Source organism: Carassius gibelio, chromosome B14, assembly GCF_023724105.1.
Source record: "Carassius gibelio isolate Cgi1373 ecotype wild population from Czech Republic chromosome B14, carGib1.2-hapl.c, whole genome shotgun sequence".
In the NCBI taxonomy this organism is placed as follows: domain Eukaryota; kingdom Metazoa; phylum Chordata; class Actinopteri; order Cypriniformes; family Cyprinidae; genus Carassius; species Carassius gibelio.
Genome location: NC_068409.1, coordinates 11619532 through 11682764, shown reverse-complemented (window position 1 = coordinate 11682764; position 63233 = coordinate 11619532). Strand labels below are relative to the sequence as shown.

Sequence of the window (63233 nt, the reverse complement as noted above, 5' to 3'; positions counted from 1 at the left end):
TTTAAGGATGAAGCCAACACTTGTTGAACATGCATTTGAAAGCTGAGGAAAATGGGTCGTTCAAGACATGGTTCAGAAGAACAGCGTACTTTGATTAAAAAGTTGATTAGAGAGGGGAAAACCTATGAAGAGGTGCAAAAAATGATAGGCTGTTCAGCTAAAATGATCTCCAATGCCTTAAAATGGGGAGCAAAACCAGAGAGACGTGGAAGAAAACGGAAGACAACCATCAAAATGGATAGAAGAATAACCAGAATGGCAAAGGCTCAGCCAATGATCACCTCCAGGATGATCAAAGACAGTCTGGAGTTACCTGTAAGTACTGTGACAGTTAGAAGACGTCTGTGTGAAGCTAATCTATTTTCAAGAATCCCCCGCAAAGTCCCTCTGTTAAGAAAAAGGCATGTGCAGAAGAGGTTACAATTTGCCAAAGAACACATCAACTGGCCTAAAGAGAAATGGAGGAACATTTTGTGGACTGATGAGAGTAAAATTGTTCTTTTTGGGTCCAAGGGCCACAGGCAGTTTGTGAGACGACCCCCAAACTCTGAATTCAAGCCACAGTACACAGTGAAGACAGTGGAGCATGGAGGTGCAAGCATCATGATATGGGCATGTTTCTCCTACTATGGTGTTGGGCCTATTTATCGCATACCAGGGATCATGGATCAGTTTGCATATGTTAAAATACTTGAAGAGGTCATGTTGCCCTATGCTGAAGAGGACATGCCCTTGAAATGGTTGTTTCAACAAGACAATGACCCAAAACGCACTAGTAAACGGGCAAAGTCTTGGTTCCAAACCAACAAAATTAATGTTATGGAGTGGCCAGCCCAATCTCCAGACCTTAATCCAATTGAGAACTTGTGGGGTGATATCAAAAATGCTGTTTCTGAAGCAAAACCAAGAAATGTGAATGAATTGTGGAATGTTGTTAAAGAATCATGGAGTGGAATAACAGCTGAGAGGTGCCACAAGTTGGTTGACTCCATGCCACACAGATGTCAAGCAGTTTTAAAAAACTGTGGTCATACAACTAAATATTAGTTTAGTGATTCACAGGATTGCTAAATCCCAGAAAAAAAAAAATGTTTGTACAAAATAGTTTTGAGTTTGTACAGTCAAAGGTAGACACTGCTATTTTTTTGAACACACCCCTTTCAACTAATTGCCCAATTGCACAGCCTTAAGAGCGTGCATATCATGAATGCTGGGTCTTGTTTGTTTTCTGACAATCTACTGAACCTACTGGTAACTTGTTTGCCACGTAGCAATAAAAAATATACTAAAAACCTTGATTATTCTGGTTAGTCACATTGTACTGCTATTATTTTGAACAAAACTGTATATATATATATATATATATACATACACACACACACACACACACACACACTCACACACACACACACACACACACACACACACACATTCCAACGTCTGTCAGAATAGGTTGGAGTAGGATAGCCCTCTCTCTCTCTCTCTCTCTCTCTATATATATATCTCAAGTATGACCAGTGCCTTAAGCCTTTTCGGGGCCCTGAGTTAACGAAGCTTTGGGGGCCCTCCTATACCCCCCACCCCTTCCATTGTATGACAAAAATCTGATCAAACACTGTATAAAGATGCACATGATATACTCCTGAAATAAAAACAAACTTAATGCGCACGTCATAATCCTATAGGAGGCAAAAAATGATGTACATAAATTATACAATATTATTGAGTAATAATCTTACAAATTACCAACAGCCCAGCAAATAAAATGAAATATCACTCACCACTAAAAGGGCTTCTTCCTGCTCTTCATATAATGCAAATATAATTACAAAAATTGTAAGCTATAATTTAGTTTCTCTATTTAACAACATTAACTTACAATAGTGAAAGACATTTTGCCTCAGGTATTTGTATTTATTAAGCACAGATAAACACAACAGCAGTTGACCATAGTGCTGTACAAATAGCCTGAAATAAATACAAGTAAAAAGAATAACTATAGTAAACTCAAAAGATAATCTAACATACAAAGTTTACAAAGCCAATAAGAAAATAAGATTTTAATTTAGTTTTAAACTCATAGACAGAACTTGAATCTTTCACAGATAATGGAAGGTTAGTTATTCCATAGCCTCGGTCCAACTTTTGCAAATATTTAAAGGTAGATAGTATGTTTTCTAACTGGATGTTGGGCTCACCATCAATAATCACATCTTTGCGTTCGACCAAACTGATATGCAGTAATCACTGTGAAGTGGGAGCAACTAGAATCAGAGGATTCTGCTTAGTCTTAAAGTCTTCCTTTGTATGGTAGGTGGTCATATGCCACCTGCAAATGCCTTAAGGGGTTAATTCACCCGAGAATGACAATTCGTCCATCTTCTACTCACACTCAAAGCATCCTAGGTGTATGTGACTTTCTTATTCAGAATACCGTATTTTCCAGACTATAAGTCGCACTTTTTTTCATATTTTGGCAGGTCCTGCGACTTATAGTCAGGTGCGACTTATTTATCAAAATTAATTTGACACGAACCAAGAGAAAACATTACCGTCTACAGCCACGAGAGGACGCTCTATGCTGCTCAATGCTCCTGTAGTCTACCCCTGAAAACATAGAGCGCCCTCTCACGGCTGTAGACGGTAATGCTTTTTCTTGGTTCTTGGTTCTAAATAAATGCGACTTATAGTCCAGTGCGACTTATATATGCCTTTTTCCTCATCATGACGTAATTTGGACTGATACGATATATACTCAGGTGCAAAAAATACGGTAATCCAATCTGAGTTATACTAAAAATTGAAGCAACCCTCTTTCAGACCTCTTTCAGACAAAAATGCATGCATTTGCTACAAGAAGCCTTGATTCAACCCCCGGAGGCATGTGAGGGATGTTTTATTACAGATGTGCACACTTTATTTCACGTCTTCCGAACCGTTGACAACAAACACCCGCTTACTCCATTGAAAGGCTTGGAAGAACAAAGACAATATTTAATATAACTCCAATTGTATTATTCTGAAAGAAGAAAGTCATATACACCTAGGATGCTTCGAGGGTGATTAGAAGATGGATGAACTTTCATTCTCGGGTGAACTAACCCTTTCAATTAGGGACAATTCCATGGCAACCCTATTTAAAATGCAAAAGATAATTGTTTCAGCAGCCCCCTAATGTTCAGGGCCCTGGGCAGCATGTTGCCCATTAGGATAAAGGGGCTCTGGGTATGAAAGGTTGTTCCAAGTCAGTTTAATCACCGTTCTATCCACCTTTTACCAGAACGCAGAAGTCTTGCCCAACTGGAACGATGGTTTACATTTCTGGTCTCTGGTGTTTCTACTCAAATTAAAATTTTCTGAGCTATAATATTGCGTTGAACCTTTATTTGTCACACTGTACAACAATTACTATTAGTTTTATTATTTTAAGGCATAGGTTTAGGGTTGGGGTATGTAAATGTTAATAAAACAATCAAACCGATTTGGAGTAGATGTCACAGTCACCTCACTTGCAGCTGTGCCCACATTGTGGTGGCAGAAAAACACTGGCAACAAGTGGAGGGAATCAGGTAAAATCCATGGAATGAGAGAAAAAAAATGATTGTGCCTTCGGATGTTAGAATTGGAATGCAAACCATTTTTATAGTAGACTGTTGTCAAAGATGCCATTTGAAACTAAACACAGATGTTTAAACAGACAGACTATGGATGAAACCTGCTGTTATTGTCCTACTCTTAACATATACATTTGATTTAAACAAATATAAATATAATATAAAAAATAAATTATAATTATCACAATAGAACTACTATTTAAATATATAACATTTTACATAACATTTATCTATTTTATCTCACAATTTCTCACAAATGCAAGTTTACATATCCCAGTTTGGACTTTACAACTCAGTTTGACTCAACAATTGTGAGTTTGTCAATTTTAAAGAAAAATGCTAGAAGTGTGGGTTATAAACTCGTGAGTTGAGCTGTGCGGAAAAGAGAAAATGAAAAGTTGATATTTATTATCAGAATTTTGAGACATAATCTCGGAATTGCAACTCGCAATTAAAATCGTTTAATTCACAGTCGAGTACTAATGCACAGTCTAGTACTAATGCACCATATTACCAGCATTTCAGGATAAATAGTGGTGATTGCATTTGCATATGTCACTGGTATGATGCTCATGTGTTTACTACATTGTTTTGAGTGGTTTTTATGGCACTGCATGAGGTTTCTAGGGTGTTTTGGGTGGTTTCTCACCAGAAGTAAAATTCTAAATGTCGACTATAAACAAACTACACTTCAGTTGCATGACTTCATGGTCACCACTGTAAAGCCTCTAACTCTAATTCTTTAGTCTTCATTTATAAACATTGTTCCTTAATTTTGAGTTACGGTAGTTTGCAAAAACTTGATTATAAATACAATGAGGTTGTGAAAGTTTTTTAATGGTCTAAAAAACCTTTGTAGTCCCATTTAAACACTTATCAGGAACACTTGCTATAGCAACCCTCTTTCAGACTTAAGACGAAAGCATTAAACAATTACAAGGGTGTTTAACTGTATTTATGTTGCGGAATAAAATGGAAAATACGTTGAGCTTGTGTTCACCACAAATCTTATTTCAGGCATTTAACCAAAAATCCATTAAAAAAAGACTTTGAGACGATGAAACCAGAAATGAAAATATGCTAATTTCTTGGGTTTGGCCTACAAAAATATGTCATCCCTATAGCACTCTATTGCAATTATTATATATGTTGTCCATCCAACATTTGTGGTTTGTGGGAGGAAATGGACATTGAAGTAAAATCCACTTCCTTTTTTCTCAAGCATATGAGAACTTGTAAAATGTGGACCACTGCCAGACACCAACCTATAGAAGTAGTGATGTAATGTTTATACAATATAGGGTTATTTCACTTCACTGTGAGGCTGCAACCTCACCTGTGATTATTCCATCCCTGAGGAATCTCTGCAGATTGAGGAGAGGGGCAGACAGTGACAGCTCTGTGACAGAAGAAGCTTTGCTGGGTGTGTGGCCCAAACAAACAGGTTCGCACAAAGCCAAACTCTCGCTGCACTGGCATCCATTCAAGAATAGGGAAATTTCAGCGCACAGATGGGTGGTGGGACGAAAGCATTTGGTTTGTGCTAGATGTGTGGTCATCTTACATGCCGCAGAGGTGTTTTCCTCAGGAGAGAGACCCTGTGAGAAAGTCTCTCTCCGTTAAGAGAGACCAGCTGCTCAAACATCCCAGATACACGTGCAGAACCTGCGCGGAGTGAAATATTGAATGAGTGTTAAAAATAAAGATGCCTGTTTCATCAGATTAGTTCATTCTTCTCATTAGTTGCACACTTTGATCAGTAAGTATAACTACATGAAATGATATACTCCTGTTTTACTTTGAAAATAATACATATTTAAGAAAATAAAAATAACTGTATAATAAATGAGAATCAGTGTGTGGTGAGACGTTTACACTTTGGTCAGCAGCATTTGAAAACGCATAAAACTACAACTACACGAAATGGTATTCACAACTCCTTTTACTTGTGGAATGTTTCAGTCAAACAGGGTAATAAATGAACAATCATGGTGCAGACGAATCCCGATGGATGAAGTTAAATGGTGGGATTTAGCTTTATCCATTGGGACTCAACTGGACCATGAAAGGTGATCTTTGAAAAAAGAGGCTGAAAAATTAGAGTGGTCACATTGTCTAAAAAAGAAAAGCTGTTCAAAGGCAGAGCAAGCTGAAGAGAGAGTAGAGATATAGGAAGAAAAAAATCCTGATATGCATAAAACTTCTCAAAAAAATACTGAAGTGCATCTGTAAGAACATTGCACAAGTGTTTGTAATTGTAACTAGTAAAGTATTTAAAAAGGGTGCATGATGAAATTATATTGTATTCATCGGGATAATGCATGCCATTTTACTGTAATATTTAGTAAGTAAAAAAATAATAATTATAATTTAGAGTAAAAATGTATAAAGGGCATCTTAATTTATATAGTGCATCTTTAAGAACATTGCAAACGACCTTTGTAATTGTAACAAAAAAAAAACAAAATCTGGTAAAACAAAGCAGTGTGCATGATGAAAGGATCAGGATAATGCATGTAATTTTACTTAAATTTTTGTGATATAATTAAGAGTAAAATTTACATGATAACTATAAGTATATTTTAAAGCAAAAAGCAGATTTTTGTTTTTAGTTATTTAAGGTTTATTTATCAGGAAATAAAATTTTGAACTGTAAAATGCATAGGCCTAATACATACCAAAATAAAACCGTCTACTGCCAAAATAAGGTCATTTTTAACTGTATGATGTCAATCTTAACTGAACTTTATCATTAATCCTGCAACAGATATAAAAGACAGTGCTTAGACTAAATGACTAATAATAGCAATCGTGACGGCAACACTGTAGTAATTTGTTTACATTTCTGTGACGCACGGATACATATTTGCTGACAAAGGTTTCCTAGAGAAAGAGATAGAAATAGACAGACAGGGAGGGAAAGAAGCAGACAGATAGACAGGTCAAAGATTAAACATTGCTTAGTCACATTTCTTCCCGGCCCATTTTGGCTTGACTATGGCAAGTCAAAGGCTAGCGCTTTGTTTTAAACCTTTGTTTAAAGCACGCGGTCCTTTAATCTGCGATGGGGAGAATATTTCAGGCAGCCATTTCAGAAGGAATCATTTGCCGTCAGGTAAACTCCAAAATACCCAAATGTTTTGACAGATTCCAAGGTTACTGAAGTATTTTGATGGAAGCGGGAACAAAATATTTTGATAAGGAGGCCCGAAAGATTACATTTATGGCACATTGTAGAGGACCCGTCTTGATCTCAGGCATTATGTGAGCATGTGTAAAAAGATAAGGCTTAGAGCTGGCAATGTACCACTGGTTTTTAACAGCCCAACAAACGGTTTCAACCACAGCATGTTAAGTGCAGCCAAAAATGAGAGTGTCCATAAGTGTCTCGGGGAGCCGTAAACAAAGCCACACATTCAGCAGGACTGATCTCCTCCTATACAACATGAGCTTACACCTGATCTCCTTCTGCATCCATTAACTTACTCATCTGGGTGAGTTTGAAGGGATTTCATCAAACATCGCTGCATCATTCATGTTTATAATATGAAGCTATTCCCATGAGAGGCTGCTGAAAGTTTGGGTGTTCACGAATTCCACACTATCTTCCTTCCTGTAATTATATTCAAACCCAAGTAAATCGCAGCAACATCAGACGATTGCTCCAGTCTTAGCATATTACTTACAGGATGTTTAAGTATTTACTCAGCTTGTATTGCTCTGTGTTTGAGCCATACCTGTCAGGCCCATTTTGGTTGCTTCACTATAGATTTCATCCTTGCTCGTCATTGTTCTTGCACAAGTTAAAAAAAAAAAAAAAAAAAAAAAAAAAAAAAATCTGTCAGAAAGTCAGAGGTTACATGCTACTTAGTATTTGTCAATTATTTCAAATTTGCAGAGTTCAAATGAGTTTGCAATCCATTTGTAGTGCAACTTTATGTTATTAATCTGAGTTATAAATGTAATCGATTTACAGCGCTAATATTAATGCATCCTAATTGCTATAAGAAAGCCAGTCATTACATGCTACTGAAGAGTGAAATATCAACTGAACTGAACATATAACCGTGTTTCAACTTCCACCATGTTTTTTAAAACCAGAACTTATCTGTTGTTTTTAGTTTTGACTCATTTAAAAAATAAGATATTTAAACACTCTTAAAACAAGATACAAGTATGAAAAACTCTTACACTCAAAAAATACTTTCTTACACAGTAAATAAAAATACATTTCAAAACATTCTTTACTTATGAGACGTTTACTTGAGAAGCAAAATGACACAAAGCATTCAGTCTTATTCATTGTTATTATTTATTTATTTACTTTGAGTTTTTCCTGGCAGTGGGATAAGAAGAATAATCTTGTTTTCCATTTGAATTACATTTACATGTTTCTTTCTTTCAGAAAACAAGTCCTTCTCAAGTGACACAAGATTGCTACAAAGAATCCACAAGTTTACCAGGTTTTATAAATCTTTCAATTAATCTTTACATTTTCAGTTAATCCAACTGTCCTCTATTAACATGTAGATGTAAGTCATGTAAACATTTACAGCAATTGACTGTCAGGCCAATAAATGACTTAAATTTCATTATTCTGTGTGAAATTTATTCCAGCTGTAGATTTCCTTGATGTATGACTAACTCCCTGCCTTACACCATCGCCCAAAACTGACCTTACGAAATACTCAGATCCAAACAGATCACATTGCTGTTGCATACATAACGTCTGAACTTTGAAGAATTCAGTAAGCTGCTCACTTGAATCCACCTCACTGTTTCCATAAGAGCATATAATAAGTCATTATAAGAACAAAATAATGGAAACAGACATGCTCTCTCTGAAAAACAGAAGCAGCATTTTGAAAGAATAGCCCCCCCCCCCCAAAAAAAAAATTTAATCTTACTATATAAGAAGTAGTTTAGTTTGTTTCTTCATCAGTACAGATTTGGAGAAATTAAATCACTTGCTGAACAATAGGTCCTTTGCAGTGAATGGGTGCCGTCAAAATGAGTCCAAACAGTTGATAAAAGATAAAGACACCACAGTAATCCACAAGACTCCAGGCCATCATTAACATCTTCTAAAGTGAAACATTTTTGTAAGAAATAAATTTATCATTAAGGCATTCCAGCCAAAATACAAGATAATATTCTATAATAACACTTCCTCCAGTGAAAAAGTCCATCTCTTGTTGTTCCCTCGCATTAAAACCCACCAATATTTGTTGAGAAATTTGGTTTAGAATGGTGCTTGATATGTGCATATTTCTCCCCTAATTCAGATGAGACAACTTTTAGTAGACATTCAGATGTGGATTACTTGTGGATTATTGTCATGTCTTTATTAGTTGTTTGGTATCTCATTCTGACGGCACCCATTTACTGCAGAGGTTCCACTGGTGAACAAGTGATAAATTCCACCAAATCTGTTCTGATGAACAAACATGTGGACTGAAGGTAAGTCATTTTTGTAACTAATTTTGGCATCATTTATTTTACCAAATCAGTCATTTATGAGACTCTGTGACAGTTAAAATGCAGGCTGCTCATTGGGTTTTTGGAACAGAGCAGTAAAGTGTCACAGAGCTCAACAGGTTTTTGTTTAGTGGTGAGCATAGATTGAGTTTAGAAGTTATACTCATCCTGAGAACAAACCTCTTAAATGGTGTATGAGGGTATTTTTGAGAGCTTTACCTTCTGAGTGATGAGAAGATCTTCACCCTTCAAAGTGTGCAGCAAGTTTTGCGTGTCCAGTGTAAACACTGTCTGATTCTAATCTAAGATTACAAGAGAAATGTCTCTCTAAAAGCAACATAAAATTTCCAGTAAAAATCTGTTTCCAGCCCATATCAAAGGTTCCAAGGATGCACATGATTCATCCTTAAGATGCCATTTAAATGACGGTTTTGTAAGTCAGTAGTCATTTAACATTAATGCTGTCAAATATACTTACATATTAAATATATTAAATATCTTCAACTTTTTAATGCTGATAACTTTCAGATTGCATCTTGATGCAATTTGACAAATTTAGAATTTAATGTTTATTGTGCAAGTAAAACTAAAAATCCCTTAATAAAAAGAATGTTTACACAAATTTAGCGGTAATTAATTGATTGATTGACCTCCCTGATTTTTATGTGTTTTAATTGCCATTATAAATGAAACACTTAAAACCCAGATACTTTCTGACACCACAAATAGCACCATAACACAAGTCTGAGGATGGTTGCAGTTATTAGTTTTATTCTTAAAAGCATAAAGCAGCACAAGAGTTTAAAGACTAAGCCAGAAAGAAAGATGACAAAAGAATCCACTAGCATTCATTTGATTGTGTCTCTTTGATCTGCACTAAACACTCCTGCCTATAAAGGAGGAAAGGCATTTCTCATAGTCTTTAGTGGTGACTAAGTAGTTAGGTAGCTGCCCTTTGGAGCGTACTGTACAACGGGATGAGCAATGCTCTGAAGTGATCAGGTTTACATAACCATTCTTGGAGGGTCCCTCCAAAGGTGGATACTTGATCTAATAGGTCATGGATTAGCTGGTCATGGGCAGAGTTTGCTTTTAAGCTGTAGTTTATTTTAGAGAGCTGTGTCTGCTGAAAAGACCAGCTCATACAGACAAAAACCAAACAAAACAAGCAATGTAACAAATTGGGAGTTTTCATAGTGATGCCATAATAAAACTCTTTTAGTTCATTCATTTTGAAAAACTAAAGAACCTATTTACAGTAAAATAACCTATTGTGCAATGGAAAGTTAAAGGTTTTTCATGAAATCATACTCCAACAATCTTTGATCTTTGATCTTTGATCTTCAATCCGACTAGAAGTTTACTAGCAATTTCTGAGTGAAATTGTTTCTACCAAGTTTCTACAGTGTAGAAAAACTGAAGCTGTTATTGTTCAGTATTACAGAATTTTCTAGACTGATTTATAGTGAATTCTGAGGAACAGATATACGCAAGGAACACACCCATTTGTTTTGCTTTACGCCACTCTGATACTCCCTTTAGTACAATCTGTTCGTGTGTGCGTGTGTGTGTACTGCATCTGTGAGTGTGTACAATGTCACTGTCAGTGGAGGAACCCCTCTGAAACACCTCAAACTCATGGCTCCTGCAGTCTCATCTTGGGAGTCAACCAGCTGATAGAATTATGATGTCACAATAAGATAAAGCAGCCATCATAGTGTGATGATGTCATATCTTACACACAGATAGCAGTTAGGAGGGGTTCCTCATGACTAACCGAGTGTCCAGTGATGTGATCGTTCTGTCACTACTCCTGGGATTTCATGCAGAAAACATATTCACAATATCTGAATGCTATTAATATACTCCTGCAGATTGTTTTGTAACAGAATACAAATTAGTCATATTAAGAATTAAAAACATATATTTTCTTTGAAATAATCTATAATGTAACAAGCTCCAAATGTACATCTATTCAGGCATAATATCCATGTATATATATATATATATATATATATATATATATATATATATATATATTGTTAGGCTTAAAACAAGAACAAATGCATATTATATTATATTATATTGTATTATATTATATTATATTAAGTTATATTTAGTGCTGGGCAACGATTAATCTTGATTCCAAAATAAAAGTTTTTGTGTACATCTTATATACGTATGTACTGTGTATATTTATTATGTACATATAAATAATACAATTATACACACATGTATATATTTAAGAAAAATTTGTTCTGTTTATATATTAAATATATTTTTATATAATAAAAATTATATGAACACATGTAAATATTTTTCTAAATTAATTGCTAAACGATTAGTAGCTTTTTTGCATTTGTTTATGTTATATGTGTTTGTATATACAAAGACACACACATATAGTATATTATCATCTTGGAAACATTATATTATGGAAGTAAAATGCACTGTGATTCTGTTTTAAAATATGATACTGAACAGATTTTAATGTGGGAGGTGCATCTGAATATGACAGAGATAGAAACCAAATGATCGACTAAATGTCTGGCAAGGACAGAAAACTATTTAATCAAATTCAAATCCATTGTCAAAATTCATATTAATGCAATACTCATGTCCCCACAGGATCCCACCCCATTTCTGTGTGAAAGTGTTACTTTCAGAAGTACAATCTCCAGCTCTCTAATCTTGACACTTTTGATTGCTTAAGTTGAGAAGACTAAGGAGTTGTCATACTGCTACCGCAGGCCTGGTGCTAATATCAGTAGCTATCTGCTGTCCGGTCCTCCCTGTCCACTGGTCCTGCCCTGCTCGCAGCTCATTACACTTCACTGCAGTCTTCTGATTGATGGCTGGGAAATAGCGGTAATGTAGCTGGACAGGAATGCCATTACTGCAAGATTCACACACCCCTACGAGATTCCAGCGCACCGGTGAGATGGAGCATCAGAGCCGGAGCGAGAAAACGCCTGGAATTTACATTAATTCATGTTCAGAAGTACAGGGAGGGAAGGATTGCTTTGAAAAAGGAAGAAGCACTATCAATTGAGAACTTTTTCTAAACACCTTTGCAGATTAGGTAGCCTCTTTCTTCATCTTTTTTACTCTGTTTCATTCTTCATTCGGTGTAAATTATGAAATCCAACCACAGGGCGCATTAGTCATGGATCCGGCAGGTTAGGGAGGGGAAGGTAGGGTAACATCCGAAGCATGATGCAACAAAACTACATCCGTCTCATTTTTGTCTCTCTCTCTCTCTCTCTCTCTCTAGATATATATATATGTCTATACAGGTGCATCTCAATAAATTAGAATGTTGTAGAAAATTTAGATTATTTCAGTAATTCAACTCAAATTGTTTTCATATTAAATGAATTCAATGCACCCAGACTAAAGTAGTTTAAGACTATGGTTCTTTTAATTGTGATGATTTTGGTTCACATTTCACAAAAAAGCCCACCAATTCTCAACAAATTAGAATACTTCATAAGACCAATAATAATAATAATAATAATAAAATAATAATACAATTTGTGAATTGTTGGCCTTCTGGAAAGTATGTTCATTAACTGTACATGTACTGAATATAGGGGCACCTTTTGTTTTATTTCCTCAATTCGGCTTGGCATGGAGGTGTTCAGTTTGTGGCACTGCTGAGGTGGTCTGGAAGCCCAGGTTTCTTTGACAGTGGCCTTCAGCTCATCTGCATTGTTTGGTCTCTTGTTTCTCATTTTCCTCTTGACAAGACTCCATAGATTCTCTCTGGGGTTCAGGTCTGGTTAGTTTGCTAGCCAGTCAAGCACACCAACACCATGGTCATTTAACCAACTTTTGGTGCTTCAAAAAGCTGGTCAGCAGAAGGAAGCATGAAGTGCTACAAAATGTACCAGTAAAGGGATCCAGTGACTTTTTCAAAAAACACAATGGACCAACACCAGCAGATGAAATTGTACCCCAAATCATCACAGACTGTGGAAACTTAACACTGAACTTCAAGCAACTTGGGCTATGAGCTTCTCCACCCTTCCTCCAGACTCAAGGACCTTGGTTTCCAAATGAAATACAAAACTGGTTCTCATCTGAAAAGAGGACTTTGGACCACTGGGCAACAGTTCAGTTCTTCCTCTCCTTAGCCCAGGTAAGATGCCTCTGACGTTGTCTGTGGTTCAGCAAATTTCTTGACACGTCTGTGCGTGGTGGCTCTTGATGCCTTGAACCCAGCCTCACTCCATTCCTTGTGAAATTCAATCAAATTCTTGAATCGATTTTGCTTGACAATCCTCATAAGGTTCTCTCTTGTTTGGTTTTACACCTTTTTCTTCGACACTTTTTTTCTTCCACTCAACTTTCTGTTAACATGCTTGGATACAGCACTCTGTGAACAACCAGCTTCTTTGGCAATGAATGTTTGTGGCTTACCCTCCTTGTGAAGGTTGTCAATGATTGTCTTCTGGACAACTGTCAGATCAGCAGTCTTCCCCATGATTATGTAGCCTAGTGAACCAAACTGAGAGACCATTTTGAGGGCTCAGGAAACCTTCGCATGCGTTTTGTGTTGATTAGCTGATTGGCATGTCACCATATTCTAATTGGTTGAGATAGTGAATTGGTGGGTTTTTGTTAAATGTGATCCAAAATCATCACAATTAAAAGAACCAAAGACTTAAACTTCTTCAGTCTGTTTGCACTGAATTTATTTAATACACAAATTTCAAAATTTGAGTTGAATTACTGAAATGAACTTTTCCACAACATTCTAATTTATTAAGATGCACCTGTATATACACATTAATATAAAAATATAACACATACATAATCTTCTTTATATAATTCCAATTTATTATTTGTTCCACCTAAGCATATTTTTTCAAACATATATACAACTCTTAGCATTCATTGGCTTCAAATGAAGCACTGGTGTGTCACTTCTTATTGCTTTCTTACTCTTGTCTATAAATCTAACCCAGCTCACCTCTCTCTCTCTCTCTCACTCACTCTGCTGTTGCCCTCAGAGATCCATTACAAGAACAGAGTAAACACTCCCTATTCCTCAATAAGCTTTTAAGGTCTTTCCCTGTCATAAACTTGATGAAACTTCACGGGCCAATGGGCAACATTAGAGCAGGAAGGTTAAGTGGTGACCGCACTGTAGTCACCTGAGGGGACGCATCACAGCTTGGGACCATTATGGATGATACTGTTTACTCGGCTACTAAATAATCCCTGTTCCTTTATATATTAACAATCTGAAACGCAGTTGAATACTATTTAAAGGAAAACAGAATTTCTTACAATAGCACTAACTATAGTCGATTCTTAAGCTGTGAACTGGGAACCAATCGCATTTTACTGTAGCCAAGTTGCTATCCCATGACAGGAATGGAATTCAGTTGTAACTGAGCTTTGTTTGTATGGACACCCGTACTGTATCTTCAGTGTCTCTTAAAAGCCCCCATCAAACTTCCAGGACTGTGAATCATCAGCTAGAATTCAGTGATTCATTTTGCGGCTCACTTAAATCTCACATAGACCATTACTGTCAACGAGGTGAGATGTTTTGGCATTTGTTATTAGTTATGAGTGCTGAGTTTATTCCTAATGGTGAGTAACTGCGATGAATCAGTTTGAGAGGGGCTCCGCTGGGAAAAAACTTTAATGACAACGGGGTTTGGTGTTATTTAAGTGATCTTGACTACTACTGTGGTACTCACACCACTGACCTACATCAAAGTAGCTACTGCTAATCTCTATAGGTGAATTCACGAAGAAACAAAATTCATGCACTGCCTGCATTGATTATGTGACTTTTAAATGCTGAATATGCACTAGTCAACACTTGATATATGCGTTACAATACTTTTGATCATTATTTGATCTATATTTAGGTTGCCGTGTAGAAAGGAGGCATGTTTGTGCTTGACGACAATGACTTTGTCAAGCTACAGTGCTATTAACATGGATTGCAATTGATTAGAAAATTATGCAAAGCAACTGTTCATGTACACTCACTGGCCACTTTATTAGGTACACCTTGCCAGTACTGGGATGGACCCCTTTTGCCTTCAGAACTGCCTTAATTCTTTGTGGCATAGATTCAACAAGGTGTTGGAAACATTCCTCAGATATTTTGGTCCATATTGACATTATAGCATCATGCAGTTGCTGCAGATTTGTCGGCTGCAAATCCCTTCTGCTAATCTTCCTGTTCCACCACATCCCAAAGCTGCTCTATTGGATTGAGATCTGGTGACATGGGAGGCCATTTGAGTAAAGTGAAATCATTGTCATGTTCAAGAAATCAGTCTTTGTGACATGGTGCATTATCCTGCTGGAAGTATCCACCAGAAAATGGGTACACTGTAGTCATAAAGGTATGGACACGGTCAGCATCAATACTCAGGTAGGCTGTGGCATTTAAACAACGCTCAGTTGGTAACAAGGGGCACAAAGTGTGCCAAGAAAATATACCCCACACATTACACCACCACCAGCAGCATGAACCATTGAGACAAGGCAGGATGGATACATGCTTTCATGTTCTTTAAGCCAAATTCTGACTGTATCATCTGAATGTCGCAGCAGAAATTGAGACTCATCAGACCAGGCAATGTTTTTCCAATGTTCTATTGTCCAATTTTGGTAAGCCTGTGCGAATTGTAGCCTCTGTTTCCTGTTCTTAGCTGACAGGAGCGGCACCCATTGTGGTCTTTTGCTGCTGTAGCTCATCTTCTTCAGGGCTCGACGTGTTGTGCATTCAGAAATGGTATTCTGCATATCTTGGTTGTAACGAGTGGTTATTTGACTTATCGTTGCCTTTCTATCATCTCTAACCAGTCTGCCCATTCTCCTCTGACCTCTAACAACAACAAGGCATTTTCATCCACACAACTGCCGCTCACTGGATAATTTCTCTTTTTTGGACCATTCTCTGCAAACCCTAGAGATGGTTGCGCGTGAAAATCCCAGTTGAGCAGCTCAGAACAGCCTGTCTGGCACCAACAACCACTCCACTTTCAAAGTTACTTAAATCCCCTTTCTTCCCCATTCTGATGCTCGGTTTGAAGCATCTTCATCACATTTACAGTATATGCCTATGCATTGAGTTTCTGCTGTGTGACTGGTTGATTAGCAATTTGTGTTACCAAGCAATTAAACAGGTGTACCTAATAAAGTGGCTGGTGAGTGTAAGCGTTTTTCTTTTTTTAAGACATTTATTCTTTAATTTGGCAAAGATGCATTTAATTGTTTAAAAGTGACAATAAATCTATTTGTTAAAAAAGGTTTCAATTTAAAATAAATCCTTTGACCTTTATTTTCATCATAAAATAAAAATAAAATCACAAAATATTTGTATTTTTTTGCAAAAACATTAAGCAGCACAACTGATTTCAACATTGATAATAAATCTGAAATGTTTCTTGAGCAGCAAATCAGCATATTAGAATGATTTCTGAAAGATCATGTGACACTGACTGGAGTAATGAAATAAAAATTCAGCTTTTATAAATTACATTTTATTGTTTATGTTTTATTAATTTATGTTACTTTAAATTTGAATAATGTTTCACAATATTACTGTTTTACTGTATTTCTAATCAAATAAATGCCTCGGTGAGCATATGAGACTTCTTTCAAAAAGACTAAATAATCTTAGCGACCCTAAACATTTTGAACGATTGTTTATGTAAAGTATAAATGCTTTTGCATGTAACAATGTTATTTTAGGCTGTACACTGAAGTCAGTCTATTCACAACGAAACGAATAACAACGGTGCAAAAATTCCCAGAATATTAATTGCACTAGAACCCATTAATTGTCTGGGAATTGTTGACCTGGGCTCGAGTTTGGGGATATTTCTCCATGGAAATGGTTCTGTCATAGCATGTACAGCTGAAATCGTAGAGTGTTTGTCCTCTCCCCTCCCTGCTCAATCTGACTCTGATTAACGCCGCAGCCCATGGCGGGGTGGGAACTGACCTTCGCAGTGATGTCATCACGACCGGAGCGCTCCAGGTTGACCATCACGTATGAGGCGGAGTGCTGAGTCATTCATTGCATGCCCGGAGTGGTGAGTTTTCCTTCAGGAATAGCGCAGAGCACGGGTGTTTGTCTCCCAGTGCTGGCTGAGGTCATGACGGGATTGAGTGGAACGTGTGCTGTATCTTTGGCTGGGCAAGAGGCGTACAGAGTCCACCCTCATACTGATCCACTCACTGCTGGGCCTCCATTTCGCCATGTGTCCGGGCGAACACACATACACACACCTCTCCCCTGGAGAAATCTATTTCACCATATATCCTTAGGAATGGCTGGGCTGAACGATCACCACACACACGTACACACACACACACACACACATGCACACACAATGCTTCTCCTTGACAGAGTCTCACTTTTCATGCACTGGGACCTGTCTTGTACAATACACGGCCCACCCAGGAGTGCAGCCTACCCGTGTTTGTGTGAGTGTAAGTGGGCAGGTGGGTGTGTATTTGCACATCTCATATGTTTCTATAGGCGATTTGTTTTAAAACGAACGTATGCTTTGGGACGCAGTGTTGCATTCCATGTATGTACACATAGCGAACACAGCTGCTCCTGCTCACCTCATATCACTGCAAATATCTGGCTCTCCCTTCACATTCTATTAGTGCTCACACAAATATCTGCCCCGGGTCTATTCTTCACACGTCTACATTTCCAGCAGGCATCTCCGAGCTCACGTCTGCCAGTTCGCCGCGCAAGTGTGTCAGATGCAGGCACTGACACGCGGAGGACAATCAATCTGCTTGCCAGTCAACTGGTCTGACAGCCCACACGAAAAGGCCTGACAAATGGTTCGTGGCAATCTAAAGCCAAATCAAGCTGTCATTGGGCTCCCAGACCAAACGAATGAGACATATCAGAGGACTTGCTCAGAACTCTTCACTGTTTATTTAGGCCATTCATACCTGTCAAAGACTAATGTACCCGATTCTTTGTGTGTCTTTGAATCTGTGCCAGCCTGAGTAAAAACTAAGTGAATGCAGACTGGGTTAGTGTAAAATGAGAATGCAAAAAGAAAGGATGGTTTGATGAAACTACATTTCAGCATTGGTATTATGTCAAATTAAGGTAAAGTAAATGTAAGATCTATTTATAAACAATATTCACTAAGAACTGTGTAGTAAATAGTGAATTTAAGTAATAACCAGAGGTGGGTAGTAACGAGTTACATTTACTTCGTTACATTTACTTGAGCAATTTTTTTGGGTAACTAGTACTTTTGGAATATATTTAAAGATGGGTACTTTAATTGTTACTTAAAGTAAATTTTTTTGTGAAAAAACTGTACTTTTACTTCGTTACTGTGGGCGACGCTCCTCTCGTTACTTTATCTAAATGCAGCACAAGTTATAAATGCTTCAGTTTACTCCAAACGCTCTGTCTGCTTTTTGCTGGGCAATGAGCAATGCCCATTCATGAATGATTCATTCTTTTGAGTCAATTCTGTTCAAAGGCTTGATCAAACCAGTTGGCAAACCAGTGAATTGGTTTGCGAATCAGTTTGAATGATTCGTTCAGTTCCCTGCTGCACACGCTGAGTCGTCTGAAGCGGTTCTCATTTAGAGATGTAACAGAAAGTTTAAGAACATCAAGAGCATGGAAGATGTGGCTTTGGACCAACAGTCAATTGAAAGCAAATCTGCAAAGGCTATTGTTTGCTAGTGATGAATATCTTTATTAATGAACACCGCGTGTGCTGTTTATGGTTCAACAGATACTGCTTAGGCAACATTCGATTACAGTACACGAAACCACTATGACATTAGTTTGTTGTACGTGTAACTTACACATTAAATACAATATTATTTTTACATTAAATAAACTGTCACAGAGTATGAAATAAATACCCTTCAAACCCACGTTAGCTCTGTTCCAGGAGGAATGCCTTTGCCTAGACACATATATTGATATTTCCACAATATTTACACTTGCAAAGTATACATTTGTCTACATTTTGGAGAACAGATGGAAGATCTATCAATATGCATTTGGTTCATTATGTTCAGATGTTCGGTGACTTAGCCGTCATGTGAGGAGTTTTCACTCTTCTCCGTGTCAGAGGTTATTTATACATATAAAATACATGACTAATATACTTTAAAATATAATTTATTTCAATGAATCAAATCAGAATTTTCATCAGTTGTTACTAGAGTTTACAGAGTCATGATCCTTCAAAATAATAATTATAATATATTGATTTATTACCAGAGGTGGAAACAGATTTGCAGCTTAATATTTTTGGTACTTGTGACATTTTGTTTAGGATTATTTGATGAATAAAAAGCTAAAAAGAACATCATTAAGAAGAAATCAAAATATTGGAATGATTTCTGAAGGATTATGTGACACTGAAGACTGGAGTAAAAGCTGATGAAATATATATGTACACACACACACACACACACACACACACACACAAATTTAATAAATTGTATCTATATATATAAATAAAAATAGACTATAGATATTCAGCATAGGACCCAAAGTAACTGGTAACTAACTACTTGAGTAGTTTTTTTATCCGATACTTTTTTACTCTCACTCAAGTAACTATTAGTACTTTTAGTTTTACTTGAGTAAATATTTGTATAAGTACTTTTACTTGAGTGCAGTTTGTGGGTACTCTACCCACCTCTGGTAATAATTTAGACTAATGACCTGGTCCTTTTGCAAAGAGCTTGAACTAGCAACCTTCTGGTTAACAGCCCTGGGATTAGCCATGACACTACACCATCCCTCATACATCTTTGCCGACATGAGTCAAAACCCATACATGGCTGAAAAACATTTGATAGAGTTCACTAACATTAATTAATGTCAATAGGGACAGACTGTATTTCAATTTTTAACAAATATAACTATTTGTGGAAATGCATTACGCAATACAAAAGTAACTGATGCATCAGACAGACCTTACTCAGAGTAGACTTTATATTTAAATGGATGCTGAATTTTCAAATTTTTTTAATGCCATCCTTTAAAGGGTTAGTTCATCCAAAGATGATAATTCTGTCATCAGTTACTCATTCTCATATCATTGCAAGCCTGTAAAACCTTTGTTCGTCTTCAAACCTCTTAGATATTTTAGATAAAATCTGAGAGCTTTCCAACCCTGCATAGACAGCAATGCAACGACCACGTTCAAGACCCAGAAAGGTAGTGAGGACATCATTAAAATAGTCCATGTGACATCAGTGGTTCAACCGTACTGCTACAAGAATACTTTTTGTGCGCGAAGAAAACAATTTTATTCAACAATTTCTCCTCAAAGTATTCTTGCAGCTTCATAAAATTATGTGTGAACCACTGATGTCATATTTTATTGATGACCTTATTACATTTCTAGTGTACATTTTTATCAATTCTCTATGTTTTGAAACTATGACCTTGGCAGTGCTGGTGCCATGTTCATACAGGCAATTACAATGATTACGTAATTTTTATTTTTGGCTAACTATCCTTTTAATTGTCAGGAAATGGAAACAAGGATGTGTGGGACAGGAGTACGAGTCAATTTAATGTGTACATTTTCAAAATGAAAAGATCAAAGTTTTTTTTATACATAAAAATATATTGAACAGACTGCCATTACATCCCTCACCACTTTGTTTTCAATATGCCACACACAGACACATAACTGTGATGTAAAAGCATAATGTGGACTCCCATTACCTGCATAACATCATCCCTTAGCAGACTGAAAGTGAGTCTATCACCATAGCATCCATTGTCTAGCATGGATGTTACAGTAATTACACCCCTAATGAAGCAGTTACCCTGACAACGCCCCACCTCTCGGCAGACAGCTGTAACCAGACTTCTCTGGCAGGAAGGGCCACAGATGCTCTCTGGTTTCAGGAAGGTAAAGACTATGTTTAATGTTAGTCTGGGAGGAGGACACTGCCTCTGGGATAAAGCAGCTGTTTGCTCCTGTAAAAAAGAAAGAAAAGAAAAAAGAAGCATTGCGAGAAATATGCTGAAGAATGCAGAGGTTCATATGACCATACAAGACTTGTTGTTGGTAATTACAGTCCCAGAGATAATGGCATTATCAACGGCAGAAACATCTGCACAGCTCACACAAAACTGCACAGACATGTTTACGGCATGTGGCTGGAATCAACACATGTTTAAAGCGGCACTTTTCATCTAATGAATAACTGATTCTTTGTGGTATTCGAGCCTGGTTCTGAATTGCGTGTTACGTGTCGTTCAGTTTAATGGGTAGTGCATAAGAACTCTGTGGGAGTAAAACATGTCCAAGTCCAAAGAATGAGTTTTTCCTAACCAATGAGCCTACAAAATGTTTTCATAACATTTTGAAATATTTTAGGAACAAAACACCCGGTACAGGTTAGTCCACTCATCTGAGTGTTTGGTGGTTGTCATTACAAACGTCTTTGGAATGAGGATTCTACGACATCTTGCAATGAACATTCTTTTCTAAATAAACATACCGCTGGGGAATTCAATAATGAATTGTGTCCAATCACAGCATTGTTTATTTGCACACACCGTCTGCTATGTTTTAGCACCTTGATTTATGCAAATCAGGTAACGACATGAATGCGGTCCAAAAATGTACTGCTGAATGAAATATGCACGATGCAATTCCACTTCTTGTGAATGCGACAGAGTTACGTAAACTGACTGAGATTGTACAGCGTCACTCCAAAACGGCAGTCCAGACGACCGAATTGGCTGTTTCATCACAGGATATATAGATATTTTAGATTAGACTAGACCAGATAGAGAGAGAGAGAGAGAGAGAGAGAGAGAGAGAGAGAGAGAGAGAGAGAGAAAGAGAGAGATTGAAAATAAGTTACAATCTATGAGACAAATTTACATAAAATAGGTTTTGGTGAGCTAAAAATAATAATGCTATTTTTCAAAATGAGGAAAAACTTTTATACTGCTGGAAGAAAGCACAGCTGTTAATAATGAATTAAGTGTCCATCAAGATAAAGAGTCTGTCATGAGATAAGATGTGATCCAAGAAGTGATCGGAAACTATTTCAAAGCCGTTTTTAAAAGTTTTTAACCATTCTGGCAAGCCTACAGTCTCAAATACACGGGAGAGAGAGAAACGGACTGACTGATAGACCCACTGGCCTTTTTCATGAAATGTGAGCAGAACGAATTTCTGTGTAAACTGTACGCAAAACCATTGAATTATGCAATAATTGATTTACGAGTGATTTGCACAGAAATGAATTTGGCTCATGTTTCATGAATAAGGCCATAGATTTAAAATGCTTTTTTAAAAATCTTTTCACACATCAGTCAAATATGTTATCTTTTGAATTAAACAGTTCTGCTCTTTTTTTAATATATATATAATAATGAATGCCACACAGAAAAGAAAGAAAGGAATGAAGGAGAATCATAACAAGTTGACTGACAAGTCCTTAAGCAGGAATTTATCCTAAAAGGAGGGCAATTAGGTGTACTAACAACACCGCATCCCTTATCTATTACCTTTATCAGTGGTTCCTCACAGACTGAGACTGAACTCCACCACTGAGGAAAGCTATTTTAACAAGACCTTTGAAGGAGGAAAAAGATGATCATAAAATCAGAAGTGTGCATGGTGTCATGTTAAACTAATCTGTGGAATTTACGAGCTTCTTTCAAGTGCTGACCAGAGAGCAAAGTCTTGTGGGATTTGAAAGCTGCATGGTTTCACCCAGGGTCTCGGAAAGGTGAGTTAATAACACATTCAGCAAATAACCTGTGGTCACTCCGTTTAACCCCTTTTATTTTAAACATTCGTAACTCATTATGAATGAACTTAGTTTTGTAAACATGTCAGAGACTTCAGAAGAAAGCCAGGATTACAGCACCGGTCAATTTACATCTGTCTCCACTTGTTATATTCATATTTTACAGTTTTCTTTAGTTTTAGAGTTTCAACCAAAGTGAGGTCACTCGCATATTACCTTTTCAGACAAAGAAAAACCTGTTGCTAATAGTAACAGATGTGAAATATGAGCACTCTTATTCCGGGTTATGTTTTTTTCTTTTTTTGGGTGGCAGTGGCAGGTCAGTGTGTGAGTTTGAAAAACAGCAGCAAAAGATTGCTGTTCACTGAAGCTATTGTGAGTCTTTAGACTCTTACTAAATAAACCCACTTGGGGAGATGTGTGTGACTATGTCCCCATCTCTTTGGGATGCTCAGGCCAGGCTTGAGCAAGCTGTGCTGCACATCTGTGCTGCAAAATTGCCAAAACTTGTGTCAGACTCCATTTAAGCTCACATGAACTAAACCCACCCCCTAGTGCTAGTGCACCTGTAGCATGGAATTTGAACTGTGAAATTCTTCTATTCTCTATGCATTCTCTCAAACCCCTTTCCTAAAAAAAAAAAGGCATACTGTACACTCAGTATGAATCATAAAAAAAGACATACACTCACCCCTAACAAAAGAAGGTCAGGATTTCACTTGTGTGTGAGCATCTGGGGGTTAAGTATTACAGCAAGTAAGTACTGCAGTGCGCGTTAACCTAAAAAAAAAAAAAAAAAAACACTAACTTGAGTGTTAGAAAAGAATAAATAGGAAAAAGTGGAATTTACAAGTGCTGCATGTCTCCATTTTTCATAAACCTGTTGTCGATTCGTGAGGTCTGACAGAGATGTGCATGCAAGGAAAATCAGCATCTGTGTGTATCCCTGTGTTTGTGCATGGGGGTAATCTAACAGATTTATGAGCATATCTCCAAAATCAGTCCTCAGCTATGTCACCAGCATTGTAGAGGGTGCATTATCTGAACTGATTTACTGTGATACCTACAACATCCTGATGGGCAACTTTGGTCATTTAGTGTAAGAGAACACACGCATTTATAAAAATATATAAAAAAAGAACTTTTAGAGAGGGGTGAGGTTGAAACATGTAGGTAAAAGAAAGATATGTGGCATACTCTGCTGTTTCCTCTGTCTTTGGAAAGTATCCAATTTGCAGTGATAACATCATTGTTTGATATGGGCAATAAATGTGTGATGTTCCAAGTTACTGACCCTTTAGTGAGCGGGTAAATTAAGCTTGAATAACACACTAGCTGCTATCACTGCCACACACACACACACACACACACACACTGGCATTAGTGGTTTACGGGGACTCTCCATAGGTTTAATGGTTTTTATACAGTACAAACTGTATTTTCTATCTCCCTACACCAACCTTACACCTGAACCTATCCTCTACAGAAAACTACTGGCAATTTTTTTTTTCATAAAACACCATTTTGTATGTTTTCTAAGCCTTCTGTTTTTGTTTTAAACATATATACCAAGTACACACACACACACACACACACACACACACATTGATTTATTAGGTATTGAAATGGCATACTGACATACTCTAGGTTCTAAAATTATAATCAAAAACATAAGCTCCCACTCAAAGAAAGTGCTTGCATTTTTTTGAATAAATATTTCATTTAGCATACTTTATGAAATAGAATTAACTTTGAGGATGATATATTTGGTTTTGATCCCAAAGTAAAGTCAAGTACACTAAAACACAAATACAAACGCAGCTGCAAGCCTGCAGTTCTCATTGTATCTTACTATTTTCCTTTGACTCTTACTTATAAAAATAAATGGTTCCACTGTTCCATTTTTGGTTCCCCAAAGAATGAATCATTTGGCTTTTTTTCCCTTGGATCAATTAAAATATTAAAATTCTAAATACTAAAGAAACTTTTTTTTCTCTCATTACAAAGAAACCTGGAAATGTCCCATGAATGCAAAAGGTTCTTCATAGAACAATCCATGCCAATGAAGAACCTTTCTTTTTAAGTGTTTACACTCTAAAATTCTAACCCTTCACTGCATTTAACATTGCCAAACTCAGTCAAAGTAATGGTCTTAGAGTCGAAAATCTCTCTAGTGTCTTCACTCAAGTCACTGTTCTTTGAGCACCCTACGATGGATGAACAGAGAACCAGTAAGACAAGCTGGATGGCATCTGCTCTGCACTGCCCCCTTCTGGTCCAGAAAAATAGTAACATTTCCCTTTTGTGTTCACAGCCTGACAACCTTACCTTGAGGTCTTAAGAACACACAGTTAATCATATTCTCCCTTTTTTGTTCTTTCTTTTTGTCCTATCTACACCTAGAAACTCTAGATTAAAATCAACTTACATTTACTTATTTTGTGAAAAATTCAAGGTCAATTTGAGTTGTGTAACACGGAGACGATACATAATAATGAAAAAAAAACACAAATAAAATGGGATTATAAAACAATAGCATAAAAGCTATTAGATCACAGTCGTTCAGTATCATCCTGGTGGGCTGAACAATTTCGAGGAACCCACTATGAGATCATTTCACATCTCAGAGGCGATTAACACTTACAGTAGAGGTAAAATATTGACACATAGATCAGGTGTTATCAAAGCTGAAAAACGTCCAACTCTATTGGCAAGCATAGCAGTTCTATCCCAGACGGTTTGGCTGCCCCCACCGGAGTAATTCAAAATTTAATTGCTGCTCAGACAATGATGTGTCCAGGAGGGTCTTCCCCCAGCTTCTCTCTAAAGACAATATCGCAACCCAAAGCAGACAAGGAGCTAAAATGGAAGCAACCGTGCTGTTCTGAACTCCCTTCTCTTTTAAAACAATTCAAGAAAGTTTCAGCACTTTTATGAATACAGAGTCCAGTGGTCAGAGGTCTAACAAAGCTTGGAACGTTATCGATCCCACATTTCTTTAGCACTCCGTTTACTTCATCATCTTTTAACTTAATGGGTTTACCTCGATAAACTCCACCCCCACAATCTTGTGTTCCTCAGCAAAGCGTTTGAACTGCTGGGTATATCTTGACCTGGCTGAGCTCTTCACACATACCTGTAACTGATTGAACCAAACACACCAGCCAAATGGGAAATCAATGTCCTTTCAAACACAGCTCAGAGACTGCAGTTCCCCTGCTGTTATCAAAACCCTGTCTCACTCACGGACGCCATAAAGCACACTTAATCACTGACCATGAGGCATTTCTTATCCGATAAGTACTATCCATTTCTATTTCTTCTTTGTGTGTTAATTTTTGTACCAACCTTTGCTTTTACAGCATGCAAATAAGCTGTCTTTAGTTTGGGAAAAACAATACTAAGAATCTTAGTGATAAATCTTTGAGTCATTCATTACAACAGCAACCTTTTCTTATTCTTTTCTTTTTCCATTTTAAGATGACGTCCGAAATTGTTGGATGACTTATTTCCAACGCCCTATTCATGGAAAAAAAAATAAAAGAACCTGTCAACACACGCCAAAGTTGCGTAAACACTTGAGAAAATATAGATATTAAAATAAAGTCAGAAGACCTGCAGACAAGTGAGATAAAGTGTGTTTTTGTAAGATGTGTCAAGTTTAGCAGCCACTACCTCACACCCGATTCAAAGCCTTCCTCCGTCTGACAGTGGGAAGCCAGCAGCACATCTACTTTGCAATCAAAGCCAACAGTGACGCTCAAAGAAGTGTCCCGTCCCTGATGGGAGATAGCAACCCTGGCTAACTATGTGACCTTTGTTTTTTTGCCCTGCTGTAATTTTTCTGCTCGGTTGATGAGCAAATCAGAGTTAATTGTTGCAAGAAAAGACGAGGTCATCAGCCAGGGTAATTTAAAAGAAAATGAGGTTCCGCTAAAGATGACCTCACCCCTGCAGTCAGAATCCCCTTTTCCCGCCTCCTCAGGCAGGGATGAGGGTTCTTCTCTGGCCAAATCCTGCACATGTGGCTATATGGGAGGTAGACACTGAGATTAAAATAGGGGTCAATGACCAGGATAGACTGTTCAAAGTGCTTCATCAGTTCTATCCTGTTCAACTGACTGGCCAAGTTACATTCATCGATAGCTCAAGGGGCTCATAGATCATTCGGCGGCTGTCTGTGTATATCTAGCTGTGTCGTTCATCACATGACTAAGAAATCTACTGGATTTCTAATGTGACCTTTAAACTCTTGATCATTAAATCATTTAGCCCCACATGGTGCTCCCCCGTTTCCCATGTGGTCCAGCGCTTTGCTGATTGCTGCCTGGATTAGAGCGATGCGAGGAAATAGTTCCGTGTACCGTTCACCTCGCCGTTTTCTTTTAATCTCTCTGTAACTTTGATCCACCCCCGATCAGGACGATGCAGGAAAATTAAAGACCTTCCACCCACTCACAAATCTTCAGTTGGCTCATGAGTTTGCCAGCACACCGGTGCATGTTGTGAAGGAGTGACTCTTCGGTCACTACAACACCGAGTGGCTCAGTGTTGCCAGATTAAGGCCTAAACGACCTGTGCACAAGACTCTCTTTGGGTTATCATCGAGAAAGAACGAACTCCCTTGACCCTGCTGTGAATTCAAACAATGCTGGGATTTGGAGGTGGTGAGGATGGTGGGCGTTTAGTGGGGGGATTGGCAGTGTTTGGGGTGAGGGAGGGACACACACTGTTGCACAATTTCATCCACTTTTTTAAGAATACGTTTCGAAACACAAAAGTAAACTGTCCGAGTCCACAGCTAATCTCATCCTCACTCCCCCAGTGTAGGAACACACATAAGCAAACACACTACTAACTCCTGGAACAAGCAGACAAACACGCTAATGCAAACACAGACATCAAGCTAAGCAGAATGATCGTGTGAACGTCCATGCAAACACAAAGAAACCGGGGGGTGATCTACAAACAGGGTGATCCACAAATCAAGCAGCACTCAGGTTTAACGAAAGTAAACAACTGCACAGCAAAGCCGTAATTAATGGCACCCTTCCCTTTTCTACAGTAAAGACATGTCAAACAGTGGGGACCTGGCAAGGTAGATTACCGAAGATTTGCAACACTTGAGGATTACTCAAGAATGCCTGACTTTGATCTCTCTGCACTTAGCCTTTGATTCAGAGTAATTATTTAAAGGAGTGAGGTTTTTCCCCACCAACACAATGATGAATGGCTCTAATGATTTCTTAATTTTCAGGCACTGAGACAACCTTATCTGTGTTTGTGTGTGTGCGCCTCAGCATGTGATTTTTGAGTGCTTTGTCTGCCACATATCCTACTGAGGTGAAGATATCAGGACATGACTATATTATTTATACCTTCATTTTTTAATTCAATTTCACGGAGCAGACATAATTCCTCAGGTTGATCTGCATCCTCCCTGTCTCAAGTATTCTCACCTGCACCTTCCCTGTGCTGCACTTGAGAAGAAAAAGAGAGCACTTAAGTTATGCTTAATTATAGAATGGATTCATGCACAGCTATGCTATTATCTTCTGGTTAAAAATATTTCTGCCTGCTCTGAACGTTCTTTTGAATTAGATTGATGCTGTACTTTACTACAAGTATTAAGCGGGGCATATTTTAAATTATAACTTTGTCCCTACTTATTTTGGGCAATAATAATTATATTCATGTCTCTTTGAACTCTTTAGTATTCTCCCTAGTGCTAAAGAAAGCTAGCAAACCATGTAAAATAACAGCTTAAAGAGAAAACAAAAGTCTGGTTGTATTTGCAATTAATCCAGTATGCAATCTGTAATATATTAATCCTAATACAATGAACACAAAATTCTGAATTGAACAATTGACTCCTCTTCAATTTATGAATTGGAAATGGAATTTAATTGGCCACGCCCCACAGGAATCTCAAATGATATATATTCCAATTAACTTTATTTCTACTTCCTTAAATTCAAATTCAAACTGCAATTCAGCATCTGTTAACTGAAATTCTACTAAATTTTGAACGGTACACAGGCCAAACACACACACTTTTCAGATTGTTATGCCCCTGCTATAAAGAAGTACTATAAGATAATCTAACAGTTCTTCACATCTTCTTTGATCTAAATGATGAGGGCCAGCATCCTGTTTGGAAGCGAAATACTCAGAAATACAATCAAAAAATGAATGACTTTTCAATGTCTGTCTGTCTCCCTCTTACTCTTTCCAACATAGTCGACAACAGCACAGTAACATTGCATGCTACCAACAAAAAGATGCAACCCAAAGATGAAAGAATGCCTGCATGTTGGTTGAAAGAAGACCAGACAGAAGAATACAGTCTCCAAAACAATCCTCTCCTTAATGTAGAGCGGGTATAAGGGTTTGCCAGCGTTTTTGTAACTCTATCAAAGCTTTCCTCAAGAGCCGAAACTCTGAATGAATATAACTGAATCTTCAAAGACGGCCACTATCTGCCTCTGCCAGCTTGCTACATGTTTTGTGGGCATCTCACGGGCGGTCAAGCTTCCTGATTAAAGTTTATCGGGTGCTGGCGTCTCTCAAGTCATGTTCGGTGAGCCCTTCTGAGTGCTTAGGCATAAACTAGTGTGGATAGATTTGCACACGGATTCTGCCTCTTGCCATCTTATGGGTTTGAGTCGCACCAGCATGATCTCAAGGCATCAGCCATGGCAGATAACAATGGGGGAACATCCAGCCATTCAGTAATTACAGCATAGACTGGCGTGTTATGTTACAATCTTTAGAAAAACCTAACCTGATTTTTCAAAGGCTTCAAAACATACAGTTTCTCATTTTCAATTGGTATCTACACAAGGATACCAGCTAGGACGTGGAAAGGACGTGACGTAACTCTTTACAAAGAACTGTTCGTATGAAGCTAACTCCACCCATAGGAATTTATGTTGGTAATGCATAACCAGATATTCATCCACCTAGAAATACATACCCACATCAAACTCACAGTTTAGACAACTTTAAAACTAAAATAACAAACATTTTCACTGAGTGCCTTTACAATTATCCAAGCTTTCCATCTTCTTATGTTTCCATTGTAAGTGCATGTGTATTTTACAAACAAAAGCATGAGTCAACATTGTTTTCTAGAAATCAACAGAAGTTTGGATTTAACCAATAAAAGACTAACGACATATTTTAGAGTCTTCAACAATGCTGTTTTGTTGTCTGTACTTCACTAAACAATGCAGGTCAAATCCACTGACACATGAGGATGTTACGGCATGGCATCTCTAGGTGTTTACATTTAGTTGATTCCTTTCAGGAGAACCCTTCTGAACTGGCTGCTGTATTAGCCTTAACACCTGTGAAAGGTACTTCTCTGTTCAAATTTACTTTATGTTGGACCGAGTCCAGAATGAGCCAGTTCTGAAGGAATGTGAAGCCGTGCCAGGCTAGCACGGCTGCTGCTCCTCTGAACAAACAGGAGTTTCGGGCGTGAATGCCATGCCAGTTCATCTGAGACCAAAAAGCTCAGTCTTTTGCCGACAAAGGCCCCAGACCTGTCATTGATTTAACTGAATGACTTATTGGGAACAAGAGTTTTTAATCATTCAGAATTACTGCGTTGTTTTAATTAAATGGATGAAAACATAATCTTCCCAGTATCTCTGCATGCTGAGGTCAGTTTGGATTCTACCATTGAAGGTGTCATTCAAATACTGAACAAGTCAGAGGGGTCAAAAATGAAAAACCTGAGGAAAGTTAAGAATAAGCATCAGAAAACATGCAGTTAGTCTATATCAGTTCAACTTTCATGTCTGTTCAATTAAACCAGTTGAGTTCGGTCTGCTTGCAATCAAGCAGTGAATGACAGTATTGTGACATTTTAAAAGAAAACCTAAAAAGCCTTCAACACCCTCACTCTGGGCATGGTTCCAGCCTGTCTTGACAGGTCCCCTGTCTTTACGAGTCAATTTCACACCTGATAGGACCACCTGAGAACGTTCCCCAGAGGCTAAAATCAGAGAGGGTCATCATGTGTACCCTATCCCAATCCACTCTGCTTTGAGACATTACCATAAAAAACAGAATGCATACATAACCACTAGTGAAGTCCTATGGGGCTACATGAGACACTGAAAACTCAATATAATGAACTTTTTCATACAGTATGTGACCGTCTTTGGTGCAACTAAATCATTTTCTTTAATGCTCTAATTATTATATATTCTAAAAATAAATAAATATGTAAGTTATATGTATTATATGTTATTATATACACATACAGTAAAAACATATTAACAAATTCTGGTTAATTCCTTACTTAAATACATATTGTGTTTACATATTTGTAATTTCTCAATGTTGATTTGAGATTCACATCGACATCTCATACACTACAAAAAAGTTAATACACTAAAAAAACAATCTAACTTGGGTTATTTGGCAAATCAGCACTGGGTGAATATTGGACACATGCTGGGTTATTTTGACCCAGGGTTAAACGTTTTTACCCACCATGATGGGTTGTTTAATTTAAGTCATCTATTATTTAACAATTGTTATATTGCGTTCTTAAAATGGGCTAGAAATTAAAAATCAAACACAAAATGACTATAGGCAACAGCAATAATCAAAAGATGAACATTTATTATTAAGCAAGAACTCCCATGGACAAAAGACAAATTGAATTTATTGCAATGAATACAGCATAGTTTACAATATTACATATAAACAATTGATCGTTTAACAACCATTTTAGAAATAAAAAGGCACATTTAAAAATGGCATTCTAATTTAAGTGTATTGAACCGTTCTCTATAATTGCTTTTTACTGAAAGAGTGCTAATCCTCATGCCGGTGTGTCGCCGAAATCTGAGCCGGTGAAGTGCTGATGTTCACGGGGGAGCTGCGATTTCACTACGGCATCAAATCTCCCTCAGTGCCGCTGGCAATGCTACAACGCCACTGCTTTGGGGTATGTCAAATTTAGGGCAGAGCACGCCTCAGAAAACTATGTTTACATTACACCCTGTTTGCATTTCATCTTCAAGTCGAGGAATGGTCAACTCTCAACACTTTCTCTGTGCTGATTTCAATCCCATAATGCAATGCGCAAGCATTTAAGCTAAAGTTCCATAGGAATTAATTGAAGACACTCATTCCGCTGCGCTCGCTACGTGTGGAAACATACTGTTGCTGCGTTTCACTCATAGCTGAGATGGCGTGACTGATTCCAAAACCTGTCCAAATACAAACAATACTGAGATTAGACAACATATTGTAACATCAAATTAAATTACACTCAGTATTATAATGAATAAAATCCATTAATGTTATGCAAGGCAAAGGCGATTTCAGCGTGAAGCAACTGTTGCTGACACAGCTTAAGTTATGTTATGTTACTGACAACTCCTTATGTTGCGTTGCGTAAAATATAACTTACAAAATATTAAAAATGTTATAAATGAAATAAAATGTATACAAACCTTTATTTCCCGGAAAGAATGCAACATACTGGCAGACAGCTCTCTTATGTGGACTTAAATAGCCATAGACTGTAAAAAAAAGATGGACGACGCGTCTCCACTTCCTTCCACTACAGCCAAAGCATCTCAGTATGGCCGCTACCATCTTGAGTAAAAGATGTCATCTGGAGCCAGAGTCTGTATCAAACTCCTACAGACCTAATCAACCATAACGACATGCCACATTTTAAAGCATCAAATTACTAGCTAAAATCAAACTTATCACAAAAACAAACAACTGAAAATATATCAGCGTGATGACAACTACCTTAAATGACCAAAACATCTTTCGGTAAATTGTATTGGAAGTGTAATTTTTTTATTTTTAATATTAACTCATGTCCCATTCGTTTACATGGAGAGGGCAGGGTTTATGACCTGAACTGCAGTGTTGAGAGGTTTTGACCAGCAGTTAGGTAGAAAAAAATAACCAAGCGTTAAAATGACCCAACACTTGGGTATAAATATTAAAAACAACACAATAATAAGTACCCAGCATTTGGATTAAAAAATAAATAAAATAACCCAGCATTTTAGAGTGCATTTTATGACATTTTCATTATAACTCTGGTGTTTTTCTCTGGACATTTACAATTAAATACACCAGTTCAAATATACAGAAATGTATACAATATGCAAAGTGTTTCAAGACCTTACCTGCCTTCTTAGTTTGGCTTTCAATGTTTTACTTTGTATCTAGTACTGCACCTGAATTGGTTCTGTGAAGTACTGAATTTATATCATGCGTTCCAAAAATATACCTAGAATAATAAACAGAACATATATTTGTGTTAACCACACTGGTTGAAATATGCATTTTGAATATTAACATAGCCTACCTTTTAGAGCTAGTTGGCCCACACTCACTGATCACACTGGGCTGCATGGCTTCAGAGTGTACCAGACAGGATATGCTGACACACCCAAATTACAGGAATATTGCCAGTCATTAGAGAATAGACATACAGACGGGGCAGTTTGTCTAGGTGAACTGCAGTTACAAAATAATTGAGAATAATCAGCTGCCCATGAGGCTTCACTTCTCGGCTCTAGCGCCCACTGGTGGGGAAAAAACTGTCTGTTCATTATATTTAAAACAATCCAAATCTTTATGGACTGTCTTGTTTTGAGTGCAGATTACCATAAGAGAGTATGTGAATATTTAAATAAACAATTAAAAGATTAGATATGGAACATAACAGGAAGAATGGTCAAATGTGTGTTGTTCATCATTGTGCAGTGCTCAGTTCACTTTGCTCATTCCCTATTCAACAGCTAGCATGCCAATCAACTCATCGGGGTATAGGAGCTGATGGAGTTAAGTGGCTCTGACTACACATTCAAAGAGCCTGTTAATACACTTATTCATTCAAATGATGTAAAATATGAAAATAATAAATTATATATATATATATATATATATATATTGTAATTTTAAGGACTTAATATATCAGCCAGTATTGTACTTGTCAACTATGTATTGCAAGTCATGCAATGTCCTAAGAATTAATACGCAAAAACAAAGCATGCAAATCAGTTGTGCCTCTTGATGTATACAGGTAACTGTAAACTGTTATGCAACCTGAAGCATTAATATAGAATTAAAATGATGTGCAGTCACAGTTACACACGTGTAATTTTTTTTAAATAACTCTTTAAATATGGCTTGACGGATCAGAATTTAGTTTTAACAATCTGTTTTGAAAACCAGAATTATAACAATAAAATGGTCCCAAACTACCCCCTCTTTTCTCGTAAGAGTCTTTGTGTTTTGAGCTGTCATCAGCGCCCTGGTTTCTGATCAGGGCTTGGAGGAGGTTATCTTCATTAGCTTACCACTTGGCAGCTAATTGCTGGAGCAGGCGAAAACAAAAAGCTCGGTGTCCGTCCCTACATGCTCTGATTGCTCTGGGACAGGGGGAGGCAAAAGTCTGTGTGCACCAAACAGAAGGCCTCACTCTGGCATGACTTGGCAGGCGAGCCTCCTATCCGGTATGAATGTTTGTTTGGTTGTTTTTGGAGATTTGGGTGAACAGGTCTAGGCCAGGGGCACTGAAATCAGCATGGCAGTCTTTTCCTTTTCTTTTCTCTTTTTTGCCAACAGGAGACATACTAAATCCCTTAATTTAGAAGGAAATAGCATATTAGACAAGTGTTGTGGAATCCCTTTGGAATACCAGACAATACATTTCTAGTTTTCCAAGTTTTATGCAGTTCTCGTCAAATAATTTAAATATAGAACACGCTCTACTGGATACATAACTTCAGTCAATCTGTGTAAGCTTTTACACATCTTTGCGGTGAGGAAAATAAAGCAGCTTTATAATGAATCAATGAGTCGGATTGTTTCCACTTATCAAGATCTGGCTTCAATTCAGGGTGAAGGCAGTCAGCAATTGCAATTGCTTTAGTAAAACATGTTCTGGTTCTTCTGCCTCACATGAATGAATCTCAACAAGAAACATATTGTATGGCCTATGATTTCAGTGACATGTTTTTATTAAAACTTCTGTAACATCCCTCTCCTATCTCCATCTGAACTGAACTCATTCCAATGGAAATGACTCCAGCAATTGGACATTAGTTTACCTTATCTTCTTTACTTTGATAGCCTTTGGCTGGCAGGTGAAACAATCAGATCGTTATTTTATTGTAGATATAGGGAGAAAAGCGGGAAGGATTTGATAGGTGTATAGACAAAAGGCAACAAGAGAAGGACTTACTGTCCATAAACTGTCTGAGATACGGTGAAGAAATAAATGCCACGGTACGCCAAAGGGTTCGGCACCTCTGTCTTTTCTCTTTGATGTGTTCAACTATCATCAGAGCTCTGTCCTCCCCAAAGGCGTGATTTGTATGTGGAGGAAGGTGCTGTCACTCAGATGTGCGATGACCCCATCAGATGTCTGTGTTAAATCAGAACACAACTTCACGGTTCAGACTTGAAGTGTTATAAACTCATATTCCTACAATTACAGCTCAGTTAAACACTGCTTCATTCACGTTCACAATCCCAGTCAAGGTGAGACATTGTGTCTTTTGTGTTAAATTACACATTGAGTCCAAACAGGTGAAATTTTGATTAATTCTAATAGGTTGTGACAGGTAAGACAAAACAGACCACCTATGAGACCTATAAGGCATTCGCACATGCTATACAATTTTATACAGTTTCTTGTAGCCTACATGCATCCCCAATTTAAACAACAAAGTCATGATGATCAAACATTATAATACCAGTGTGGTACTACTGAAGTTGTGATGCTGCAACACATAAAACTGTGTTTAGAGATAAACTTGAATTGGAAGAAGGAATGATGAATTTGCATTTGTTCAATTCCAGAAGTCAGGAAAACTTAATTTCATTTCTGAAGCATTACAGGAATCGCTGATAACTACATTAAAGTAAGTAGGGACATCTAGTGGTTGCCCGGCGAAATTGCACTTTTGACTGCATAACCGCCTAACCTGATTTTACCAAGTGAGACATGTTCCTGGGACAACATCGTTGTTGACCCTGGAACAACATTGTGATTAACCAATCAGATTTGAAGAACCAGTTTATAGATTTTGTGAAGTTTATGCTTAAAATCAGTGTTTGGTGCTTGTACATCAGTGTCATTCATCTATCATTTCTTCTGATTTTAGGGATTACTCATGGTTAAGGTTAGGTTTAGTTGTAGGGATATGGTTAAGAATATATTTTGAGTAAAATGTTGTTCCAGGGTCAACAAAATATGTTGACCTAGGAACACATAGGACTTGGCAAAATCAGGACGTGCCTGCATAACCATTTAATAAAAGTGTTGAAAGAACTTTCTTGGTTGAATACATCTTTGACGTTCTGTTAATTAAAACAGAAAATAATTTCAATCTGTCCTACATATTTTAGAGCAAACAGAAAACTACAATGTAAACAACTCAAGTATATAAGGCAAACATATTGTTAGCAAATGAAAAAGATGATTTGAGGGATATGGTACATTCAAGAGGTCCTACAATATCACAACGCTGTTTTCAGTGTTATTGTCACCCAATATTGATTTGGAAAGATACAATTATAATATTGTATCAGCCGAATGATCAACAATCCATATACAACCCATTGAGCAGTCTGTAAATTTATTCCTACTACTGCCGTTTTCATTTTTGAAACCTTAATTGTGGCAATGAGGTAGTCTTCCACTGTAACTGAACTTGTAACTGCTTGTGGCATTCTTATGGAAACATTATTTATTTAATAAGTAATATATATATTTAATAAGTAATATATATATATATATATATATATATATTACTTATTATATATATATATATATATATATATATATATATATATATATATATATATATATATATATATATATATATATATCCTTAGTGAAAACAAAAAGCCAAATATCTGTCACATTTGAAGGCCTCAGAATCAAGACAGTATAACGTTAGTCTGGATTTTCTTTTCTATTGAAATGTGGAAAAGTGGTTGATCAATACGGTTTTGACACTGACAGATACTTAAATGTATACATTTTGGCCCTTCAAAGTCTTGAGCATTTGGTTAAATTTTATTGGATTAAATCTGAGTCTGTACTCTGTAGGAATTATGCTCCTGTCAGGTATTTTCATATAGAAATTGCTGATATCACTAAAAGTTAAACTCATACGCACAAGATGTAATATAAAAAGGCCTAATGTTAGTCTAGAAACTCTGACGGAATCCTTTGGAAAGATGTTTGCACACACCCAACGATAATATCAGTGTGAACTGGAAATGTGAGAGTGTGTGTGGAAACAGCAGCAGATGATCCCCGCCTCTCAGCGACCGAACTCACCCACTCTCCCGTTACCCGGAAGTATGCAGAATTCCCAAAGATGGCGGAGCAAGGTCCGATGGCGATAGCTATGCGGCTAAGAAATCAGCTGCAGAACGTCTACCAGCTCGACCCTTTACGGAACGAGGTGAGTGAGAGGGTCCAAAATCGCTACAGCGGCCCGTCTGTCGCCGCGCGCTTCCCGCGCTTTCTATAAACGCGCGCGAGAGGGGCGATCTGTGTGGCGCGAAAGCCGAGAGATGGAGCGCGAGACATTGATGAGCGTCTGCGCAAGCGTGAGTGTTGCGAAGAATCAGTCCACTGTGTCTAGCGGTTGTGTTTTTGTTCTCCATGGGGAGTTTTTTCTTGACATATCTGTCCCAGCCGAATCTCTTGCGTTGTAGTTTTTCCCTAACGCCATCATTCAGCACACTGATATGCGCTGTTTTGTGCGCTTTTGCTGGAATAAAACGGTGCTCGTTCACGTCGCGTGCTTCGCTGTGATACCCCACATGTTTATTAATGGGGATTGGCCCTGACGAGTGAACAGGTGCATCCATGATCTGCCGCGTGCATTACCGTCAGCGCGTGTCCGTGTTGAACATGTGTGACAGAAAATGCATTTTGTTCTTCAGAATTCAGTCATGGGACGTAAAGTGACTCCTATGATCAAATATGCTTGTCCTGCCGTTTTCTTCGACCTCGAGTCCTTGTTTAAGTGGCTTGCAGTGATCGATAATATTAAACCATTACTCGCATATTTACTTTATGTTTAGCCAATGACAGGCTTCTTAACAAATGATCTGACTCGCTGAAAAGTGAAGCGCGCTTTTGTCGCACCACATTAAGAAGCGAGTGCAAAAAGTTGTACGCAACAAATACATTTTGTTATACATTATTTTCCATGTCGGAATAGACACTGAATGTTAAAATAATTGTGTGTGTGTGTGTGTGTGTGTGTATATATATATATATATATATATATATATATATATATATATATTAACACTTAAACACACAAAGGGTAAAATAAGTATTGACCACGTCACCATTTTTTCATTAAGTATAATGCTAAAGGTGCGGTTGACACAAATTTTTCACCAGATGTTGGTAACAACGCAAGTAATCCATACCTAAAAACAAAACAAAGAAGTTCAGAAATCACCCAGGGAAAAAGTAGCTTATTGAACATGCTTACTGAAATTTATTTAATACTTCGTACAAAAGCCTTTGTTGTTAATGACCGCTTCAGACCGCCTCCTGTATGGAGAAACCAGTCGCATGCATTGCTCAGGTGCAATTTTGGCCCATTCTTCCACACAGTCTTCAAATCTTGAAGGTTCTGTGGGCCTCTTCTATGATTTCTGATCTGTATTTCTTTACATAGATTTTCTGTTGGATTCAAGTCAGGTGATTGGCTGGCCATTCTAGCAGCTTTATTTTCTTTTTCTGAAGCCAATTAGGAGTTTCATTGGCTGTGGTGGGGATCATTGTTTTGCTGAAATGTCCACTCTTGTTTCGTCTTCATCATTCTGGTAGGTGTTGGGACTGAACCAGCTAACCCGCTGTAAATGTGCTTGCAGCAGATATTTATCAACATTGTCTCTGTAAATCGTTCCGTTCATCCTTCCTTCAGTTATATGAATTTTGCCAGTGCCACACCATAATGTTTTTGGGGTGATGTGCACTGCAATTTGATGTGTATTATGGCATGTGTCTCATCTGACCAGACTACAGGCATATTCTCCCAGTATTGCTGCAAACTTTAAAATGAGCTTCAAGATGCTTTTTCTTCAGCAATAGAGTTTTGCATGGTGAGCGTGTATACACACCATGGCAGTTATTTGAAACAATTGTACCTGCTAATTCTAGATCTTTCTGAAGCCCTCCACAAGTGGTTCTTGGCTCTAAAACAACTCTTTTGATAACTATTTTCACTCCGTCAGAAAGCTTGTGAGGAACACCTGGTCGTGGCCGGGTGGTTTCTGGTGAAATATTGTTCTTTCCACATCCGGATTATGGCCCCAGCATTTCTCACTGGAATGTTCAGACGTATTGAAATCCTTCTGTAACCAGTGTCATTGGTATGTTTTGCAGCAGTCAAGTTGTGAAGGTCTTGAGAGTGCTCTTTGCTTTTACCTATCATGAACTGTTTCTCATGTGACAAGTTGGTTATAAGACATCTTTTTATAGGCCATCACTTGAGACTGAAACAGCTAATATTAATTTCCACTGACAAGGGACAGGATTGCTTTCTAATTTCTGATAGATTTCAGCTGGTGTCTTGGCCATTACATTACATTTTGTCATTTACCAGACGCTTTTATCCAAAGATACTTACAAATGAGGACAAAACCAACAAAAGAGCAATAATATGCAAGTGGTATATTCGTATATTATTATACCGTAGTTAGATTTACATTTCATAAAGAAATGTACAGCATTTTGTCCAAGTAATAATAAAAGGCCAAATTTAATAATTTTAAATATCATTTTGTAAAAAAAAAAAAATTGAATTGAATTGTGAAATCAAAATCATGAATCGAATCGATTTGTGAGTTGAGCGAATCGTTACATCCCTAGAAAATGATACATTTTTATATTAAATATATTTATATATGATAATTTATATGAATATAAATACATACCCAGGGGTGCACATATTTTTTTCAGCCTGGTACTCGTAAGAGAACCTGGAGATTTGGTTTGGTCTTCACACTGCAAATAGACGGACCCATTAAATGCTACTATAAAAAAAAAATATATATATATATAATAATAGTTATAATATTATTACACTTTATTTAGTTTAAAAAAATATATAGTAAATAAACTAAATAATAGTGTGTGATCATATTAAAAATAAAAAGCAGTCGTAGTATTAAATAAAATGCTAATATTTACTACTACTTTGTTTGTTTGCCTCTTTAAGAAGAATCGCTTTATGTATTCCCCAATTTTAAGTTGCTTTTGGAAAAAAGCGTCTAAAAATAAATAAAAGCGTTTTCATCATATTCAAACTTCAAAAAAAAAATCAGCAGGCTTTTATTTTGGCGGGTTGCCAGCAAGTAAGTAAACGCGCTTCTTGATTTAGTGCTGCTGCTGATTAAAGACAGGGGGCAGGGTTTTGGCTAGCCATTTTGTCACTTTGACAGCGAATAACTTTACATCTGAGGCATTTAAAGACTCCATTTGTCCATTAATTATTTCTAAAGAACCACGAAATTGTATAAAAGGCTTCGTTACCTTGTATCTCACGTTATGGCCCCGTAGAAGCAGTTTTTGTAAAAAAAAAAAAATAGGCTAACGATTGCATCATAACCTGCGACTCTCTGTTCGCACAGTAGATAAATAACAGTATGGACAGGAGGAGAAGCTCGCAGGCAATCTTTTACAGTCTATGAGGCGCAGCGGTTAGAAGACTTACAATTGTCAGACAGGTTGCTCACGTGACATCTACGTCATCAAGCTCAGTTTGAGTCTGCGCAGTACGCTCGACCCCCAGGAAGTGCGTGCTTCTAATTGACTTCACTTGTCTCCGTTAAATCCAATGGGGTCGCTGTGTCCATTTCTTTTACTGTTTATGATTAAAGAGCGTCAGTGGATGAATGTCACAGTTTTGTATTGTGCTTTGAAACAGTAGGCATTGCCTATATTTATGCTTTCAGGTTGAAAATAAAACTTATATAGTACAGTTTGTGATCTAAAATGGTAATTGTGCATTGACAGCTGTCAACCAAGTCGGTACGCAAATGTGCTGTCAGAACATTTATATTACGCATATTTTATTTTGGTCACGCATGAGGACCTGCGGACCACTTATGTGCACCCCTGTATATACATGTAAATATTTTCAAAACATTTGCTGTATGTGTGTCTTTATATATACATTATAAATATAAACACTACTGCATATACATATATTATGTAAACTGTTTTTTTCAAATGCAATTTAAATCACGATTAATCATTTGACAACACTAATATAGATATATATATAGTCTTAGTTTTAAAATTTAGTTTTAAATTAAGTGTTACTCTTTTGCATAATAGTCCTGCTGTTTATCAAATGAAAAGTATGAAAATCCACATAGTCTTATAAATAATTATGTGGTCATAGAAATGTAGTTTAGCAATTTTAGCATGTCACAACCGGACACTGCTGAAGCGGCTTTAGATTTGACTGAACTATTTGTATATGTAGGGCAGGCTAAATAGAAATTATACAATGGATGTCTTTTTTTCTCTCTATTTGTCACATTTCACATGTTTTCAAGAGTTCCTCTCACCAAAATAAGTCTTTTGGAAGGAAAAACTTTTAATGTTTTTTTTTTTCAGTTATGAATGATAGTTTTTCCAAACTGGCTGGGCTTTGCAGAAGGTCACAGATGAGGACGCCAAGGATAAACTTAAAAATCTGTCTTATTTAAACGGTTCAACATGGGATAACAATATTACACTGTAGATATTCATGCAGAATGTCACAATGATCTCAAACTACCCATTTGTTTTACAGGAAGAAGTTAAAATAAAGATAAAGGACCTAAATGAACACATTGTGTGCTACCTCTGTGCAGGATACTTTATCGACGCAACCACAATCACAGAATGCCTCCATACATGTAAGCATTTCTCTCCAAATAACATATAACAATAACTCTCAAATGAACACAGATTTATAGCAGCCTACATCTCAGTTATCATTTGTGATACATGCAGAAGAAATTCCTAAGCTGTGTTGTTAAACTGAATACTTACTCATATTCACTCCACCATCTCTCTGCAGTCTGCAAGAGTTGCATTGTGAAGTATCTCCAGACCAGCAAGTATTGTCCGATGTGTAACATCAAAATCCACGAAACACAGCCATTGCTGAATCTAAAGCTGGACAGAGTTATGCAAGACATTGTCTACAAACTAGTCCCAGGTCTACAAGAGAGTGAGTACAGTGAATTGGATCATTTGAACCTGAGTATGAATTTGTCTCCTGCTCAGTCGTGGTTAAATATCCATCTGGTCTTCTCAGGTGAAGACAAACGAATTAAAGAATTCTATCAGTCACGAGGTCTTGAACGCATCCTACAGCCGTCTGGAGAAGGTCAGTGACACCATGTGGATAGATGCTGCGGTTGATTTGATTTTATTAAGTTTGTTATTAAGTATGTTTGTGTTTTCTTGTAGATTCAGTTCCAGATAATACGGGATTACCCTACACAAGCTTTGACCACTCCAAAGCACATTTCTACAGATACGATGAACAGGTCTCTCTGTGTTTGGAGAGGCAAAGGTAGGAAGACAGCAGCAAAGCTTATTGTGTTTTTCCCCCACAACTTATCTTTTTACACTTTGAGATTCTTTGTTAAAGAAATTAATACTTTTATTCATCAAGAATGCATTAAATTGCTAAAAAAAAATAAAAAAATACAATAAAGACATTTATAATATTTGTCATTTTTAACTGGATAATTTTACATTTTGAATATTAAAAACCGTAGCTTCACCTTAATGGTACCAAACTTGGTGACTTTTATGGGACTTGGTATATGAACACAAAACAAATTGAGGGCATGATATGCCCAAATAAATTGGTATGGCTATAACCATGTAGCCAAAATGAGTCAGAAGACTGAAATAAGAGGTTAAAGTAAGATCAGACCCAGTCTGTTACAGTCGGTTCAGACCCAGTTTTTGTTACATTTTTATAGAATTGTTATGTTTTGTGTAACAATCTGTTTTCTGTGTTTAGGTTTGAATGTGGTAATAATAATGCAAAAACCTACACTTCAAATCAACATTTAAAACAACAAAAAATATAAACCTTGACAAAAAGTAGTCTTTGAGAATGCCTTAAAGCTGCAGTAGGTAACTTTTGTAAAAATATATTTTTTACATATTTGTTAAACCTGTCATTATGTTCTGACAGTAGAATATGAGACAGATAATCTGTGAAAATATCAAGCTCCTCTGGCTCCTCCCAGTGGTCCTGTTGCCATTTGCAGAAAGTAATCCGCTCCCGGTAAGAAACAACCAATCAGAGCTGCGGTCCGTAACTTTGTTTGTGTTCAAAATGTAAAAAAATGTATATAATAAGCGAGTACACCATGAATCCGTTTTCCAAACCGTGTTTTTAGCTTGTCCTGAATCACTAGGGTGCACCTATAATAAGTGTTTATATTCTGACTATTTTAGATTGCTTCGGGGGTACCGCGACGGAGTAACCCAGTACCTTTGTGATTCTTCATAGACATAAACAGAGAGAAGTAGTTCCGGCTACAATGTTCTTCCGCAAGACACAAGCAGTTCTGTTTATTAACCGCTAGAGCGTCAAAAGTTCCCTACCGCAGCTTTTATATACATTTAAATCCCCAACCTAATAACAGTAAACAATTATTTACAAAAACAACTAAAGAATTCACAAAACTCTCTATAGAGTCCTACAGGAATCTAGTGGTTAAATTTATATAAAAATAAATATGGTAAAAATATTTGTACTAATTAGTACCATGAAATTCTCTCAAAATACAAAAGGGAAAAAAAATGAACAAAAATATATTAGATTGATTTTACCAAAGGAAAAAAAAAGTTACATTTCAGGTGTCCGGTCCCAAATGAGGGGGTAAAAAAAATACTGTTCTTTTGAACTTTCTATCTATCAAAGAATCCTTTTAAAAAGAATCCCAGTTTCCACAAAATTATTAAACAGCACAAATGCTTTCAGCATTGATAATAATAAGAAGAAATGTTTCTTGAGAAGCACATCAGCATATTCAAATGAAAATTCAGCTTTGCATCACAGGAATAAATTGCATTTTTAAATATTCTTAATATAGAAAACAGTTAATTAATGCAGCCTTGGTGAGCATAAGAGACTTCTTTTAAAACATAAAAAATTGTACTAGCTTAAAGCTTTTGAATGGCTAGTGTAGGTGCATCAAAATAATCCTATTACAATCCTATTTCATCTTGTTTTTACAGCTCATCATTTTCTGGGAAAGACAAAAATAAATTAACTCTCCAGGTAAGACAACAGCCGGAGAAGGAATATGAATGTACATTGATTCACTCTCAGGAAAATATTAACATTGGTTTTTTATTTTTATATATTAGAATAAATGATACATTTGTTTATTTTATATTGTTATATTTTATATTGTTCCTGCAGCAGAAATTTGTGCGTTGTTCTGTCAGGGCTGAGGTACGACATCTGAGGAAAGTGTTATGTCATCGACTTAACGTGGAAAAACATCAGGTATGATTTATTTTTATATATTTTTTTCTCTGCCTTTCTTTATAGAGCCATTGCTTTTACATTTGAATACCAGAAAGCCACATAACTGTGGGAGTTTTACATCACATTCAGTTCAATCATTCCTAGTGTATCTATCTATCTATCTATCTATCTACAAACACACACACACATTTTTGTTGTTAGCGAACGTAACTAAGACACTGTATTAGACAAAAAGACTACTTTTGATTATGTAAATGCATGTATGATTTATACATCCCAATTAGGACAATTTGTTGTTCAATTCTATAATAGAATCAAAGTTCAAATAGGATGACCAGCTAAAAATAGATTTTTTTTAATTGTGAAATGTATTTGGGAGAGAGAGATTTTTAACTAAACCTCTCATTGTTTCCATCCTTCTGCCCTGTTGTCTTCTCTCTTCATTGTGTGCTCTTTGTTGCTGCAGGTCCAGATGTTATTCAATAACGAGTCTCTCCCAGATCACATGACCATGAAGCGTCTCTGGCTGTCTCACTGGTTTGGAAAGGTATTGTAGTCTCAAGCGTCTCCAGCTAATTTCATACCGCATTCTTGCACACTATCAGCCCGTTTGCCTTCCCCTGTAGGTGGGACCTTCATTTCTGTAGTGATTTACTGTGCTCTGTTTTACTCACTGAAAGAATCTTCTGAGGGGAATCACAGGCAGAGATTTATTAGTACTAGGAGAAGCCATATGCTTGATGTCGCCTTATGGTCTGAAATATGCAGTGGAAGTGCTATTCTACATATTGTTTCATGGTGTTTGGGGTGTCAAAGCGTTGTGAGAATTTAGCACAAGTAATTCCATGCTTCATACGTTTTTAAGAGCGTCGGATGAAGTTCTGCCCACAGTCTCTGTTTTTTAGTATCAGTCAAAACTACGGATAGTTTGTTAAAGCTTTCATTCATGTTCTGTTTTCCTCTGTCTCCCTTTTAGGCACAACCACTGGTACTCCATTATGCTATAAAAGACAAACGGACAAGATAGGATTATGTGAAAATATCAACTGGTGTAAATATTTTGTATTTCACATATTCTATTTTAATAGCTTTCTGTGCACATATACTTATTTTTTTTGTTTTGTATTTTTTAAAATAAATTTTAAGTGGTAAAAAATATTGGATTCATTTTGTATTATATGTATGTGTGTGTACTTTTCTCTCTTTTTTTACTTGAATTACTTAAGTGCAAGATGTAAACAAATATTTAATCTCTATATGAACAGAAATTATGTGTAGTCTTGTTGAAGTCGAAATGAAGACTTTTGCCATTTGTATTTAGATCGCCAGTGTTTTTAGAAATGAACCACTAGAGTGCAGTGTTGGTCTTCAAGAGAGCCCAAACACCGGTCTCCTTCGGTCACCTCACGATGACTGTTAGGATCATCTCAGGGCATTTTTCATCTCTGAATATGTAGCGATCTGAAGATGCAATAGCCTAAAGACCTTCGGCAGAATGTCTAGAAGAATCGCAGTAGCCTAATATATATATACAAAATATGCTTTTATATAACTCGTACAATAATTACGGCAAATTACTAATTCTGTTATAACTGTGAAAAACGCTTTAAATGTCTCGAGAAAAAAAAAAAACAGCTGTTTTGTTGATCAATATAATTGTGGGGAAATGCTACAGGCTATGTTTAGGCTACGTACATTTCTTCTCATATTTTATTATTTGCCAGGTAAGTTTTACAATTTATCTAGCCTTATTTTTGTAGGCTGCAATATCAGTTTCTCTCTCTCTCTCTCTCTCTCTCTCTCTCTCTCTCTCGAGCTTTCTTAAAAAATAAAAAATAAACGTATTTCTACACGTAGGCCTATTTGTTCTTTAGACCGAATAGCTGACACTAAATATATTTTACCACAGTAAATTCGTCCAGATTTACAGCTGAATTGGGCTAATCATTTTGCGTGTCAAACACGTAGGCCTACAATGATGTTACTTTGTGCCATTTTGTCAACAAATTGTAGTAGGCTATCACAATATGAATAACAGGATTTTTTTTTTCCTCTTGTAGGCCTAATTAAGTCATGTAGATTACACTCGTGCTATGCATTGAAACACACGACTCTGCTCCCCTCTGCTTCCATCGAATAACCTTTTTTTTCTAAAATGAAAATTAAGTATTATGTAGCTTTTTGCAATTGGGCCTAGGCCTACTTTATTTAAAATTAAACATTCAGGCTACAGTTTATATACGCATATTAAATGTAACCATTGAAGAAAACTAAATAAAATGTAACACGTTTTTTCGCTCTTGCAAAAAGGACATAATAGCCTACATAAACGTCGAAAACTGCTTAAAAACGGATTCAAGCGCATGACTGAATGTATGATTTTATTCGTTCTTTCTTTATAATAACTAACAACCTTAAACGTTTAACGAAGTGTCGCCTTAAAGATGAAGATGATGACGATAGTGTTAAATAACATTCAATAATAATGAAGTTGGCAACGTTTCTGGAAGCATTAATTGATTAATTAGTATTATTTTTATAAGGCTGTTAATAATAGCCTATTTATATTATTATTATTTCTGGCATTCTTTTTTCATAGGCTATTGAATTTTCCATTATGAAGACTTTAAATGAAAACAGTAGGCTGATTATTTTAATAGGCTTATATCTGTTACAAAGCACACACTGCGTTTCCATACGTCTGTCGCGAATCCACTAACAACTAGATTACTTTTACATGAATGAAAAGTTTAACTCTATAGGCTACATTTTTGCATAAATTCTATTTAGGCTAACACGGCAAAACTCGCTCTCTAAAGTGAAGCACCGATCTATCGTCCAAGGGACCGTTCAGCGCTTTTAACGCGCTTGGATGTTTGCTCGGATGTTTTCACACTGTGAAATCACGGCTTTCAGTCGTCATAGTCCAGCCGCATTCATATTCATATACCATCAAATTCCAGTCATCTCGATCTCAGTAGGAACCCGAAGCATTTGAGCTATTGTGCGGACTTCAATCGCAGCAGAAAACAGAAAACAGCGCGAGAATGTGCGCTGCCTCGACAGCTCTGAGAACTCCGGCTCTCTGGCGAGTCTTTCCACAAAGCGCTCATAAAAATCTACTTGACTTTTCAACCCCAACTATTCCAAGCGATTAGGCCAATTGTACTTCCATCTTCTCACTGCCCAAAAACGGCTGTCTTGATCTGCTCACAACTGACACAAATGGGCCGAAACAAATTCGGCAGACCAGGATGCAACAATCCTCTTCATTTCCACCGGCTTCCTATTGAGATTTATTCATTAGGAACCGCATGCAAATCATCTGCTATTCATGGGCGTTTTTAACACACGGGCACAGATGTGGGGTATTATTTGGGCTCGACCGACTGAAACTGTCATTGCGCGCTCAAAGGCGGGTTAACCTAATCAATCATGTTGACTAGTTTGTGTTAGAGAAGATTCATAAACCATATGGCGCGAGGAGGACAGCAAGCTTTATGTTGTCCTCGTGACAATGTGAGAGGGGGAACCTTGTTCAATTGTCCTAATTAAGATTCAAGCACTTAACACACACAGAAACTCTTCTTAACACACACAATGGAGCGATGTGTAAAAGTGCTCTGCCTCTCTCAGCTGTTTAACTCCACGAGAGTGTGCCATAAAATCATTTGCATAAAATAAAACATTTTATGCATGGCAGCTTATCCTTATTACAATTTTAATTTTGAAATTTTAGGTGGACCTAAACGCAGTTTGCAGTTTAATTACCAGCAAAAAAAAAAAAAAAAGTGTTAAGACCAAGATAATTATTTGTGTTGGGGAATAAAAAAAATGTTGTAGCTTAATGATGTATATTAAAAAATGTAAGTGATTTTGTTAATATCTTTCAAATAAAATTGTATTTCCTATATCCACAGGATTTATAGGGAAATTATTATTTTATAATCCAGCTCAGCATACAATGCATGATTAAACTCAAGGTAAGGAAACATTGTGAAATTACATATACCCTTTATTTACATAAATGAAGATTAAATAGAATGTTACAATAAATTTAACGAGTTAGATGCATCATAATTTGTTATATATACACACACAACCTTGTCCTTGCATTGTTTAGGACATACATTTTGTTTATTTATTTTTTGTAATAATTTGTTAATAATGCCAGTAGGAAATGTGCAAGGAACTGGGATATATAATGTAAAACTTTGGGAAATGAGTCTTGCCAATTACAATGTAGAAACAAGACTGAATAAATTCACTTTCTGATGACTTCTGAAATTATTTATAAATATATAATTCTATTCAGCTGAGAATTTAATTGAAAATCACTTTTGGCATAGAGTTTCTACAGCGGTCATAAATGTGTTGAGGTGTAAACAACTGCAAACGTTTCCTTCGAAAAACGAGAAATAAAGCTTAAAATGTACATACACATGTTGCAGTCTTGATACTGTACCATTTATCTCTAAGCATTTCTCAGATCTTAATGAAAATGTATTCCTTAAACCATGTCTTCGATCTGGACATCAGAACGTTGAGGTCCTTTTAATAAATTAAAAATAAGAGAGACAAAACTTTCCTTGCATTACAAGTTCTTCTGCAGAGTCCGTGCAAAAGTTGTGAAAAATGCCCTTCTCTGAAAACAAGGGCCTGCTTTTAATCGTCCACCTCAATTTCCTCGTCCTCCTCTGAGAATTCGTCTGTGGTTTGGCCTCTGGATGAGGATGGGGACTGTGGAAAGGCTCTTGGGGAAAGGCTGGGAGAAATGGGCCCAGAGCCACCGTGAGGGTCTTCCATGTCCTCCATGGACACTAGTTTCTCCAATGCCTGTGGTGGGATTTTCTTGAGGGACTCCACATCCGCCTTCATCTCCTCCAGGTCTCTCTTGAGCTTGGCCCGGCGGTTCTGGAACCAGGTGATGACCTGCGCGTTGGTCAGACCCAGCTGCTGTGCGATCTGGTCTCTGTCAGCCGGTGAAAGGTATTTCTGGTACAAAAAGCGCTTTTCCAGCTCGTAGATCTGGTGGTTGGTGAAGGCCGTGCGGGACTTCCGTCGTTTTTTGGAGGCCTGTCTTTGGCCGAAGGCATTGAGATGTTCACGACCTTTAAATGGAAAGAAAGGAGAGTTGATTTCCAGGAACACATGACAGGAATAACACAGGCGGCGAGTGTGGGTCACAATTCAGAATAACTTTCATCAGTAAGTCATTCCCAGACACTGTAAAGCTACTGCTCATTCAGTAAACTGAAACATGAACTTACAGCAACATGTGCAAATTTCCCATTATTTAAATGCACATTGACTTGATTTGTGAAGCATTCTTCTCGCAGGTTATTTGGAAGCTCTTTGATGGCCCTATTTTTGGCTGTACATGGTTCTTGAGTGGATATTTGGTTCTTAAAAAGTCTTTAATGGTACATTTATAGGTTCTTTAGATCAGTGTTTTAGATTCTAGGATCTTTCAAGCAACATAACAGATTGTAAATGTTTATTTTGTTTTGTAGAACTTAAAAAGGTTAACAGGCTGCAAAATTCTGTTTGGTTCAAATTAGAACCTTTATTTTTAAGAGTGTACACACTGTTGTGTTAGCTATTTGATAGGCCGCAGTTGTTCAATCCAGCTGCATAACAGCTGTTTTTGAAAAAAAGGGGGAGAAACTTTCCAAAACATCTGAACTATTGATCGCCAAGTAAATTCGAAATATTTGATGTGTTAATCAAGCAGCCTATCACGCCACAGAACTGCCCTCAATCTTATTACCGACGACCTTTACCGTTAGCGTGACCCACTAAGACAGTTCTGCAAAGTCAACACGAACGTCATGACTGTTTTCAGTAAATGTGTCAAGTGAACATGAATGATTTCCATCCCTTTAACATTCTTGTAAAGGCACGGTGCGTTCTTTCATGGTAAGCTGTATTTCTGAAAGAATTGGTTCTGTAGAAACCATCATTTTAATGTATCATGAACCAGTATACTGTTATTTTATCCTCCAAAGAACAATTTAGCAACGCAAAATCCCTATATAATAAGAAAGAGTTTCTTTTGCTCGACAATCGAATAACCTTTAAAAAATTTTGAGGGGTAGGTGACATTCCTTAAATACTGACATTCCCACTCGAGGAATCACTGTTGACATTTAGTTAAAAAAAAATATAAAAAAATTGGAGCAATGTAATATCTGAAAATGTGTATAACAAAATAGGCCGGGGTGAAACTGGTTAAAATTGAACCTAAATTATATATATATATATATATATATATATATATATATATATATATATATATATTAAGAAACATATTTATAGGCCTATTATTTGTATTTATATATAAGCTACTTTATAATATTGTTATATATAATATATATATATATATATATATATATATATATATATATATATATATATATATATATATATATGCATACAACCAGTTGTAAAATCCACATAGCCTATAATCGCTACCGCTACAATAACACACTTCCAAAAGTAGCTACCACTAACATTAACTTTAACAATTTTCGCGTTTAAAACTCGAACACTAATTCGTAAACAAAATCCGAATGCAAAACAACAAACAAACAAACAAAAAAAGACAGAACATTTTACCTTCTGCAGCTTGTATAACGCTGACTTCCAGCCCCTTAAATGTTTTGCTCGCTAGCTCCTCCAGAGCGCACAACGGCGAGGACGGAGCGCTGATCCCGTTCCGAGACGCGCTCGAGACGGTCACTTTCTCCAGCACGCGCGGAGGACACAGACTACCGACGGACTTCTTGACGGAAGGTTTATTTAAGATATCCTCAATGCTGAACGGGGTGAGAGGCTTGTTGGAGTTGGCCGGAGGTGGGAGTTGGTCCAAGGGACCCCGCCGCCTCTCCTCGCCGCTGGACTGCAAAACGGAGCCTGCCTTCATGTCTTTAGAGCTGGAGGTCATCTCAGTCCCAAGCAACTATTTCGAATAGAAGTCACCTAGTTCGCTTACTCTTGTTTATGCATACAAAAGCCTGGCCTATTCCCTTTTCTTTAAACAGAATCGTTGTTCTTCCTCAGTCTGAAGTGGCTCTCCAAAAGCACCATGCTTCAGGCGTCACAGCCACCCGAACTTTAGTCCTCATATGCGGTTCCAGTCTTCTCTGAGCTACTCCATGAAGGTCTTCAGCATGTGCAGCCGTGTCTCAAGGAGGCTCAAAACAGCAAGCAACCGCTAACGAGTTCTTGTTGATTGCTTTTGTGAAGTTCAATTAGAGAAACACTACACTACTTGCTGACCCTCTGCTCCGTCTTAAAGGGACAGACCATAATAATGAATTGGACCGAGAATAGGAGGAGTTTCCCCCTGAAGTTTAAAGAGAGGGGAGATGGCTCGGGATGTTTATGCATCTGTTGATGCATCCCACTCCCACTTAGGGCAAACCACGTGCTCCACGCCTATACCTCCCTGAAAAGGGAGAGTGCTCTCATTAACACCAATACAAGCCTTCTCTATATGTCAACGTGTCTGCTGATCTCTTCAATTTCAGAATAATAACAATAACAATTTATGCTGTAAAATATAAATAAAACAATAAAATAAACATTCATCAAGGCATTAATGAACATTTAGAAACCAAGAGTTGTCCACAGTGGAACAACCTGAGAAAAAAAAAAAATCATAGAAATCAATTAGCCTGTAATCCCATGATTATTGCTTCTGATGTTGGAGGCACTGACTGCATGATTTTCTCACACCTCGTGTAGGCTGTCTGCTGTCACACTAGATCAGAATGCAAGGGGTGTCATTGTTTCAGACCTATAAAAATATTTTTGACGATTGCAAAGCGTCTCAGATGTGGATAAAAATAATGTACTGTTAAAGATAAATATAAGGTATTTTATACAGTGTTGGTTTTGCCAGTAGCAGCGACTTTTTACAAGCAGTTGTTTTAAGCCTTTACAACGCATATATTTTGCTAGTGGGACATTTTTATTCATTCTTAATGTAGCAGAAATTTAGCAAAGGCATCATATCATAATAAAGCAGGATACTGACCAGTGTGATTTGTTTTAAACGGCATATAGCCTATATATATTTAATAAGGGTTCCTCATTTTATTATTCTAAATAGTATTGCAATTTACGAGAATGTTTACATTTAAACTGAGTACATATAGAGGACCAACATAAACTATTCCCGTAACATCTAAGTCAGTGCAGCACAGTGCCATTCTATGAATTTATGAAAATGCACGTGGGTAAAGAGCAGAGAGCAGCAGACTTCCAGCAGTGCTGCTCTCACCCGCTCCGCGTCGGACTTTATTCCAGATGATGCTCGTGGGACACTGGAGAAGCGCAGTGAGCCTGCTACGAAGATACAGGTAAGAAGAAATCGTTTTCTTGCTTTAGGAAAACACGAAATAAAAGAGATCGATAACTGGTGTAATAATAATTAGCATAAAAAAATAAAAATTAACAAAATATTTTTTCCAGACATTCTTGCACCGCATTTCGTGCTACAGTGAATTTATTATGCGATTTTTTTTCCAGCTTGCTTTTTTAACAAAATTAGCACCATACAAATGGTTTTATATATATATATATATATATATATATATATATATATATATATATATATATATATATATATATATATATATATATATATATATATATATATATATATCTTAAAATATATATAATCTTAAAGTTCTACATAAAGGCATCTGCTCACGAATATTTTTAAACAACATTCAGATGTAGGCCTATTCGCTTTTGATATTTTGCTGTTTGGTTTATTTCTAAAATGAAACATTTCTGCACAAAAATCCTTTATTAGAAAAAGGCTTTTTTTTTTTTTTTTTAGCTAAACAACCCAACATTACCAAGCAAAAGTAATTTTCTCTTTAACTTCCCTGAGGCCTTTAGACTAGTGTATATTTAGGTGGTCTCCCCATAAATGTAAAACATTGGGCAATAAAACAAATGGCAATGCTGACATTTGATAATATTTAACAGGGTTTCAATAATCGATTAGATTGATAGATGTCCCCTTACACGAGTCATTGGCGATATATGGCCAGTTTGCAGGAATATCGCATTGTCCGTGCCAAGAGCGCCATATGGTGACATCCGTACAGGGACTGAAACGAGCCAAACAGCTCACGAGCACTAAAACAGCACGACATTCTATTAGTGCGGGTCCACACCGCTCGACGTGGGCGACACGGAGCCAAAGTATAATAGAATATTTTACGGCAAATGAGCAACAATGCAGTCTTCAAGCAAGCCGATGAGCTTATTGTAAAAAAAAGAGAAAAAGTACAAATCATTTAGGCCAACATAGGTTATAATAGAACAAATGTAAGCAAAAAGCTGCGTGAGTCAATTGCGCAATAATAATAACAATAATAATAATAATAATAATAACTATTATTATTAGTCCAGTCGGGATCAAATGTCATTAACGAATTGGTCACCTCAGAATGTCAGGTCAGAGAAAAGCTGCTAAACCTATTAAATGATACATGGGCATTAATGTAATGTGGAAGGATAGGATTTCTGATCGGGAGAATGATGCCCTTCAGCGCCAACAATAGCACATTCGCATTACCCCACGGAGGGCGGGTAGAGAAACCGAAGCTGAACATGGTGTTACATTTCTCTCAAATGCGCGAGCATTATTAGTTCTAAAGATAATCTGGCCATCTCTCTTCTATAACCGCTCTGAGAGGACACGGACGGTCTCAAGCGGAGCAGCGCTAATTCGAAAGGTTTTCTTTGGCCTAATTTTAACGTTAATTAGAAACAGAACACCTGACATCATCAATCATCACGGCTTTAAGGGGAGCGGGGTTTATTTTCGCCCAGCCCTGCGTCACTTCCCTCAGCAGAGACGCATACGGAGGTGGCAGCGATCTGGAAACATTTATTCAGCATAATGCTGTGCACGAGTATATATATATATATATATATATATATATATATATATATATATATATATATATATATATATATATATATATAGATACGAAACGTGATATTAAATTATATTATTGAATAAATCATGATTCCACAATAAAACAAAATGCAACAAGAAGGAAATTAAATAGTAGCCCATAGAATAAAAGGTGTTTTTTTTTCTTCAGATTTAGTATTTTAATTTTTGACCCTTTTTTGTGCAAATAAAAGTATGAATGATGCAATATTAAACGCAACTAACCAATATAATTTAAAACAGTATATGCAAATTATGTATTATTGTATACAATAATAAATACATCACACATGTGATATTAAAATATGACAAATAAATTTGATCTGGTAGCAGATTACTTTTTTCTCCTTATTTTTCTCGATATGATCGATGTTAAGAATTTCAGCAACACTGAATTGTCTGATTCCCTAACAGCTTTACTTTTCAATATAAACGATAAGATTTCATTTTAAATAGCAATAAAAAATGAAAGCTCAGCAGTTGACTGAGATATTAAACAGGCACTTCTTATAAAATATCACAGTAACATCTCACATGTCTCCACTGCATTGCACTTTAAGATAGGCTCGTTTCTGCTAACATTGCTCGCCCCTCTCTCACACAAACAGCTGTACTAACTACTGTATAAACATGATACGGGGACATACGTGGAGCCAGCCGGTGACATTTGACTGTGATGAACCTATCGGGTGTGTTGTGTGGGGAGGTGTTACTCTAGCTCTGTGCGGTTTATTTCACAAATACCCTCTTGGCATAGTTTGATCCCATGCACTGATAACAAATCCATATAAATATGAATATATATATTTACTTTAAAATTCTGAATTATAATGTCGAATAAATAAAGAAGTAAGAATCCAGGATGGAGCTGGTGATCTATGGAGCTGGTGAATAGCAGTGTGATTGACACGTTCTTTCATTATAGCTATTGAACTGTAAACCAATTATGTCGACGTTTGGTTGCTATCAACAAAACAACACAATAAATAAATAAATTATATTCAATTTAAAAAAGACAGCTATTAGGAATATGATCATTATGATCAAAGCATACCAGTAAGTATAGCATATATCATGTGCATAATATTAACAACACGCACTCTCAAATAAAATAATAAGTGCAGCTGTAATTGTCATTTAATACTCGGAAAAGAGTACTAGCTGTGATTGGGACAGTACCTTCTCAAAAGTGCACTTTTGTTCCTTTTTTACGCCCAGAGTGACAGATTTGTAAAAAAAAAAAAAAAAAATCAGTGTAAACTTTTTTTGAGGTTTTTGTTTTTGATTATTTAATTTATGATTTATTTTGGATTATTTAATATATTATCTATTTCGGATTATTTCATTTAAGATAAGGTTCAAATTAGTTACACGAGCGCAGAACTATTGGTGGACGTAATGAGCTAATCGATGTATTCATGAGTGTTAATTATGTTTGATAATATCATATGGATGAGTGTTTTGTCCAGTTTGACAAGCTCAAGTCAATTAAGGAGCAGTAAAATCGGAAATCTATTATTGTAAGGCGCGTGCACATTTGATGGTCACAGGTTAATTGCGCGCGCAGGTTGATGGCTGACGGCGCAGTGAAGGTGTCCAAACAGCTCTCATTATTACCGAGCCACATCTCTCTAAAAACAATATAATCAGAGCCTGCTGTTTTACATCCCATGTTGCTTTTGATGGTGTCATGTTCAGCGGTATTTAGTACCTGTTGATGTTTTCTCTTTCTGTGGATGACAAATGCCCCGGCTCCCCAAAGTGCACGCACCCTCCCCAACAACCACAAACCCTGGACAAACGGACGTGCGGATCAAAGGCTCGGACCCCACCAGAGCAGTGTTGCACCCCGCCAGCACACCACTGGGGTCGGGTCCAGATCATAAAAAGGGCCGTGAGGGGCACGACTCCTGGAGGGAATTATGGAGCTTTTCGCCGTTGAGTTCCGAAAAAGAGCAGCGAAGGTGTGAACAGGAGGAAATGGATTGGTCCTCGCTGATAAACGCAGTTATTTGGATAGATCGCCAAGGCGTGGGAATTCGATGGAGGTCACGTAGCCTACTGCTCTTTACCAAACAAATGTGCAATACATTATTTCACTAACTAACATTTCTGTAAACACAAATCCATACTAACATCAAAAGAGTATAGATGCTACAGAGTTTGTAAAAAAAAAAAAAAAAAAAAAAAAGAATCACGAATATTCACGCAGACAATAAAACCGTGTCTAGCTATTCAGTTTGTCCAATTATAAGAGTTATTTTTGCATGTCACATCAATTTTAACATGGATACATTCTCATTCCTTCTCCACTGAACCCCTCCACCCTTTCTCTCCTCACCTGAATGAACGGTTGACACCCCAACACACTTCACTGATGGACACGCGCAATTACGCACATCTGCGTCTGAGCGTCCAATGAGCGGAAGCCAAAACAGAGCCGATACGCGTTCCAGTCCATGACACTGCCACTGTATCACGCTGCCAAGGCCATCCATGTGTGAAGAGTCATTTGAGATCGTAAAATTTCGATTTCATAAACACTGTATGCAAGGAATGGATAAAACATTTGAAAACACTTTTGCGCGTCGATATAATTATTCAAAATAACACTAAAAGTGTGTAACTGCAAGCTGTTCTACAACATGATCACACATTAAGCACACGTTGAATATTATTATTAATCATGTTAGAGAGAAAGTACGCGTTTTTCAGTATGTACTATTTTAAATTAGTAAAATTGATACATATTTCGTTTATTTGCAAATGAACAAAAGAAGTGGGTACGACGTGAATTCATTTATTCAAACTTAAAATTCATAAACAAATAGACATTATTATTATTATTACTCATATGGATAATGGTGATAATAGCAAACTGTATAATTGTTAAGTAGTACCATACCATTGTTTGTACGTTTTTTTATAAGATGAAAATATTGTTTAAAAAATGTGAAAAGTTCGACGACATTCGACGTGTCTGTTTTTTATTTTTTATTTATTTGTTATTATTTATTTTTTTTATCTGAAGCAAGCATATCTCTGTTTTACTCGTTCTCTCTCTCTCTCTCTCTCGCTCTCTCTCTCATACACACGTACCTGTCTGGTGTGGATGTGTGAAGGGTTTTGTCTGTTCAGCGCTGCATCACGTGAGATGATGCAAAACCACGGAATCACAGAGATGCGCGTTTATTAACCAACACTGATGACGGCGAGCGTGATTTCACTAGTACAACATGTTCCTAGATCAACATCCTTGTTGATCCTGGAACAACATTACAATCAACCAATCATAAAATTAGATATAACTTTTCAGGAAATATCTGTTTTGGGCTTACAATCAGGGTTAGGTGATTCTACACCCTTTTTAATCAGCTATAATTTCCCATTGATTTTAATAAGAATAAATTATGGGTAGGGTTAGTTTTAGGGGATTGGGTTAAGTCTATGTTTTTGGACAATAATGTTGATCCAGGATCATCATCAGAAGTGGATTCAGGAACATGTCTTTAGCAAATCACACACACACACCCACCCACACACACATGGATAAAGATGCTTTGGCCTTTTGGATTAGGCCTCTGTACAGATAAACATATCGTTATTTATACTGAGGTATAGTAACACTTAACTGTATAGTTTATTTTTATTTATTTAATCATTTATTTTAAATGGTGGGCACATTATGAATAATAATAAATGTAAAAATTAGGAGTTTCGTAATGACAAAAAGGAGAAATCTTTAAAAAGAAATCTAGTGTAGAATGTTTGGTATAAGTTCTAAGAAATGCAATATTTGTATTCAAGTTGGTTGCATAATAATAATAAAAAGTATAGGGTATAATTTTCTGGGAAATAAATATTGAATAAATCCATTAAAAAAAGTAGTAATCAAATTCCCTTGCTCCATGGATACACGTGGGTGTAAACAGATTAATCATTAGTTGGTAAAAATAACACATAACATTTTACAAAGAAAAACGTTTAACAAAAAACATGCCTTTTAATATTTTAAAATAAAATACAATCGTTTTAAGTTTCTTTTTTCTTTGTCACATGGCAACCAAATGGTTTCATGCATTTAAGGTTTGTCATATTGATGCTGATTTGGTGAAGAGAAAGAAAATGAATCATCTTAAATTAATTTTATTTTTATAATTTTAGTTAAGTATTTTAATACATTTAATAATTTACCAACTAGACATTTTTCTATGTCATGTATTTACTATTGCAATAACAATAAATTATGCATAATTACATGCAAGTAACCTCAGGCCAGACCCTAATCCTAACCCTAACCATATAACTACATGTAGTTAATTAATATTACTCAGTATGTAAATGTAATAACTACATTGTGTAACAAAGACATCTTAAAATTAATTATAATCAAAACATGCAAAAGGAGGTGTCATTTTCTGCATGCAATGCATTTTTAATGTATTTTTAAGTAACTTAATATATAACATATTTATGAATGCATTTGAGATGAAGAGATCTATTCATGACACTATGTCGTGCTGAATGCTCTCTGGAATGGAAATAACGGATCATCAGCTGATTATGGCGCATGTAATCGAGCAACATCAGCCACGATTTATGTAGTTCCCTGAGAAGCACAGTGCGCTTTTTAAAGAGGGATTTAATTAGGAGTGCACTCCGGGTGCATATCAGCGCTTATGAAGATAAATGCTATCATAGAGCACACTGTTCCGTGGGAACTACAGCAGAATCAATCACCGCAGTTCTGGCCTCGACCACTTGGGCGCCTAATGGAGAAGATGGGGGGAGGTGGAGTGAATCATCTCATCAGAAATCCCACGAGGACCAAAGGGCAAGGTTTAAAGCTGGATTTGTCAAATGTGCAACATGCACACCATACAGCTCAGCTTGTTGACAATGAATTGTGTCATCCTGGAAGCTTGCTATATTAAACAGAAACATAAATAAGTTCTTTTTTATGTAAAATAAGTACTGCAGTGAATAAATACACTGAAAGGCAATCTTAAAAACGTGCTTCATATGGTTATTTCCAAATAACATCAAGAACATTGCATTTAAATCGATGTAATTGTGTTATGTTTGTTTCAAGCATAACCTGGACTGTAATGAATAACCATATTGTTTATTAATTGGAAGACAACCAGTTAAGTGAATCAAAAGATGATTTATTTACCATAAAATGTCATTAAAAATATAAATGAATGACTAAATAAATGTGTGTTTGTGTGTGTGTGTGTGTGTGTGTGTGTAATATATACATGTATAATATACTCAAGTTTATTCAATGTTTAAGCAAAGTATGGTAACACTTTAGTTTAGGGACCATACTTTGCTTAAACATTGAATAAACTTGAGTATATTATACATGTATATACATGTATAGTTAATTAGTAAGGTAATTATTAGGTTTAGGTATTGGGTAGGATTAATAATAAAAAATAAATATAAATATATATAGTTAATAGTGAGAATTGGTCCCCAAACTAAAGTGTGACCAAAAGGGTTAATTAACTCTTAATAAATACAGTAATAATAAACTGAAAAAAGTACTTTTGTAAATGCATGAAACCAATATCACTACAGAAAATTACACTCAAATGAACTTGCCCATTCTTAAAAGATTTTTAAAACATAATTTTTTTTATCATCCTAGACATACTTATGTGTCATTGCACTGAAAAAATAAATAAATAATATATTCAATGAATTAAGGCAATTGGTTGCAATTGATTGATTTTAGCTACATTTTAATAAACAAATTTAGTTGACTAACTTTAAACCTTTTTTGTTTTATTAAATGTAGCGAAAAAAAAAAAATAGTTTGCAACCACTTTTTTCCATATTTAGTATCATTGTTTTTCCCCAGTGTACCTCATACACAACTATATAACATGGACAACATATTGTAAAATGTTACCTAAAATAACACGTAATAATGGGCCATACATGAAATACACTGCAGAGCAGAAACATACTGTACAGTGAAGATTAGTGTTTTCTAAAGTGTGTGTGGAGATGGCAGTGTAATAAATGTGCATCCATGTTACATTTTACGAGAAGAGTGTCTGAGCTGTCTATTCACAAATAAATACTGTATATAACGTGTGTGGTGAAGCACCTCTCCAGAGAGGTGTAGTTTCTCGTAGCCGGAGCGCATAAGGGTTTGATTAAGCTGTGATCAGCTCCTGCCCTCTGCAGCTCCACTCCACTCCGAAAGCGCAATGAGGAAATAGCTCGTCTGGTCGCTGACAGAGCCCCGGCTTTTCTGTAAAGATAAATGACCCAAAGTATTAAAGTTTAACACTTTGACAAAACCCACCTGATCTGGAGGATTAATGCAATGAAAAATCCATCTGCGCGCGACTCCGTGGAGAGTAATGGCCTTGCGCTGGGAAGGTCAAACAATATTTAGGATAAGTACATATCCAGTATATAAAGCTGAACTTTCCCAAGGCTCACACACTTAAATGACACCTACACACATGCTCATATGGAGGAACAGTTGTCAAAGGACAGTGGGTACATTATTCTTCGTCAGCGTGCGTTGCCAGTTGTGCTTTAAAAGTAATGCACACCTATTATTAATGCGTCCAAATGAATAAGTTAGTGTTCATTTAACCCTCACGTTCTGTTGAAAATGACTGAATGGGCTCCCAGAGACCTCAGCGCATATGTAACTAAAACCCTCATTTGAAATTAACCTCTAATTTTACCTTTAAATTCAATGGTTTTCTGTATTAGTCAAAACCCGGTGAGCAGATAATAATAAAGCTTTAACAAGCAGAAATGTGAATTACAATATTGTTTGCTGTCAATCCAAGCCCATTTCTCATCCAATTAGGAAAAGTGTGACACTTAAAACCTGATGTTTTCGAGCCATTAAAACGCTCTTTAGTCTCTTAGACTCTTGAAGGTTGAATACCTAAATAACAAAACAGCACACAACCAGTCCAGACCTGATTACGCACAAGGAATCGGGAAGACTAGGGCTGCGTATATCCCAGATGGATCCCATAAATAGAGGCCAATTGGAAATGGCAGATAAACGGCGCTGTCGGAGAGGACAAAAAGATAATTTTTCAAAACATCCCAGAGAAGCAGCTCCAACCAAACCTTCATTACCCCTCTGGTTTTGGACGAAACAGAAACTATTCACTCCCTGGAAGTAAGTCATCTTATGGAGGAAAAAGAGCCTGTCCCCCGTGGAACATTCCTCACGGAGCACTGGAGGGGACTACAGAAAAAAAAAGAAAGTGTGGAAGACAGGAAGATTTCAGATTAGCAAAACTCTAAGTTTCTCTTTTTAATCTATCTATCTGTCTGTCTATCTATCTATCTATCTATCTATCTATCTATCTATCTATCTATCTATCTATCTATCTATCTATCTATCTATCTATCTATCTATCTATCTGTCTGTCTGTCTGTCTGTCTGTCTGTCTGTCTGTCTGTCTGTCACATCTTTCCTGACTCCTTACAAACAAATTAAGCCAAAGTGATACGCCAGTCTCTGTTTTCATTCAAAACATTTATCAAAGCACCTTTAACATGTGATCAGGTGACAATAATAAACATTTATATACATTTTTTTAATATTTTTCTCTTGATTAATTTATCCAAGGTTTAAAAAAAAAAAAAAAAAAAAAAAAACAGAAATGTGTAATCGGAAAAAATGCAGAGTAAAAAAAAACTCTAGGAAAGGTCTCGGCCCTCAGTCCTGCCATAACTTACAGTGTCCTTGTCGCCCATAAATATCAGAAATAGGCTCACACTCAAGCCCATTCACAAGCAGCACTGTTAGTGTGTGTATGTGTATCCCAGGGGCCTGGGTCAACGTATACACACACACACACACACACACACAGAATTAGCCTTCAGCTGTATACCGTCTGCACTCAGGTAATGGAAAGGGAGGTAATGTACAATGAGAAACACAAAATCGGCCAATCGTTCTGCTGACGGCAGCTGTTAACTTACAGCTGATATTTATTGCTGCACGTTTTGAAGCATGTGTGTTTTGGTGTGCTCGCTTCATCCTTTTAAGCGTTCTGGATTTGTTTTTTTGGTGGAGAAATAGATAAATAATTGGAGATGACAGTGCTTAAGGAGGAACTAAACCTCTACTGTAAATTTGTCAGAAAACAAGGCTTCCAACTCAAGGCTACGGCTCCTCGGGTGGATAAGCAGAGGAGAACCGCTGATCTATTTAAAATCATAGTCTAGAGCAGTCGATTCCTTTGTGAACAATGCTTTTCACGTGGTATTATATTAATCAAATGGTATTAATACAGAAAACATAAGCGGTGTTTGTTCTGTGCAGAATGCCAGTAGCATTTCAGAGCATTGCTTTTTGGTTGCCAAGTTGACACGGCCTAACTCTTTCAATTTTAGTCTATTTTCTGGCATGTTTTATCATCTCCCAAGTGATAATTTTTTTTTAATTATTTGACGTGTCATTGTAGCACAAACAAAAGGTCACTTTACAATAGTTATCCACAAAACACCAGTAACTAATAATATTTTGGGTATAGGAATAATGCACATTCACTGTTATTAGGGTTAAGATTATTATAATATTTTTTATTATTATTTATACTTTTTTTTCCCTGTAAAGATGCATCAACTTGATCAAAAGTGACAGTAAAGACATTTATTTTAAAATATTATTTTTTTCATATAAATGCTGTTCTTTCTATTAATCATAGATTCCTGAAAGCTTTTCTCAAAAATATTAAGCACCACTTCTGTTTTCCAAATTGATAATATTAATAATTGTTTATTGAGCAGCAAATCAGCCAATTAGAATAATTTTGACCCTTTGAC

The 63233-nt window shown here is 36.7% G+C and overlaps 2 protein-coding genes and 1 long non-coding RNA gene across 7 annotated transcripts; 1 reads left to right on the top strand and 2 right to left on the bottom strand.

Moving 5' to 3' along the window:
* Nucleotides 1–31529: 31529 nt before the first annotated feature.
* Nucleotides 31530–37355, bottom strand: LOC127971464 (uncharacterized). 3 transcript variants are annotated; one of them, XR_008156861.1, is made up of 4 exons: nt 37216–37355; nt 33223–35289; nt 32345–33144; nt 31530–32098 (listed from the first exon to the last, which is right to left on the bottom strand). It is a non-coding gene; the product is annotated as an uncharacterized LOC127971464 (long non-coding RNA). The 3 variants fall into 3 exon arrangements; XR_008156860.1 differs by having other exon boundaries at nt 32345–34503; nt 35107–35289; XR_008156859.1 differs by having other exon boundaries at nt 32345–35289.
* On the top strand, nt 37202–45583 carry LOC127971460 (polycomb group RING finger protein 1-like). 3 transcript variants are annotated; one of them, XM_052574473.1, is made up of 9 exons: nt 37202–37342; nt 41711–41816; nt 41981–42133; nt 42221–42292; nt 42376–42481; nt 44170–44212; nt 44360–44443; nt 44892–44972; nt 45402–45583. In XM_052574473.1, the coding sequence occupies exons 1-9, from the start codon at nt 37256–37258 to the stop codon at nt 45450–45452; spliced, it is 783 nt and encodes a 260-aa protein (XP_052430433.1). In that variant the 5' UTR covers nt 37202–37255; the 3' UTR covers nt 45453–45583. The 3 variants fall into 3 exon arrangements, with proteins under 3 accessions (XP_052430433.1, XP_052430432.1, XP_052430434.1); XM_052574472.1 differs by having other exon boundaries at nt 44357–44443; XM_052574474.1 differs by lacking the exon at nt 37202–37342 and adding an exon at nt 37348–37490 and having other exon boundaries at nt 44357–44443.
* A 2836-nt stretch (nt 45584–48419) lies between these two features.
* Nucleotides 48420–51741, bottom strand: lbx2 (ladybird homeobox 2). The gene is made up of 2 exons (XM_052574475.1): nt 51044–51741; nt 48420–49536 (listed from the first exon to the last, which is right to left on the bottom strand). Exons 1-2 carry the CDS (start codon nt 51369–51371, stop codon nt 49091–49093), a joined length of 774 nt encoding a protein of 257 aa, XP_052430435.1. The 5' UTR covers nt 51372–51741; the 3' UTR covers nt 48420–49090.
* Nucleotides 51742–63233: the final 11492 nt, after the last annotated feature.

Bases quoted from the DNA above. Each gene is read 5' to 3' on its own strand.
- LOC127971460 (XM_052574472.1), top strand. From the start codon at position 37,256: ATGGCGGAGCAAGGTCCGATGGCGATAGCTATGCGGCTAAGAAATCAG. The intron at 37,343-41,710 runs GTGAGTGAGAGG...TTTGTTTTACAG, and splicing joins TCGACCCTTTACGGAACGAG to GAAGAAGTTAAAATAAAGAT. The intron at 41,817-41,980 runs GTAAGCATTTCT...ATCTCTCTGCAG, and splicing joins CACAGAATGCCTCCATACAT to TCTGCAAGAGTTGCATTGTG.
- lbx2 (XM_052574475.1), bottom strand. From the start codon at position 51,371: ATGACCTCCAGCTCTAAAGACATGAAGGCAGGCTCCGTTTTGCAGTCC. The intron at 49,537-51,043 runs GTAAAATGTTCT...TTCCATTTAAAG, and splicing joins CGTTATACAAGCTGCAGAAG to GTCGTGAACATCTCAATGCC.